Raw genomic sequence first — 60,948 nt, 5'->3', positions numbered from 1 at the left:
TTTCCACTCCTCCTTTCTGGCAACAGTCCCAGGCTCATGCGCTTCCATATAATCTGGGTCCCTCATAGCAGAATAGCTGCCCAAGGCATCAGCAAGACTCAGAAATTTCAGTAGTCCTATTGATGATGCCCGTTCTCTTTGCAAGAATCAAGGCTATGTTCTTCCTCTTTTTTCTACCATTCTTTTGTTCTGGTCAGCCTGCACCTCCGCTGCTGCGTTTTTCCATCTTTCTGGAGCCTTCAAACATGGTCTACCTCCGCTGGGACCATGATGATCAGGAGATGATGACATTTGAGCTGCAGGTCCATACAACTGGCTGGGTAGCATTTGGATTCAGCCCTCATGGAGAGTTGCCTGGATCTGACATTGTGATAGGTGGTGTCTTCCCAAATGGCAGCATCTACTTCTCTGTAAGTTGAAAAGACTATCTACTTCTCTTTAAGTTGAAAAGACTTCCTCTGCACCCCCCTTTGCTCCAAGTATATTGGCTTGAAGGCATATCAGCTCAACCAGCTAAAGATGTCCAAGGCCACTTGAAATCTCAGTTGGCACAGCCTCTGGCTAACAGTGCAGGTCCTCTGTCATGCCTGCTAGCCCCATGCAGCTATCTGAGATACCAAGTGGCGCTAGATGATGTTTAGGCAAAAAAACTGGTCCCATCTACAAATAAAAACAAGAGCCAGAACCAATTGGGTATGACTGAAGCAATGACCTACCATGAAGCTAGAAGAGGCTGCTGGGAGTGCAGCTTTTGATTCACCCAAACCAGAGGTCAGTTCAGTCAGGAGTCAGATGTGAAACTCCTATGTTTTCCCTCACTGAAGCTCTTCAAAGGTTAATGTACTTGGTTTCCTTTGCACCAAGTGGAGACACGTTCACCTCCAAATGTTGCTTCTTCCTGACATTCTTAAATGTTTGCCTTAGAAATAGGCTAGAACATCCTTTGGACTTGCTGTTGTCTGTAAAGGCAACCACTGAGAATAGATGCCTTATGTTAAAACAGCTGGAGTTCAGGGGAACAAATATGACTGAAGATGCTAACTAAAAAACACCCCAGGGTGGTGGGTTTTTTAGAGGTTTGTAATTTCTTTTGTTTTAAATGTGAAACAGGAACTTATAATGCTGACCAGAAACAGAAAGAAAAGATCACACTGATAAAATGTTTTGTTTGTTCACAGTGGTTTTATTTTGTTCAGCTGTTTTCAGTTCCCTGTTCACACAACAGTAAAATCTGTCTTGCATGAAATACATCTTGGTACTTGTCTAAAAATGGGTGAACTTCGGAGGGAGTGAGGTAGCTGGCCTCACTTATGGTCATTAGCTGATTTCAAAACTGTCCTTGTAATACCTAGTTGTGAAATCTTTTTGTAGTTGTGACAGAGACAGGGAACTTTGTCTGTGAATGACTACAGAGGAAAAAAATAGTCATCAGTTTAGAAGAAACGGTTCCTCAGAAAATATCTCCCAATATTTGGGTTTGGAGATACTCCAGTAAGCAAACACGACCGTGAACACAAACATCTGTATCTCTTCAGAAGACTGTATGCCACATCCACTGAACCCATGGGACAGACAGTTTGAAGGAAAAAATATTCTGGTTACTGCACATGGGAGTTTAAGTGGGGTTTTTCACTTGCATTTCTTCTAACCCTCTCTCTCACACATCCTTGGTCTTTGCTTTTATTTTCCTCTTTATTACAGTCATAGCAAAGTCATTATCTGAGTAATATCCAATGGGTAGAAAAACTAGCTAAAAAGGCGTGTTTTCATAAATGTGAGGGATTTATTCAGCTGCTTACTGCCTTCCTCTCTCATAAGGTATATTTAAATTTAAATACTTTATTTATTTCAAAGCAGTTCATTTACAGACTACTTATCTTTGAAATTTGATAATTTAATGAAAGAGTGTAACAGGTATTTCAAAATAGAAGGAAAATAAAAGCTGTGTTTTCAAACTTTGGTATGTTCCTCTCTAAATCAAACATTTGTGTTAGAGAAAAATTGCGTAGAATATTCTGAAAATCTGAGAAAATTAGCAAAAGCTGAAAGGAGGCCCTGAAGTAATCACTTAAAGGAACAGAGATGGGAGGAAAAAAATACCATGAAGAATTTCACATAAAAACATTCTTTTTTGGCCAGAGTGGTGTCTGGTAAAAATTTTCTCTTCTCTTTTATCACTTCGAAGTTGAGTGCTGCAGCAAAACTTTTCAATGTAGCACTTGACATTTGTACATTAAGAAGACATTTGCTTTACTGTGTTTCAGGTTTCTCTTGGAGAGGTATTCATCATGTCTGCAGCCACTGCCTTCTCATTTCGGGTTGTTTGAACTCTTCTGCTGGAAATCTATGATGTATCATATGTCCATGTCAGTCAACCTGGAGCTTTACTCCTCTTGCTCCTTCTTCCCCTTCCACTTTTCTTCCCCTTCCACAGCTGTGTGTACAATCCCACCTTTTCACCTTCTGTTTTTGCAGCAGCAGTTATGGTGGCCCATTTTGTTCCCAGTGAGATTTCTATAAGAACTAGGCATTTAAATGCTTTTCAAACTCTGCATCAAATTCCTGTGCATTTGATGACGTTGCTCACGCAATATTTGTCTTTTTTGCTATTTCTCTTTTTCATTATTTCTCTTTTTTGGAGAATGGAATGCTTATAATTAGTCTGTTCCCACCAGCAGTACTTGTAAACATCACTTTTTGGAATCTGGGAAGTTAATGTTCTTCTCTTTATTGCTGTGACCACTGTTCCTTTTCCAGGATTGTCACATTGTAGATGAGGTAACCCTTGAGGCAGATGAGAGCCAGGACTACCAACTGCTCTCAGTAACAGAAAATGAGACCTCCACCACCGTGCTGTTCAAACGTCACCTCCGGACGTGTGACGCCAGTGATCTGGATATCACAGTAAGAAAGAGGGTTGCTCAAGCAATATTCTGAACAAACCTCCTCTCATATCCCACTCTATTCCCAAATCCCTTAGATCAGAGCTAAGAACTGCAGGGTTTTCTCACAACAGTAACAGGAATATAACAAAAAATATGGAACCAAACAGCCACATTTATAATGCCCATTTCAAGGGCACTATTTTGATGTCATTGACATTTTCTTAAAGTTTGGAAGACATAAATCTCAAAAGTTTCTTAATCATGAACACAGATCAAAATCCTCCTAATTTCCCTGCCTTTTTCTTGTTTGCCACATACAAACCCACAATATAATATGGGAGATAAAGTTTTTATTTGCCTAATATGAGGCAATATTTTGATAGGAATTATGCTTGGTAATCTCAGTTCTTCTCTTGGAAGACTTTCATACTGGTACTGACTGACATTAAAGTTTTGTACAACCTAAATCAGCACTTTAAGTCAGAGATTAAAAAAAACCCAACCTTTTTTCCAATGTTCACAAGCACACTAATGTACACAGTTTCAGAACTCTGAAGATATAGACATGGGTTACACTGTTTTGCCTTTACTTGAGTGACCTCTGGGTAAATCAGTGTTACCCAAGGCTTAGCCCACACAAAAAAGTTTATCCAGAATTAGGTGGATAATTCTTTGGATTTTTCCAAAGTTCATATACATGTGCAAATGACTGCTTACATGCCTTTTTAGCCACTAAGCTTCTTAATTAACTTAAGTAATTGGAAAAAAAAATATTCCTTTCTGAATAGGAAGAACCTACAGAGTTCCACGACTACTGCTGTCCTTACATGATGGGGCAGATCCAAGTAAATCCTTGAGAGTTTACTCAGCAGTAGCTGCTAACAGGGAATCTGGGGACTACAGAGTTATTAGCTTTTTGTGTAAGTCCTCTAGTAATTTTTTGCAGAAATTACCCAAAACACAGATATAGATAAAACACTATACAGAGATAAATGAACCACATCTGCTTGCTCTAGGATGTGAAAAGATCTGAAAATCTGATCTTTTGCGTCATTGTAGAGATCCCTCTGCTAGTATCTAAACACCCAGAATCCAAACGTTTAAACACAAAGTGATGCAAGTTCTGGAATCTTTATCAAATCCCTTGCAGCCTTTTTTTCAGCTTACTTTCATTGCATATACTAGTACTTTAAATCCACACATGCTTTAATAATGTGTGTGAAGTGACATTGGTTACAGGTTTCCTTGAATCTTTTCTAACCAGCACCCTCTCATCGGAAAAATAAAACCAAACATGATGTCTCTGTCAGACAAGACAAATGTTTTGCGTTACTCTGCTTGATTTCTATTGTGTGTTCTGACATGTCTGAGTGTCTGGGTATGTATTAATGCACACAGTTATATTATTTTAGCTGCCTTGTAATTGTGGTTAGTATGTGGTTAGCATTTTAATACATGTGCAGTGGCATAAGGCATGGGATGTGGGGTGAATACATGTGTGTGTGGCTGATGGGAAGGAATGAAGGACATTTTCCAATTAAACACTCCTATTACAGGTGGACACCGCACGTCTCATTACTGCTTTTGGCACTGATGACACAGTGTCATTCTTTGAAGGCCAAAGATTTTCCAAATCTCTTTTCTTGATGAGGTACAGAGGCCCATCTGACTCGACTGACCCCAAAATATTCTTCACCTATGACCTGAGATTGGACAATGTAAGTCTTGGATAAAAGTGTTACTTGATACATTAAAAAGATTCCCTTTCTTCTGCCTTTCTTTGCAAAGTTGATCATGACCATGCTGAACAGGTTGAAAAATGGCCATGACTGATCTTTGAAACATGCAAACAGAGATGGCAAGAGAGGGAATGAAATGAGAAGGGAAGGCTTGCTGTGTGGAGGCCAAAGCACGCACTTGTTAGGAAAATGCTGTAAGGTGTAGCCTGTTCCTTTGAGTAGAGTCTAAGGAGCCAAACACAGGCTGTGGTGCTATTGAATTGCAATATAATTACTAACTCAAGCATTTATGTATCCAGGGCTAAGGTTTCATCCATATAGACCCATATCAAAATGTCTGTAACATACTGAAGCTATTTACTGATTGTACTGCTGATCTTAGTTTCATGGGAACAGAGAAGTAATGGATATATACTTAAATGGTCTATGATAAGTCTGGCTAAGAGTTCAGAAAATACAGGGCACTCTAATGTGTGTACCACCTCTGGTACTAACTTATGCAGCATCTGAGTCTCAGACAGAAGGATTTGCCAGGAAAGCTGGAGCCCCTTGTTAGCATCACCTTGTGGTACATGCACCACCCCTGTCAAACGGAGTCCAAAAGTACCAGCTCAGTGTGGTATTGCGTTAACACCTTCCCTCTTTAAACAGCATCAGCCCACACAGGCAACACTCACTCAAGATGAAGCAGAATCTGCTGATCAGTGTGGGCAATATTCCGTACTAAAGAGGGGCACTATTTTTATGTAAAGATCTGTGGGATTAGTGCTATCATGTGTTGTGCTTATGACTCCAGAAAACCAGAGGTAAAAAATGTTGGTTGAACTGGATGGATGCCTCCTATGCTCAGTTCATGTTATAATAGACAAATTAGTAAGGCGATTCCCTTTTAAAATGAAACAAAATGAAATGAAACAAAACAAAGTGAAATAAAATAAAAAACAAACCATAAAAAATCGTGAAGAAAAAGAATTTAAGACCTGGTGGAGCTAACATTTGTTTCCCTTTCACCAGAATGCAGCCTTGTCCTCTCATCTCCCTCATTGTTACCAAAAAAACAAGTAGTTGCTTGCTAAATGCATCATCTTTCCCGCTCTCTCCAGTTCTGGGCCTTTTTCTCCTATCACTGCCTCCCTTTGGCTTCTCCAATGCCCTGTCCATGTTGTTGAGTTGCCAGGGGAACCTTCGGGTGACTTGTGCAACTGTTTCTTTTCCAGTTTGCTGTTCCAGTACAAGAAACAAAATATGCCTGTACCTTCATCCCACTGCCCATGGTCAAGCAGAAGCACCATATCTACAAGGTAAACTTGCTGGCTGTATCACTGAGGAAAAAACAGGACAGGTCAGACTTGGTCCTTCAATCCCACATACAAATCTGTCGTTTACAGTATAAAAGATATATATTTTAGCATAAATTTAGTAGCATTCCATTGGGATTGGGGTAAACCAGCTAATTTTTCTGCTGTGCTGAGATAAGCTATGGCTTGTTTCTAGCTTTAGAAGTACCTCTGACTCTATGTACATCGCACCTGAAAAGAACCTTGCTACAAAACTGATGTCTCAGTGTAGTGATCTCAGGCCACGTAACCTATTTGTATCTTTGAGAGCAAAGGGAGCCTCCAGAATTTTCTATATTTGAAAGGGCCTTTGCTTTTGTCCTTGGAAATTGCTAAGACTTTTCATATAAAAAGCAAAACTAACATTTTTGCAGTCCTGTTTTCAAGACTGAGCGTGCAAAAAAAGATGAGGAAAGCAAAGAAACAGGAACTTTCCAAAACAAGTCTAGCTTACTTCTCAAATTAAGGTAACTTTGCTTCAAGATCAAGTAACACTTCTTAGTATTCTGGGTTTAAAAGGTTTAAAAACAGACATTCCACTGCAATGGCATCAAGCCAAATTTCATAAGGAAGAATTTGCATGGACTGGAAAAAAATAATTTAACAGGTAATCCTACAGAACAAACTCAGGAGTCTTAAGTTGGATCTCGTGGTAACATCGGGATTTTGAGGCCTGATCTCAAAATGGTAAAAAGTTATTGGCAGGGTTTATTTGAAACTATCTCAATGATAGTGCTTTTGGCACAAATGAGTTGAGCAGTGAATTACAGTGAAACTGAGATCAAGGTCCCTTATCTTGCTTTGCAGTCAAGACAAATTACATTTCTAGTCTGGAACCACACTGCACGGCATAACAGGTCAAATAGAGACTCCTGTGATTCTGATTAAGGAGAGGTGCTCTAGAGGAAGATACAAATCTCTGCTGAGCGCATACCAAAATGAGTAGATAAAGCATCATCCAATATCACCCATTTTGTGAATCAGATTAGATGTTTGCTTAAGCTATGTTTAGCTGCTCTTTCCAGTTGCCTGGGAAAGAAATACTTCAGGGTTGACAATAACCTTTTTTGTCTGTTCCTTTTGGTTACAGTTTGACCCTATAATAACACCCCACAACATAACATTGGTTCATCATATTCTTGTTTATGCCTGTGGCAATGCCAGCGTGTTACCCACTGGCATAGATGATTGCTATGGAGCCAATCCAGACTTTTCCCTGTGCTCCCAGGTGCTTGTGGGCTGGGCTGTTGGAGGAGAGGTGAGCCTGCACGTCCCATTTCTTCTTATGAACAGTGCTACCTTTGTTGTCAGCTTGTTCATTAAGACCCCATAGTCCTGTGGGGCTAAATGAACTGGGGAAGTCTCCTCATACCATCCCCACTCAATTCTACTTCTGCTGCATCAGGTGATGCTGGCAATTTCTACCTAGCTGTCAACACTCAGTATATGTGTGTATGTCATTATCATGCCTGCATTAAACAATTTGTATAGGCCACACACTAAGGTTTTTAGTTCTAACTTTTCACAATGTTGCCATTAATTTCAGAAAATTCTCCTTGTGCTCGTCTTGCATAACAAAAAGAAGTGTACCTATTCTCTGCTCTTTTATTCTTTTTTCTTTTTTCCTTTTTTCTTTTTCCTTTCTTTTCATTATTATTTTTTTTTTTACTAGCTCTGCCTCTTTGTCAGGAGACTAAAATTAAAATTCCAGTGAAAAATTCATTCTTCTAGCTGAGTGCCCTAGTTAGCGCTGCACAAATTTTAGCACTGTATCTTCTGCTTTCCAAAGCAAAATGTATTTTGCATTTCTGTAGTATGCAAGTACATGGAGACGGAGAGAGGAAGCAGATGTCTCAGACACAACCGTTATACTAATTTTATTCAGATTTTGTATTCTGCAATGCCAATACTGATATGAAATTTGCTGCAAGTGTGTACACATGCTATAGCAATTTCCTGTTAATTATAGTATAAAAATTAAAGCAATAAAAAGGATAAATAAAAAATAAATTTTGAAAATCCTTCCTTGTTCCAAGTCAGAAGGAAGAAGAATTTGAACTGGCAGAATTTCCCACATTTTTATTTCTAACCATGTCAAAATAAATATTCAGAAATGTAAGAAAATTAAAAACCTTTCTTTTTGTAAGTTTTCAATCAAGAAAAAAGAGAAAAATGTTATAAAATAACAACTCCATATAACTTTATTCCTTCTCTTCCTCTTTAGTCTTACCAGTTTCCAGATGAAGCTGCATTTTCCATCGGGACACCTTGGGACCCTCAATACATCCGATTAGAAATCCATTACAGCAATTTTGACTTGTTACCAGGTGGGTAATGCTGGGCAGTTGTGCGACAAAGAACATCTTCAGGTTGGAAATCTCATGTCTCATCTACATGCCTATTAAAAATAGAAATTTCTGCATGAAATCCTTTAACACACTGCTCAGTACAACCTTCAGGGCAGTAAGAGTCAACCAGACTGGGCTCTCATTCAGGAAGAACTTTAACTTTAGAAGAACAGATACTTATACCTGCTTAGATTAGATGTATCCATCAAAAAAGCCAAGCACATCTTTCTGCTATGACACTACTGGGAGTGTTAGGGAAAATATCAGGGAAATGTGAATATGATAGGAAAAATGAGCAGAGTGGGAAGGGACTAGCTGCAGGAGAGGAACTGCTGTATCAACAGTCAGGATGAAGTCCTGAGACCCTGATAATACCACCTCAGACTTCTACCATGACCTCCAGTACTCAGTTTTTATGACAGGCAATGAAGAATGCCACCATGGTATTGGCTATCATTTTACAATGAGAAATAAAACTGTGTACTGATTTTATGGGAATCACCTGAGACTATAAGCAGGCCTTCGTATAATTTGTGCCTGTCCTCAACCTGTGATCAGGAAGGAGACACTGTATGTGTTGATGCTTCAGGCCTCCACTTCTGGTGTTTCTGGAGTCTTTGCTGAAGGAGTGGTCATTTTTCTTTTACAGGCTTAATCGACAGCTCAGGGGTACGAATCTACTATACACCAGAGCTACGGAAATATGACATGGGGGTTCTGCAAACAGGCATCTGCCCCTTCCCTGTGCATGTCATTCCTCCTGGAGCAGAGGCCTACAGATCATATGGCCTTTGCAATTCCAGCCAGTTCGATGAAGTGAGTGTTGGGAAAGCCATATGAAATCCCATTTCAGCTTTTCATCTTGCTCTAGACATGTACAAAAGCCATTTGGTGCACAGTGCCATCTTAGCCTCCCTTTCTGGATGTTGAAATATGGATATCTGTTCCACCAGAACTGCTAAGAAGAGACTCCATATTTGGCCCAAGTACATTAGCAGAGCTGTGTTGGCATGTCAGAACCATGTTTTAAATACCTATTCACCCCATCTAAGGGAAAGGGAAACAAAGATCAAAGGATACAATGACTTCCCAAGACCTCTAAGGGAATCTTCTCCACCACATGCTAGAGGCCTTCATCCTACCATAGATGTGTGGTGCAGGAGGGCAGGTACTAGCCTAGGAGGATGTGGTGCTGTCTCTCAGGTCAAGAAGGCACCTCTAGAGCAGAGATCTAACATCCCTCAACACACAACAAAGAGGCTGGTAAGAATAATCAGACTCAGTGGAGTGTAGGATCCAGGCATTTTATCCTCTACAGGACTGCTAGATGTGAGGTTGCTGCTTTCCTCTTCCCCTGGCCCAGCCAGTGCTAAGGTTGGGGCAAACTCCAAAGATATAGGCACCCCCCACCCCACCTAAACACACACTGAGAGAGCAGACTCAGCTGTTCACAAACAGATCAACATAGATGGGAGTAAAGTACTTTCACAAGCTTAAGGATATGGGCTTCAATATTCTTTAAAATAAATTTAAAATGTTAAGCTGACAATTACAGGAGTTCCATCAAGCTTTTGACTTTGATGGGCAGGTCTAAAATGTAGTGCTGAGCTCTGACTGCTAGGCTTTGACCTACTTCATTTTGAACTGCAGATGAATGGGATGCTGGTTCCAGACCTGCATGTCTTTGCCTATTTGCTTCACACCCACCTGTCTGGCAGAGGAGTGAAAGCTGCTCAATACCGGTAAGAGAAGGAAACTCATAGTATTGCTGCCCATGCCATTGGATCAGTCCCTGATCTTGGGCCAGAGTGCATGAGAATGATGTCACCAGTTTAGCATCCATCTGTCTGTCCGTGCACACAAGACAGTGTCTTAATTACTGTACATAGAACGAGCTCCTAGGGAAAGAAGGGTCAGCTCAGCAGAGAGTTAGAGACTAGGACTGTGCCTCCTGTTAAATAAAACAGATCCAGGCAGTGAGGTCGAGCACTGGACTGCTGCTCATCCACTCTCCTCAGCTGCTAGACAGTGCCCTTGTGTAGCTTGGTTCTGCTAACCAGACTCACCCTGAGCTACACAGGCACAGTACTGGGGACTGTGTGTACCAGTTCCCATGGGCTGCATGGGCAAAACCACACAGGCTTTAACTTCCTCCACCATCTTCCCACACTAAAAACTTTAGCACCCTTATGCACTCCCTAATCATACCCCAGCCCATGGAGCATGAATTCTCAGTTTCAGGCTATGAAAATAGCAAATAATGGTCTGAAACATGACATTTGAACACTACTTCAGCCTCTCAGAATTTGAAAAAAACCAAACAAACCACAACCCCCCAAAAACCCCCAAATTCCAGAAGGAATAAACAATTGTGCTGGACAGACTGTAAAGTTCAGCAGCGAGGAACCTAATAAAATTCACCAAGGACAAGTTTAGAGTCTTTCACCTGGGCAGGAATAACAGTATGCAGTGGTACAGGCTAGGGATTGATCTGTTAGAAAGCGAGTCCACGGAGAAGGACCTTGGAGTCCTAGTGGACAATAAATTGATCATGAGGGAGCAATGTTCCCTGTGGCCCAGAAGCCTGGAGTGCATAAAGAAGAGCCATCTCAAGCACAAGCTCCAGAGCAGAAGGTCAAGGGTTTGAAACACCTGGGGATTTCCCCTGTAACACATAGGATAACAGTGTTGTTCTTAGTCACTTGTACAGTTAGTGGAGACCCCAGTCTTTTCGGAGCTTGATTTTGTCAGAATATAGCAGTTTGTGATCTTTGATAGTAATTTAGGGGCAGGTCTGTCTTCTTTTTAACTGTTAGTTCCAGAATTACCCCAGCATTGGCCAAAGTCACATGTAGCCAGCATGAGCAAGGTAGCCAGAGCTATTTTGTTCCAGGCAACAGCAATTATTTTTGCCTTCTGCTCCTTATGCAAGTAACATGGCATACACAAACCACGTGTTGCTGATAGACAGGCTTTGGTGGGTGTCTGGCCTGCAGCCAGGGTCAAACCACTAGAGTCACATGACAGAACATCTTCTTTCTTGACTTAACTTTTCTGAATCCTGGTCTCCAAGCCATGTTGCTCCCTCCTGAACACATTTTGCTCTAAGGCATAGCTGGATGGTGGCATGAGCCTTACCAGCTCACCTCTCAGAGCTGCCAACAGTTAGAAAGCAAGCCTATGACGAGCAAACAGGGTGTGTGACAGCTGCTCGGACAACCTGGCCATGAGCACCACAAGGATTTGTGGACTTGGTGCCTTCATGTACTTGCAGTGTGCACTATGGATGTACATAGCAAGATCTAAGGATCTGTAATGTGGGTGGAGAAGCAGAGCTCAAGCAGAGCAGAGACCACCTAACAAGCAATATCACAAAGCACTGTAGAAATAGCAAGGAAATTTCACATGATACATCTGCATCTGCAAGGGAGTCCCTAAACAGCCTGACAACTCTTGCCTGCCAGGGTCAGAGAGTCTTTTTTATTCAGAACAGTGTTTTGCAATGCAAGAGTTCTTACTTCTAGGATCCCAGACTGTCCTCTGAAAGGTGAGTTTCAATGCATAGTAACTGCTGACATGTAAAAAGTCCATATTTGGGCTCCAGACCAAAGAATATAGGGTGAGAAATTTCCACTCTATGTTTGGCCTGACTGATGCTGGAAGTATGTACTGTGAGTCCACAAAGAGATCAAGCACGATTTATAGAGGGGACTTTTCTTGACTTTGTTTATTTCATCCGGAAATTGGTTATTCCACACCCCTCTCTGGAAACATTATAACTTTTTCCCCTTGTTTGCCTTCCTCAGGAATGGTGAGCAGCTGCAGATCATCTGTGAGGACAACAAGTATGACTTCAGACTGCAAGAGATTCGGGACAGGAAAGAAATCCTCATAATCAAACCGGTACGATCCTTCCTTGGGGTGTAGCCATAGGTGGGCAGGCTGGGGATGTGGTGAGCACCAGAGGTGTCAGAGCACGTTTACACATTCTGACCTTTGTTCCACCTCAGACTGTGGGCTATTGTTTTCACATAGTCTCCTGGTTCCCCATGTTGTGAGCAGTTGTTTTGTGTGCTCTGCTGGTACCGCTCTTGATGGTGTGACATACTGTGTTCCCTAGGGGGACGAGATCCTGGTTGAATGCAACTTTCAGACATTGGATCGATCAGAGGTTACTTTTGTAAGTTTTTTCCTACCTAGAAATCCTCTGTTGCTTTTAAAATTAGTTTATCACCATTAAAGTCTTTTGGGCAGGCATATCTCTCTTCCCCAAGCAAATATGCCCCTTGTGAAAGCTTCTTGTATCAGACACAGTATCAAATACTTACTGAGACATGCCTTGCACAGTTGCTCCATGGTTGGAGAGCTGCTCTCCAGCAAAGTCCTTCTACCATAGGCTTATGAAGAGATTCCTAAAACTATACAATATAATTCTAGTCCAAATCATCATGTGCAAGCAGTAAAATTTTTAGCTAAGTTGATTTGAACACTTGGATTTAGTGGACAGGCAGAAATCAAATATAGAAACTGATGTAATATGTCTGCAGATCTGATTTGGACTCTTCTTAGTTCTTCTTATTCAGACCAGGCATCAGTTTTGCAGAACTTCCTGTGTAAACAGCTATTATTATACTCTAGCTTGATAACTTCATAACAGCATAGGTCATGTAGAGCAGTTAATGATATTATTGTGTTTAGAAATGTGCACAGGAAATTGAGATTTGACTTAAAGAGTCTATATTCACGGAGAACAACACTGTTTGACTTGCTCAGGCTCATTCTAAAAGTAGGGAGTGACTTAAAAATTCTGATCTGAATGTCACAGTCCATTAATACCCTAAATATTTAATTTAACTTTCCAAAGTTTCAGATTTGGGATCTTGTAGATTGAAATAAAAATATGGTAGTTTTGCCAAAGGAGAGAAGAAGTAGGTTTAGGTTATAAAAGTGTAGATCAACCTATTTATCAGACTCTTGAGAAGATACTTTGATTCTCCGTTTCTAATGTCAGACAGGGTCTGCATGAGCTATGAACAAGAGCTCTTTCCTAAGGAAAAATAGTCTCCTCATTGTGTCTCAGCAAAGCTGTGAGTCACCCTTGTGTCTTTGCAGGGTGGGCCAAGCACCATGAATGAGATGTGTCTCATATTCCTCTTCTACTACCCTCGTAACAACATCTCCAGTTGCATGGGTTACCCTGACATTTTGTACGTTGCGCACACGCTCAAGCAGGAGGCCTCAGAGTGAGTCCTGTGTCAACATGTTTCTGAAATTAGCAGAGCAAAATGTAGCTGTGAAGAATGGCAAACGGAAAAGAGAATGAAAACTAAATGTTGCTGATAGGGAAGAAAGAACCAAGTACCTAGATCTGCCAAGTTGAACTTCCTTGTTGTGGGAATCTATCAACAATCTGTTAACAATCTCACCCTTTATAACTTTTCCCCCTTCCCCTTTTTTCCCCCTCCTTATTTATCTTCTCACTGTTGTTAATGATTGGACTTGTTCTTAAAAGTCTCTTCAACCAAAATGATTCTATGATTTTATGATTCTGTGTTTGGCTTTACCTCCCCACTGCCCCTTACTCTTTCCCTAGTGCACTGGAAGGAATGATGGCCATGGACTTTGTTGACTGGAACAACGATACTATCAAAATTGCAGAGAAAGCAGCCAAGGAAGCAGATCAAGTAGTCATGATTAAAGCCATTAATGTAAGTACCCCTCCTGAGCCATTTGTGGGTGGGGAAATGGACTTGGCTCCGACATGCTGAGAGCAAAGCACAGCTGAGACATAGAGCCAACACACAACACCTCGGGTAATACCAGGTATTAATGTCTTCTCTGTGGCTACAGAAACTGAAAAGGATTTCCTGAATTATGAATTCCTGTCTCTAAAGTTGTAAGTAACTGTCCAAGACATACTTAGTTGTCACTTAACTTTGACCTACAAAAATTAAAAATTGTTCTCCAAAGAAAAAAAAAAGTGTCTTGGCAATGTAACAGGGTATAGGAGGTAATGCCATTCAGAACATTTTTGGCAGAATGAGTAATAAAATACTGCTGAAAGTCTCTCAGACAACACACATGCAAAGGGAGTTAGGATGATCCAGAAAATTTACATATAGGGAACATAGTTTCCCGGCTCTTACTTATCTGACTGCATTTCAGTGCATTATTCAGGTAGCTACTCATCTTAGAGGTAAATTATAGAAAACAGCTCTTAAATTGAGAAAGAATTAGAATTCCATCTTCTCTCTCAGAGAGTTTCCCTGCTGTCAGAGGGGAGACTCGTGTGCTGACTTTGCCTGTAATGGCTAGTCATGCATCCAGACAGCAAGAAAGCTGACACATCCAAACGTGCAGCTATGCCAGAGTCTTGTGGCTCCCAATTATAAAACAGATCATGTAATTTTATTTCTCCCCTCTTTCCTTCCATCCACAGGAACTCCAGAGAAATGAGAGTGGTCTAATCCGAGACATTAGCATTCCAGAGCGGGCTGCCTGTCACAATATTTCTCGACACCTCTCTGTCTCAGGCCTGAGGGCCACTGCAAACGGATGTTTGACCACAGGATGCACTTCTGAGTCATCAGCCACCAAAGAAACGGCTTCGTTTCCTCTTCTTTCTCTCACACAGATAGTGTTTGCATGGCATATCTTCGCCTCTGAGTGTAGGAAGTGAGGGGCAGAATACCCAAACAGACCACTGCCATGCTGAAGAAGTCTCTGCCATGACTACTTGGTAGCAGGGTATTCCAGATTTCATGTCTCTGAGCATGACAAGATACTTACATAATATATAAGTGCTCCCCTTTGGAAGAAATCAATTCAATGGTCATTGGCACTTATTTTATTGTCTTTAAAAATTACTTCATAATATAGTTTGTTAAAAAATCAGAAAAGCAATGTTCTATGTAGCAGGGAATTTGCCTGCTGATTGCTAGCTAACAATGAAGCAGTGACGTGGTGCTGAATGAAAAATAGACCTTATACACTGTCATAAAGCAAACCTATGAGTCTGGCTTTTAGCTAAACTATTCACTGTTCTGTTATATTTTTTCCCTAATGTATAGAGGAGAATTAGAAGAACAAATCTGATGATAATTAACATCATTTTCACCATACTGACTCTTCCAAATTTCAAATTTCATACACATTCTCTCCCCACATTCCCTAAGGCAGAGTTTTTGCTTCTTATGACCATTATTAGTACACCAGGTACTTCTTAATACACCCTTGGACTTTAAAAGCAAGCATCACAAAACAGAGTGTTTAGGAGAGTAACTAGGCATCAGAGAAGATTCCTTACTAATTGGGCTGTTGAACATTTACTAGCTAGTAATTATCTTCACTAAAACAGAATCAAGGACAGAAAAAATATTTCTTTTGAAGGCAAGCTTACAAAGAGAATCCCTGAGATTCCAAGAGAATCATCCAGATGCTCAGGGCTGTCCCCCAAGCAAAAGACATATCACTGAGATCACTGTGCTGTGTTTAGAGACATGCTTTTTTCTCTTACTAAACATCTTCCCCTTCAAATTCCTATGAGAAGGTATCACATTCTTTCTCACTTTCATGTTAGCCTCAGGAAGCTGGAGAGCAGTGAGAGACCTGTCAGCCTCCTTCTCTCCAAACAATACAAATGCAGAGTCCTCAGCTACTCCTCAGAGGACATGCTTTCCATCCCTTTCACCAGGCCTGCTGCCCTGCTCTAAACACATTCAGGGACCTTCACATTCATCTGAAATGCCAGGGCCATGCATTGGTCTTGGCTGGGATAGAGTCAATTTTCTTCATAATATCTAGTGTTGATGTTTTTGTTACTGCTGAGCAGGGCTGACACAGAGCCAAGGTGTGAGGGACTGTGGTGGTTTAATCCCAGGTGGAGGCCAGATGCCCACCAAAGCCACTCTATTACTCCCCTTTTCATCTGGACAGGAGGGAAAATACATATTGAGAGGCTCAGGAGTCAAGATAAGGACAGGGAGAGCTCATTCCGCAATTAGTGTCACAGCCAAAACAGACTCAATATTGAATGAAAAACCTATCTAATTTATTACACTACACACAGAGTGAAACCAGAGTCAGAATGAGAAGTGTGATTGGATCTTAAAACTGTTCCCCCCTCCCTTCCCTTCTTAGCAGACTTCACTTTAGTTATAATTTCTCTCCCTTGTCCCCGCCTGGGGTGGCACAGGGGCTGGGGAGCTGGGGAAGTTACAGAATGGGGGTTTTGGTCAGTTCCTCACAAGTTGTTTTCGTTCTTAGCAGAGGGCAGGGCATGTCTCACACCCTTCCCCTCCTCCAACATGGGGTTCCACCCACAGGAGATGGTCCTTCACAAACTTCTCCAACGTGAGCCCTTTCCTATGGGGCTTCAGCTCTTCACCACCTGCCCCAGTGTGGGTCACTGCTATGGGGTGCAGTCACAGAATCATAGGCTGTCTCAGTCTCTCAGGCCCAGACTGCTCTAGCCTAGAATAACAAGTTCCCCCTGAAAACCTCCTCTGGCATGGCTCGCACTCTCTCTCTCTCTCTGTGTCTCACTCTCCACAGGCAACATGAGTGAGAGCATCTTCCATGTCTCCACCCACTCCAGCGTGGGGCCTCTCCACAGCCTGTAGCTGGAGGTCTCTGCTCCCCATCATCATCCATGGGCTGCATGGGGACAACCCACTCCACCATGGTCTTCTCCATGGCTACAGAGGAATCTTTCGCTCCAGCACCTGCAGCGCCTCCTCCCTCCTTCTTCACTGCACTTGGTGACTGCACTGTTTCTTAGCTCTGGTAGAGAAAAGCTGCTGCTTGTGGCTTTTCGTCTCTTTAAGTGTGATTCCTAGAGGTGCTGTGACATTGCTGATGGGCTTGGCCTTGGTCAGCATCACATCCAGCCTTGATCTGCCTGGTATTCATTCTGTTGGACCTAGGGAAAGCTTCTAGCTGCTTCATTCAGAAGCCACTCCGGCAGACACCCCTACTCCACCAGAACCCCACCACGCAAAACCAACACAAGACCTTTTCTACTGCTCACACCACTCCACCAGTGAGTGGGTTTTGGGTGCACAAGGAGTTGGGAGTTGACTCCAAATGAATATCCAAAGGGATGTCCATAACATATGACATCCTGTTCAGCATACCATAGCACATGACATCATGCTCAGCTGTGCGAAGAAGGGAGGTGGGGTGTTCAGAGAGATGGCATTTGTCTTCCCAAGCAACTGTTAGGCATGATGGAGTCCTGATTTCCTGGAGATGGCTGAACATCTGCCTGCCCATGGAAAGAGGGGAATGAATTCCTTGTCTTGCTTTGCTTGTGTGCTTACCTATTAATCTGTCTTCACTTCAAGCCCTAAGAGTTCTCACTTTGGCCTTTCAATTCTCTCTCCCATCCATTGTGCTGGGGGGGGAAGTGAGGGAAGTGAGTGAGTGGCTGCATGGAGCTCAGCTGCTGGCTGGGGCTAAAACCACAATGTGCCCAGCAGTGCACACAGTGCTCATGGAGAGGCCGCACCAAGGGGATAATCCCTGGTTCTGGTCAGCCAGTTCCGCTGTGTTTGATGCACCCCAGGGTGCAGTTTGCCCTCAGGGCTGCCAGGGCACGCTGCTGGCTCCTATTGATCAGTCTGAAGGGTCAGGCATCTCCTGGCCCATTACAGCTGACATCAGTGCAAAATTTAAAGCTAGCATTTTAAATTGGCAAATGCTGTTACCAGATAGAACATTGCCTTTTAAAAAGATTCACAGCACAGTGTCCATGTAGCTGCCAACAGCCTGGAAAGCCTAGTGCTTGTCTTGGTCAGACAAACCATCTGTCATTGCTGTCCTTGCATTAAGCAGCCTTTGCCCCGCCCAAACCAAGCTAGACCAATCCCACTTTATGAATGCCCAAAACTTGTCTTTTCAAAACACAAGGGGATGCAGGGGAGACAGGGTGTCAAGACTTGGGAACTCAAAATACTTCTAATGTCAGAACAACTTCCCAACAGAGGGGCCGTGACCTTACCTTTTGATGCTACTATAGAAAGATCAATTAGACGTAGGTTTCCCTTCTCATTACAGGCTTCTGTATGACAGAAGAAATAACTTCCTCCTGAATGTTAGAGAGGGGAGGGAGCTCTGAATCATCCTCAGTCCAGAGAACCTTTTCAAAAACAGCAGCAAGAGTCAAGAAGGAGAAGTTGGAGCGAGAATGTCAGAAAACATCACTTACGCTACTTTGAACTTCACTGACTCAGCCAAGCCCAAACTACAGAACATCACTGATGTTGAAGGTAGGTCTGTCAGCATGCGTTTTAGTTTTCTTTCATTCTCTTTATTTTTGATTTATTAAGGTGCAAGTGTGAGGGACAGATTTTTTGTATGGTATGAAGAACAGTTTCTATCAGTTTAGGAGATTATTCCATAGCTGAACATCAACTGGTCCTGCCCCCAGCATCTCCTCAGGCAGCAGGCTCTGATTCCTGCAGCAAAGCCATCAGGAGTTGGAGTGCCTGCCTCGCGCAGAGCCTGCGGATGCTGGCTGAGCATCACAGGCCTTGCTTTGGAGATACATCCTCCTGTCTTGGTCCCTACAAACTGCCTGTTTAATGAATAAAGCACAAAATGCCTCATGTACAGATTTGGTTTGATTTAATATGAAGAACTTTAGAAAAGTCTAACCTGTGTGATCACTTAACTCACGCATCCCATTTCCCAGTGATTATGCAGATCTCTCAGAAAAGAGCTGGAACACTGGCATCTGGCTGCTTTGGGGTTTTCAGTTTGATATTTTGCTCCCTGGGTCAAATTCAGTGTTCACAAGGGAATGGAATGAATTCCATAAGCCAGGAGGCGGCACTGAAACTCACAGAAGACATTAACTCTGGTGATAGGACCAAGAATTGTCAGTGCTGTGGATCAGGGTGACTTTGAATGTTTTATAAAATTGCAACATCACCTTTCTTACTTTCTGCCCCCTTCTCATGTGCCCCCATTCGCTGCTTCCCCACACGCTTTCTTCCTCGCTTGGCTGTATTTATCCTCTGCAGAGCTGAGAGAAATGTTCACTTTTCTTTTGCTGTCGTCCCTTCCAATTTAGCATGACCTGCAGTTTTCAGGTTTGCTTCGATGTTGTAGCTACTGTCACCTCTCACGTGTGGATGTGAATTGAGTGAGGCCATCAGACATTCTTAGACAATTTTCTCTCCTTCTATTTACATTTAAACTGTATGTCTATGTGCCCATGTCTCCTCTGTTATTGTCTGCACTGTAAATAAACCTTATCTGTTTCTGCCTATAGCGAGTCTTCTAAGGTGTGAAAGCAGTTGAGAAAAATATTACTTGGGAAAACTTAAAACACTTGCTACCGTGCTTTTGGCATTTCTCATCATTTCAGTCACTTTTCTTCCATTTAAGTTGTTTCTCAACTTCCTATGTTTTTTTTTGCCTGGGTTTAGGTCATACGTACGCAGAAGTGAAAGCACAGTCCCGAGATACAAACGCTGCAGCTACATGCACATTGCCTGGTGAGTTTTCACTGATATGAATTTAAACAATGAGAGGAGACTATTCCCTGTTTTCCAGAAATGCAATGATATAAAACCATATGGGACATGGGAAGGTAGCATTCTGCTTTACATATTCAGAGCAGGGGGCAGTTGTTGTGTATTATGCAGCTGAAGACTTGCTGGCTTCACTGGTGTAGGGAGACAAGGGTATTTTGGGCCAGACCCAGAAAACATCTAGCCCAGCCTCCGGTCTCCAACAGTAGGCACATGTGAAATCTAGAAATGAATAAGAAGAGGGTAGGTGCATATGGTGATACCTTCCTGTAATACTTTCACATGCTGGCATCTACCCAGGGACTTCCTGAGACAGATGAGTTTCTCTGTGTGTATATACACTCTCAGTGGATTTCTCTTCTGCAAACTTGTCCAGTCTCCCCTTGGTCCTATTTACAGACCTGATTTCTAGAATATTCTTTGATGAAGGAATCCACAGTTCTTTCTAACATCCCACAGAGAACCAGCATCAGTTTTAAACTCTGAACTGACCTCCGTTTATTTTCACCTGATGTTCCCTGAATGAGACAATACGCAGCCAAACCCTACCCAAGGTCCTATTACAGTCAGAATTTCGTATAACTCTGACACAGCCTTTTCTCAGTCACCTCTTTTCCATACTGCAGAACCCTAGTCTACACCATCATTTACTGCTTCCCTTCACTGAACCTTTTCCTATAGGCTTTTTAAAGAGAGGTAGTAAAACTGCAAGCACCATTGAAGACAGAAGCAAACCATGGGTTTCTAAAGCCATGTCACAGATGAAACATCCCTTATTTTTGTTCGTTTTCAATCTGAATAATTCCAAATGCATAGAGTTGTAGAATCTTCATGCTGGGAGATATTCAAAACCTGAGTGTGCATAATCCTGAACAACCTGTTCTAGCTGATGCTGCTTGAGCAGGGAAAGCAGATTAGGTGATGCTTTATTTAAATGGTATTTCCTACTTGACTGTTTCTACACTCTGATGGTTGAAGGAGTGGTTTCCAAGTCCCACATAACGTTACTGTAACCCTCCAATGCTCTTCACCCTGTGTCAGCTTCCCCATTTTGAGTAACTTACAAACTTCAGCCCCTGACAGCTTGCTCTTATCAATTTTAAAAGCTACTTAAAACCTTCAGGATGTCATGTCCAGTGACATGGTTCAGTTGTTCAATATTGCCCCACTAACGAGAAGGTGGGGGATGTCCAGGAAGCCAGGGCAGGTGACCCAAACTGACCTAAGAGATATTCCACATAACCTGTGAAATCATGTTACATTTTTAAATGGAGGGTGGGCTGAAAGGCTGAGAAGCAGCTGGGGGTGATTGCATTTGACTTCCCAAATCACTGTAACATGTGATGGAGCCCCACTGTCCTGGAGAAGGCTGAACACCTGCCAGCACATGGAAAGCAGTGAATGGATTCCTTGTCTTGCTTTGCTTATGCATTTGCAGTGAGAGGCTGGGCACATGGGGTTGTGCACGACAGCATCTCGGGGACTTGCATGGCAGCAATTTCAGTTGGTGAGAAATTGTGCTGTTCATCAGTAGTTTTGTAATTTTTATTATCTTGGGTTTTCTTGTTTGTCCTATTAAAACTTTTTTACCTCGACCCACTGGGGTTCTCATTTTCGCTCTTCTGACTGTCCTGTGAGGGGAACGTGAGGGAGCAGCTGCGGGGGTTGCACAGCTGCCAGCTGGTGCTACACCACAACACTGACCAAAACTCTTCAGGCAGAAAACCTGTCAGCACAGAGCTGTTGAGTGCCACATTCTTTTAAAGACTGCTTTAAAATCAGTCTGTTTTAACATTGCACTAAGGATGTTACCTTCTTAACATTTTACTAAGTTAGTAATGCACCAATGGGTGTGAAAATGAGGTTACCAGACAGAACAGACCAGGAAGGGACTGCAGTTAGGATGAGAATTAAGGATGTCTTTTGCATTGATATAGAACTGTTTACTTTAGAAAGCAGGGTGAATAACAAAAGAACTCAAATTTGTTTTTCAGATCCTAGTCACACAGACACCGTAAATTTCAAAGACAGCAGAAGGGGTAAGTAAATACTCTACCAGATATAAGAAGCAAGAAGAGATGGAAAACTCTCATTTACCTTTGAGTTCAATGCCTGAACAAGTCCAGTCATATTGTCCCCTCTTGGACCTGCTCTTGATCTATACCATTCAGCCAGCAGCCACTGAGTAGGGACATGGGTGAATAGAGCAAGGATCCTTGTGAAAAAAATCCTGAACAAAGCTCCATAAACAACAGTTAGAACAGAAATAGGCAACAGTTCAACTCCTCTGACAATTGGGCTAGGATGAGTGTAACATGGCAGGACCTTTATCTGGCAGGCTCATGGGGTTTTGCTTTCACAGTATTTTGAGAAGGCAGGTAAGACTCCCAGTGAGTGCTTAACTCTAGTATCAGTGTAGCAGAGTTTATCAGAGTTGTCTAGGCAATGGCAGAAAGGTTCATGCTGATTGTCAGGGATTGGCAGAAAGAACGTGTGCAGAGCATATGTATCCCAAGAAAGGACAGTATTCAAGGGCTTTGCCTACTTTGGAAGGGCTGCCTCAGTGTGAGCCAGAAAAGGGCATCTAGAATGAAGACAAAGGGTTTCTTTTCTGGTTGTTTCCATCATCTTTATTTGTTCTGTCTGTCTGTAGGTAAAAGCTGTTGTTCCAGAGCATGTGTCACAGGATTGGTTGCTGTGTTAATCCTACTGGCCTTAGCAGTGGGTCTGATAATCATGTGTAAGTCTCACTAAAAAATGTAAAGACTGCAACTGGTTCATGACTATCACCTACTGACAGGAATCTAAGTCATGAAATCCAAAACCAACAGCCATAATGTGCTAGTTTGAAGGCATGGGACAGTGTGATATAGGCTTTCTGTGTGTGGTGATGGTGGGGTTCAAGAGGTCACAAGGGGCTCTGGAAAGGGTGTGACAAAACGGTTAACCATTCAAAGCAGAAACTGTATGCTTATTTCCAGATTACCCAACTGCAAGCAGCTCATCTGACTCAAAGACAGGTAGGTAATACTCTGCCATTCAAAAAGCAGTTTCCAGAAGCCTAATGAATTACCTTTCAGGGGAGAGGAGGAGGTGGTGACTGTATATTCTTCAGAAGTAAAACCAATCAATCTGACCTCTCAGGAATCCACACCCTTTCCCTGTACAGTCTCAGGATGAGCTCTCCAGGCCAGAGGCATTTCATGTTTTTATCATCTTTGAAAGTAGACAATCAGAGCATGTGTCATGGGATTGGTTGGTGTGTTAATCCTACAGGCCTTAGAAGTACTTTGGATAATCACATTGGTCTTGCTAAAAAATGTAATGATCCAAATGATTTGAGACTGTCACCCACTGACTGGTATCTAACTCATGACATCCAAAACCAATATCAACAATAGGCTAGATTGAAGGCACACGACAGTGTATTTTAGGCATTCTGTGTCTGGTGATGGTGGGGTCCAAGAGGTCAAGAGCAGCTCTGGCACTGTATGTGAAAATGGTCAGCCATTCAATCAGACTCTGTATGTTTATTTCTAGACAACCCAGATGCAAGAATCTCACCTAACTCAAAGACAGGTAGGTAATCCTCTGTCATTCATAGAACAGTTTCCAGAAGCCTGCCAGATTGCCTTTCAAGGAGGGAGCAGGGTGAGGTGTCTGGATATTCTTCAGAAGAAAGCCAGACAAACAATCTGACCTCTCAGGAATCCACACCCTTTCCCTGTACACTCGCAGGGTGAGCTCTCCAGGCCAGAGGCATTTCATGTTTTCATCTGCTTTGCAAGCCGGGCTTGGTCAGCTCTGCGTGACTGTTTCAGGGGGCAGAACTGATCACTCTCTCATGCGAGTGCAGGGGAGCCCATGGCCGGGTGAATGGGCATGGATATATCAACCCCTTTGGTGTGACAGCACCATCACTGGCAGGCTGGACCAATGTGTGTGCACTGCTCTTTAAATATCCCTCCATTCTTCATGGCAGGGCTCATTGATAGGGCTTTAAACTAGTTAGGAAGAGGGAAGGGGATATTACAAAGGCTGCTGAGTTCAGGCTGGTGCTTTGGGAATCACAGCACGAGTTGATGGTGGAAATAGGTAAATGCCAACAGCACAATGGTAGACTTGGAGATGTTGCTCCACGTGAGAGTAGGGATAACTCTGTGAATTACCCTGTGAACTCCTCAGTGGAGCCACTTTTGCCAGTCCCCTGTCAGAAATCTCACTGTGGGCTGTTGAGGGTACCTACATCTGCTGCCCCACTAAAATGCCTTTACACAAATGCACGTAGCATGGGCAACAAACAAGAAGAATTAGAGATCTTTGTGCAGTCGCAGGGCCACGATCTCATTGCAATCACAGAGACGTGGTGGGACTGCCTGGACGACTGGCACGCTGTCATGGATGGCTAAGTGCTTTTTAGGAATGATAGGTTAGGGAGGCGAGGTGGAGGAGTTGCTCTTTATGTTAGAGAGTACCTAGAATGTATTGACCTCCACCTGGGTAGGGATGAACCACTTGTTGAGAGCTTGTGGGTAAGAATTAAAAGGCAGGCCAGTATGTGTGACGTAGTCATGGGCGTGTACTACAGGCCCCCTGATCAAGAGGAGCGGGTCGATAGTGCATTTTATAAGCAATTGGAAGTAGCCTCAAGATCCCAGGCACTGGTCCTTATGGGGGACTTCAATTACCGAGATATTTGCTGGGCAAGCAGCACGGCCAGTCGTATGCAGTCCAGACAATTTCTGCGGTATGTGGAAGACAACTTCCTGCTACAGATGGTGCAGGAGCCTACAAGGGGAGGGCGGGTGCTGGACCTTGTTTTTACTAACAAGGACGGACTCGTTAGGGAAGTGAAGGTCAGGGGCAGCTTAGGACAAAGCGACCATGAAATGGTCGAGCTCAAGATCCTGAGTGGAAGAAGCAAGCCAAAAAGTAGAATAGCAACCCTGAATTTTGGAAGAGCTAACTTTGATCTCCTCCAAAATCTAATAGGGGCTATCCCATGGGCTACTCTGTTTGAAGGAATGGGAGCCTGTGAGAGCTGGCTAGCATTCAAACAGCACTTCTTCCAAGCACAGAATAGGTGCATCCCTATGAGTAAGAAATCGGGAAAGAGAGGCAGAAGACCTGCGTGGATAAGCAGGGAGCTTATGAGTAAACTCAAAGGGAAGCAGACCTATAAACTGTGGAAACAGGGGTTTAGTTCCTGGGATGAATATAAGGATGTTGCCAGGGCCTGTAGGGATGCAACTAGGAGGGCTAAAGCCTGCTTAGAAATGAAGCTGGCAAGGGACATAAAGGATAATAAGAAGAGTTTTTTCAGATATGTGAATAGTAAAAGGATGACCAGGGATAATGTAGGTCCCTTGCTGAATGAGGCGGGTGTCCTGGTAACAGGAGATTATGAGAAGGTGGAGATGCTGAATGCCTTCTTTGCCTCAGTCTTTACTCCGAAGGCTACTCAGGACCCACAGGTCCTGGACGAAAGTAGGAGTGGTTGGGGAACGAAGGGCTTCCCTCTAGTTGAGGTAGGGGTGGTCCAGGAGCGACTCAAAGGGATTGATGCACACAAATCCATGGGCCTGGATGGGATACACCCATGTGTGCTGAGAGAGCTGGCGGAGGTGATTGCGCAGCCGCTCTCTATCATCTTCGATAGGTCCTGGACTACAGGAGAAGTGCCTGAAGATTGGAGAATAGCCAATATCTCTCCAGTCTTTAAAAAAGGCAAGAAGGACGATCCCAGTAACTATAGGTCAGTCAGCCTCACTTCTGTCCCTGGAAAGGTGATGGAACAGCTTGTTTTGGATGCCATCTCCAAACAACTGGAAGAGAAGAAGGTCATGAGGAGTAGTCAGCATGGATTCACCAAAGGGAGATCGTGGTCCACCAATGTCATAGCCTTCTATGATCTCATCACCAGCTGGGTGGATAGAGGGAGAGCAGTGGATGTCATCTACCTTGACTTTAGCAAAGCTTTTGACACTGTCTCCCACAACATTCTGATAGAAAAACTCAGAGAACAAGGGATAGATGAGTGGACAGTGAGGTGGGTTGAGAACTGGCTGTCGAACCAAGCTCAGAGAGTGGTGATCAGTGGAGCAGAATCTGACTGGACACCTGTGACTAGCGGTGTTCCCCAGGGCTCGGTGTTGGGTCCAGTCCTGTTTAATATCTTCATTGACGACCTTGATGAGGGTATTGTATCCACCCTCAGCCAGTACACCGATGATACAAAGCTGGGAGGGGTGGCCGACACGCAGGAACACTGCGCTGCCATCCAGCGAGACCTGGACAGGCTGGAGAGCTGGGCAAGGAGAAACCTAATGAAATTCAACAAGAGCAAGTGTGAAGTCTTGCACCTGGGGAGGAATAACCCACTGTATCAGTACAGGCTGGGAGATAATCTGCTGGAGAAGACCTCTGTGGAGAAGGACCTGGGGGTCCTGGTTGATGAGAGGTTGGCTATGAGCCAACAGTGTGCACTGGTGGCTAAAAGAGCCAATGGGATCCTGGGGTGCATCAGGAGGAGTGTGGCCAGCAGGTCGAAGGAGGTGATCCTCCCCCTCTACTCTGCCTTGGTCAGGCCCCACCTGGAGTACTGTGTCCAGTTCTGGGCTCCCTGGTATAAAAAAGACAGGGACCTCCTGGAGAGAGTCCAGAGAAGGGCTACAAAGATGATTAGGGGCCTGGAACATCTCCCGTATGAGGAAAGGCTGAGTGAACTGGGACTGTTTAGTCTCGAGAAAAGAAGACTTAGGGGGGACCTAATTAGTGTTTATAAATATCTTAGACATGGGATGCAGGGGGAATTGGCCAGCCCCTTTTCAGTGGTCTGTGGGGACAGGACAAGGGGCAATGGCTGCAAGTTGGAGCATAGGAAATTCCGCACCAACATGCGAAAGAACTTTTTCCCAGTGAGGGTGACAGAGCCCTGGGACAGGCTGCCCAGGGAGGTGGTGGAGTCTCCATCTCTGGAGATATTCAAGACCCGTCTGGACGCCGATCTGTGCAATATGAGCTGGGGAGCTGCTTTGGCAGGGGGGTTGGACACGATGATCTCTTGAGGTCCCTTCCAACCCTTACAATTCTGTGATTCTATGATTCTGTTTCAAGTAACCACAAGGCCCTTTTGGTGTTCAGGAGCTGCTGGGTAACCAGCAAAGCTGCATCACGCAGTCCCCATCTCCCTGAATCACATCACCTTTCCCAGGTCCCAGTTTAATCCCTTTTTCTTGTGTGATATTTAGAGCAGTTTCTATGAATTTAGGAGATCATGCCATAGCTGAACATCAACTGGTCCTGCCCCCAGCATCTCCTCAGGCAGCAGGCTCTGATCCCTGCAGCAAAGCCATCAGGAGTTGGAGTGCCTGCCTCGCGCAGAGCCTGCGGATGCTGGCTGAGCATCACAGGCCTTGCTTTGGAGATGCATCCTCCTGACTTGGTCCCTACAAACTGCCTGTTTAATGAATAAAGCCCAAAATGCCTCATATACAGATTTGCTTTGATTTAATATGAAGAACTTTAGAAAATTCTTACCTGTGCAATCACTTAACTCACACACGCCATTTCCCAGTGATTATGTGGATCTCTCAGAAAAGAGCTGGAACACTGGTGTCTGGCTGCTTTGGGGTTTTTTATTTCAGTTTGCTCTTTTGCTCTTTGATTGAGGATTGACTGGATCTGCCCCCTTTCTATGTGTCCTGTTCACTCCTTCCCCGCACACTTTCTTCCTCACTCGGCTGTATTTATCCTCTGCAGAGCTCAGAATTGCTTTCACTTTTCTTGCCCCCTCATTAACCAGTCGCCCCTTCCCATTTTGCATGACCTGCAGTTTTCAGGTTGCTTCGATGCTGTAGCTACTCTCACCTCTCACGAGTGGATGTGAATTGAGTGAGGCAATCTGGTCATGTGTGGTGGGACTGGTTGCTGGGATAATCCTCTTACTGGCCTTAGCAGTGTGTCTGATAATCACATATAAGTCCTGCTAAAACATGTAATGACTGGAAATGATTCCTGACTATCACTCACCGGCATCTAAGTCATGACATCCAAACCCAACAGCAATAAAATGCTAATTTGAAGGTACAGGGCAGTGCTTTTTTAGCCATTCTGTGTGCGGTGATGGTGGGGTTCAAGAGGGGCTCTGAAATGTACACGTCAAAACAGCCACTCAAAGCAGAAACTCTGTGCTTATTTCCAGACCACCCAGCTACAAGCAGCTCACCTGTCCCAACGTCAGGTAGGTAACCCTCTGTCATTCAAAAACCAGTTTCCAAAAGCCTACGAGATTGCCTTTCAAGAAGGGGTGTTGTGTTCTATGTCATCTTCAGAAGAAAACCAAACAATCTGACCTTTCAGGAATCCACACCCTTTCCCTGTACACTCACATTGTGAGCTCTCGAGGCCAGAGATATTTCATGTTTTCATCTTCTTTAAAATTAGACAGTCAGAGCACATGTTGTGGGATTGGTTGGTGAGTTAATCCTACTGGCAACAGCAGTGTGCCTGATAATGATGTGTAAGTCCTTCTAAAACATGTGATGACTGCAAATGATTCCTGACTATCATCCACTGACAGACATCTAAGTCATGGTGTTCAAAACCAATAGCCGTAAAAAGGTAGTTTGAAGGTAAAGGACAGTGTTTTTTAGGGATTCTGTGAGTGGTGATGGTTGGGTTCAAGAGGGACTCTGAGACATGTATGACAAAACAGTCAGCCATTCAAAGCAGAAACTGTATGCTTATTTCCAGACAATCCAGATGCAGGCAGCGAACGTGTCACAATGGCAGGTAAGTAATATTCTGTCATTCAAAAACTGGTTTCCAGAAGTCTGCCAGATTGCCACTCAGGGGAGAGTGGGGGGCTGTCCAGGTCATCTTCAGAAGAAAACCAAGGAAACAATCTGACCTCTCAGGAATTCACACCCTTTCCCTGTACACTCACAGGGTGAGCTCTCCAGGCCAGAGGCATTTCATGTTTTCATCTGCTTTGCAAGCCGGGCTTGGCCAGCTCTGCCTGACTGTTTCAGAGGGCAGAACTGATCACTCTCTCATGCGAGTGCAGGGGAGCCCATGGCCGGGTGAATGGGCATGGATATATCAACCCCTTTGGTGTCACAGCACCATCATTGGCAGGATGGACCAATGTCTGTGCACTGCTCTTTAAATATCCATCTGTTCTTTGCATTTCAAGTAACCACAAGTCCCTTTTGGTGTTCAGGAGCTGCTGTGTGACCAGCAAAGCTGCATCACACAGTCCCTGTCTCCCTGAATCACATCACCTTTCCCAGCTCCTGGTTTCCTCGCAGTGCCATGCCTGGCAATGGGAAAAAATGTCATTTCTTTCGGTAGCATCACTGTTGCCATATATTTCAGCAGGCAAATAAAACATCTGAAAACTGAAAGCAGCTTTTTGCCCTCACCATTTCTCTAAAAGTCCTGAGCCAAGACTTAAAACGCAGGATTGTGACAGCTGTCATTCTATTTCTCTAACACATGCCTAGAGACCTCTGCACCGGCATCAGCTACGGTGATGAGCAGGGAGGCCTGCACACAGGGTGAAAATAATGACCAAGACCACACAGGTACTTTTCTGCTCATAACTTGCTCTCCTATCTTTCTTTTTTAATGGGATCATTTTGTTGGTGTGAACATGGGTTTTTCCAAACCTCTTTTTCCCTCCTGCAGGCTGCCCCCAACCCTGGCAAAAGCATGGGAATCATTGCTACTGCTTTTTTCCAGAGGGGAAGGCAATGGACTGGAATACCTCCCGTAAGCAATGTACTGACATGGGTTCAGACCTCGTGGTCATTGAAAGCCAGGAAGAGCTGGTGAGATGGGAATTCATGGGGCTGCTTCTGGGGTTGCTTGGCCAGAATGCGAAAGGTTGATGGGGTACACTTGACTTTGCAGGTTATATGTCTTTGGGGGCTACTGCCAGCCATGTGCACCAAGCACTTGTGATTGGTGGCAAACACCTGCATTGCAAGATGCACCCTGCTGCTTGAAATCTTGCCTCTGGAAGCTTCTCTCCCCAGGCATGCACCCAGGGGAAGGAGAAAACTCTCTGCCTAGATGACTAAAGTTGTAGAGAGATTGAGCACACAAACCAAGACTGAGCAAGTTGAACAGACACTGAACTGTGAGAGCCATTGCTCTAATGAAACAGAAAAGCTTTCCCAACACAGTCAGAATAGGGAAGTGTGTCCAGTATCAATTCATGCTTGGCTAACTGCAGTGTGTAGCCTTTCTAGTATTTCATCTGATCCTGGCAAGGCACAGGGAGAGAGATGAGATCCAATAAAAGAGGAAAACTTCAGCCTCTGAAGCCCAGGCCAGACATGGGGTGGCTGGATGCATGCTGGGCTTTCTCTGTGGGCTATTCAGCACTGGGCTTCCTGCGTGCCTCTGGGCAAGGAAATGTAGTTTTAATCTGCTAGCATTGCTTGTTTCCTTTCTAGGAATATCTTCATAAACAATCCAGAGATCATTACTACTTACTTGGTCTCACATACTCTGAGAGCAACAAGACATGGAAGTGGATTAACAACATGGACCATAACACGAGCATGTAAGCTGATTCCAGCAGGTCACTGTGATGCAATGACTGAAAGCAGTTTTAGAAGAAAAGCAAAACTGAGGCAAGAACAGGGAGTCCAAGCCAGATCAGGGGCTGCAGTTTGTAGCAACCTGACCCCTTGCGATTCAGGTGCTTCAGCAGATTCCTGGGAACATGCACAGGCATGTCACTGCAGGGTGGCCGGAGAGGACCCAGCTGTAGTTCTGGCAGGGAAGGAGGAACCTGCCTAGATGGGGTTCAGTGGAGAAAGGCAGGGTATAGCAAGCAGGGACAAGGGAGACTGATGTCAGCACCACTGGATGGAGGCTACCAAGGAAGGGGAAGGTCTCTGCATGGGAAAGCATGGCCCATATACTTTTGTTGAGATCTGGGCAAGAAAATTGATGAATTGGGGTGGGTGGGTGGGAAAGGGGAGACTCCAACAAGGCACCTCCTAATCCCCCTGACAATCATATCAATTAGCAGCATGTCCAAGTGTCACTCTGCCTTTCACAGCAATGATAGTGATTGTATTGCAACCAGCCCAGGCCAGGAACGCAACTAAATCTGACTTTCTCTGCCTGTTCAGGTTTCCTGTAGAAAGATCCACTAACAGGTATAACTGCTCTGTCATTGGATTTGGCGAAATAGCAGATGCACCTTGCAATGGATCCCCAACAACACAAAATATGTGTAAAAAACCTGCAACTCCTTTAGAAAGGTCAAGCAGAGATAAAAACAAGATGTCCAAGCAGGAATATTGTCCCTGCCTTCCTGTATATCAGTTGAGACTTCACCCTGAACAGGATGCAGAGCAGCAGAGAGCAGCAACACCTGAAAAACAGTCACAAAAAGAGCTTCAACTGGACAGAAAATATCAAATCTGAACCACAGCTGTCTGTGCAGAATTTGGGGAGAAGCAGCAGAAAGTCCTGTGGAGAAAGATGCCATGGAGGACTCTCCTGTTTTCCTGGGATAATGATCACAGGAGAAAATCCTGCATCAAGACTCAGAGGATTGTCATTCATCCCATGTCCTTTGAGGCAGAACCATTCCTACGTGAAATGTGCCATTCGTGGCTCTCTCCCTCATCTGCAGGATGGAGAAAGCTCTATGAACTCATGATGAAGTGACAGTGATGTCACTCTTTTTCATTTAGAATTAAACAAAAGTTTGTATTTCATGAAAGAATTTCTCACCAGAAAGTTGTGGCCTGGTGTAGGGAAAACGGAATCCTAGAGGAAAAACTCCCTTGTTCTGACTTCAATGCATATTTTGATGTCCCTCAGACAAGCAGGACTTCTCACTGCCCCCATTCTGCACAAAACATTTTTGCTGCTGCCCTTTGCTCAGGTGGCCTCTACTGAGGGTCAGCCTGGAAGCCCTTCCCTGTGAGCCACTGGTCCCAGGGGGAGTTTGGAGGCATCAGCAAGCAGCAGATCCAAGCAGCTATTCATCAGAGGGGACAGAAAAGGGGAAGCTGCCCTAGGGCCACTCTGGAACTACCTGAAGTCCATCAAACCCAGAAAGCCACAGAAAGTCACAGGACTGAGGAACAAACGCTGCCTACAAGGAAATCCTCTACCAGGGAAGAAGTTTGATTTCAAGTGATTTATTCACATTGCCTCTGAGCTTTCTTTTTTCCACAAAGTTATCTTTTGCTGATGTTGATATCTTAGTTGTTAAATAAACCTGAAGTTTGCAGCTTGTGATTCTTTTATGATCTCTTGGCACGCCCACTGCAAGGAAAAGGTGAGGAAGAGGTGAAAGGTTTCACAGTCTCTGGCTTGGCCACCATCTCATCCCAATGCTAACGACAGGGAACCCCAAGTCAGTCCAAACCTGACCTCTCAGAGCTTCTGTGGTTCATGCCTGCAGAGAAGTACTAGTGTGGCTTTAATCCTTCATGCAGCTGGGCAACAGGCTGACGCTCATCTGAGTAGCTCAGCCTGCCAATAACATGTGCCCTCAGAGGGCACATCCTAGACACAGGGCAGGCTCCATTAGTGATCATTATCAAGAAGAACCTGCAACTGAGGGACACCTCCCAGAGATGTTCCTCGGGGCTCAGCCTATTTTCACAGACCTGTATCCCAGCGTTTGAAGCAAAATGTGGTCTGGAGTGGGTTAACGGGGTTCCTCTGCTCAGGTAATGGGGTGATGCTCCTCCAGAAGTTCTTCTCGAGTTTGAAGGAGTTGTCTCCTCTGCCTCTAGCTGTGATGCCAATGGCATAACAGCACGATTTCCAAGAAATTCTCCCCCTGCAGAATTTGATTTTAGTCAACTGGAGTGATTCCTCCATGAAAGAATCAACAAACAGAGCTAAGGGGCTGAAAACTTGCTAAATAGAAAACCTGTGGGTGCTTATGCATTCACATGGACACAAATACACACATCAAGCCGCTTGGCAGCTTCCTGAGTTACAACTGTTTGCTGATTAAGTAAGGCTGATGTTCCATGTGAAGGAGGGGCCATTCTGAACAGAAGACAAAGCCGATGTTTCCTTTTCTGCTGGACCCAATTCTAGATGGATGTTGACTCTGGAGAAGGGCTCTGGAGGAGAGAAGAATCATTTCCAAGCACAGAAAATTCAAGTTTCATGCATACCAGGTTTTGTTGTGTGATTAGGTTTTGTTTGGTGATTTCTGTTTTTTCCTGGCCCTGGTAACTTCTGCTGGAGCACACTGAGTGCGTACGAATCTTTGGAGAGGAAGGCACCAGCCTCTACTGAGTCTCTGACCATGAACCATCTGAGATGTAAGGGTGGGCTGCATGTAGGGAAGAGGGAAATTTCCCTATCAAGTTTTTACACTCTCAGCAAACTGATGGAGTTCAAGGTGCTCCTGCTTGCTACAGGGGGGTTGGACTAGATGACCTCTACAAGTCCCTTCCAAGCTTGCTCATTCTCTGATGTCATGATTGGTGGAGGTGCCACAAAGTTTCCCTGAAAGGGCTGTATATCTACTTGTAGCAGGACTAAGAATGTGCTTTTTTCCTTATTTCAGCATTAGAAGTAACAGAATTATTGGACTGAGACAAAAACTGTGAGCGATGCTGTTTGCTCCATCTGTAGAAACGGAAGAAACCCAAATGTTTCCAAAAGTGCCTGTTGACACTCACTTGCTTTTAAAAGGCCAGTTTTGATGTCTCAGCTACAGCTTGCTTTGGGAAGAAAGGAACCCTTCTGGATGAGCAGAAATGCTTGGCATAGCGCCAGCTGGGAAGTGTTTGCTCCAGAGCCCTTGCTCCTCCTGGTCCCACACTGGAGTCTGAGTGCAAGTGAGCAGTGCAGAGGCTCCCTGCGATTGAGCCAGTGCTTGAACTCTACATGGCAATTAGCACAACTACTTTGTCTGGGTGCGGTAGTTTATTTTGGCAGATTGCTCCATTATTACGCTCTGATGTAGCTCTGACACACGGCAGCTTGTGCTGGTACAGAGCATTCTCTGTCCTGGGTGAGCTGCCCAGCAGTGACTGTGTATTAGTTACATCTGTGTGAGCAGAGTTTTCAACCTTTCTGCATTGCAAAGGCCCAACTATGTGTGACTCTTCTTTCTTCAGGGTTAATCTCTAGGAAAACAAACCAAAACCAAACCATGAAATGAGGATTGTATGTGACTTCCAGGCTTTGTGAGGGTTTATACACTGACACTTCTCTTTTCAGAGTATGAAGCAAAAACCCCACCATGCTTGAAGGACTGTATTTTTTGAAACATATCTTTGCTTTCATTTTTGAGTTTGGGAAATCAGCATGTTTTGCTAGGAAAAGTAGCCTGATGACAAAGACACCTCAGCGCAGTCACTCAAGGGAAATCCACCTGGAGATTAAGGCAGTTGGCTGCTAATTGTAAACTCACTGGAAGGAAAGTCTCACGTGCAGTGTCATCGTGTCGCTGGGTTTAAATGCTGGAGATGGAGGCTGTGGGCATGTTTAAAACTTTCTGAGATGTTTGGCTCTGAGGGAAGCTGCAGTGCAGTCTTTGGGAAGGAGGCTATTGAGAAATGAGTTCAAAAGGTCACCAAGTTCAGACAGAAGCTTTAGTTTGTGGCACAAGTTACCAAGTAACACACATTGTTTCACTTTTCAAAGAGAAAAAATTAGCAAACCCAAATTTGACAAATGCTCAGCTTTCAGATAACAGTTTCCTGAGGAACTATTTTCTCTACACTGGGCTTCAACACATGGCAATTCTAGTTCCCAACCACCATCCCAGTAAAGACCCTCTCCCTAATATCCACCCTAAAACTCCCATGTCACAGCTTCATACCATTGCCTCAGGTTCTATCACTGGTCACCAAAGAGAGGAGATCAGCGCCTGCCACTGTGCTCTCCCTCTTCAGGAAGGAATAGACATCAATGACATCTCCCCTCAGCCTCCTCTTCCCTAGGCTGAACAAACCATGGACTTCAGCCTCATCATAAGACCCCTCCCCTCCAGACCCTTCACCATTCTCCTTGCCCTCCTCCAATAGTTTTGTGTCCCTCTTGCACTATGGTGCCCAAAACTGCACACAGTACCCAAGGGGAGGCCACACTAGTGCAGTTACAAAGTGACAGCACCTTCCACGTGCTGTCAGATGAAGTTTATTCTGCTGCAGGGCTTCTGGAGGATCACTGACTGCGAGGGACAAGGGACCAGCTAATGCTCCCATAATGCCACCTCTGAGATACATTGCCTGTTCCTTAGATCTGGACAAAATACAGGCTCCCAGACTCACCCAACACAGGCAGCTTTCAAGAAAATTTTGAAGGACAAGTAATACCAATCTCAGGTTTTTTCCCCTTTCATATTTAAACTTTGCCCAATATTTCTCCTACTAACAAAAGAACCCCACAAATGAAAATTGATTTGTTTCTTTTGGAAAACAGCTGCACATGGATGGGGGAAGGATTATTAATGTAATTTCTATTCTACAAAGTGAAATGGGTCGGGATCCTTTTCTGACTCCTGTGACGTCTGATCTGACACAAGTCTCTGCTCTGCAGCTAAGCTCTCCTTCCAAAGCAGTTTGGCTGCATGCAGACTGCCTTACCAGAATAACCTTTGGCACATGTTAGTCACCAGATCATACTCAGCCTTTTGTGGGATAATGCAAGGGTTTCAGTCCTAATCTGAGCAAAAGGAAGTGTAACAACTCTAAATCACTGAGTTTTCAGGTAGCTTGCAAGGAAGGATTTGCAGCTAGTCTTATCTTTGTCCTTCTATTCTGCTTTGCCCAGTCCCTTTTGCAGTGCTTTCCTCAAACACAGGTCAAAGTCTACTGAGGTCACAACCACAGGTCAGGGTCTACTTTAGCAAGTGCAAATATAAGATTGAAAGATGCTCTCTCTGCAACCCAGATACAAGCCCAAGGAATGTCCCACCATTACCATTACCACAACTGTGTAGACATTTGCATTACAAATACGTATTTTGTACTAAGGAAAGGTGACTGTAGGATGGGGCAAACTCCATGGGAAAAAGAAGACAGAGGCCACCTTAGAACACAGCTGGGTCAACCCTTCTGCTGTCATCTGCACACTTACTGAGGGTGCACTCGATCCTCATGTCTAGATCATTGATAACAATGATATGAGAAACGCCAGGCATGGCTGTTCTCTAACATTTCCTTACTCCTTCCATCCCCAGGAACTTTGGAGAAATGAGAGTGGTCTAGAGACATTAGCATTCCAGAGCAGGCTGCCTATCACAATATTTCTTGTCACCTCTCCCTCACAGCTCTGAGGGCCACTGCAAACCGATGTTTCACCACAGGATGCACTTCTGAGTCATCAGCCACTGAAGAAAATTGGCTTCATTTCACTCACAGAGCTAGTGTTTGCATCTTCAACTCTGAGTATAGGAAGTGAGGGGAAGAATACCCAAACAGACCACTGCCATGCTGGAGAAGTCTCTGCCATGACTACTTGGTAGATGGCTGTGCTGTGCTTAGTGACATGCTCTTAACCCTTTAGTAGACATCATCCCCTTCAAAATCCCATGGGAAGTCATCAGATTCTTTCTCACTCTCAGTGTAGCCTCAGGAAGCTGGAGATAGCAGTGAGGAGGCTGGTCAGCCTCCTTCACTCCAAACAAGAGAAACACAGAGACCTTTTCTGCTGCTTACCCCACCCCACCAGTGAACGGGCTGAGGGTGCACAAAGAGTTGGGAGGGGACACAGTCGGGACAGTTGACATCCAAAGGGATGCCCATACCATATGACATCATGCTCAGCATACCATATCATATGACATCATGCTCAACCTACAAAGCTGTGTGAAGAATGGAGGTGGGATGTTTGGAGAGATGGTATTTGTCTCCTCAAGTTCTTCAACCGTTAGGTGTGATGGAACCCTGCTTTTCTGGAGATGGCTGAACACCTGCTGCCCATGGGAAGAGGGGAATGAATTCCTTGTCTTGCTTTGCTTGTGTGCTTACCTATCCACCTGTCTTTACCTCAATCCCTAAGAGTTCTCACTTTGGCTCTTTCAATTCTCTCCCCCAACAAACGGGCTGGAAGGCAAGTGGGACAAGCGAGCAAGTGGCTGCATGGAGCTCAGCTGCTGCCTGGGGCTAAAACCACGACAGGCCCAGCACTGCACAGTGCTCACGGAGAGGCCGCACCAACGCTGAAGGCAGCGGGATCATCCCCAGTTCTGATTAGCCAGTTCTGCTGTGTTTGATGCACCCCAGGGTGCAGTTTGCCCTCTGGGCTGCCAGGGTACTCTGATGGATCCTATTGATCAGGCTGCAGGGTCAGGCTTCTCCTGTCCTATTACAGCTGACATCAGTGCAAAAGTTAAAGCTGGCATTTTCAACTGGTAAATGCTGTTACTAGATAGGACGTTGCCTCCAACAAAGATTCACAGCACAGTGTCCATGTAGCTGCCAAAACCTGGAAAGCCATTGGCTTGTCTTGGCCAGACAAACCATCTGTCACTGCTGCCCTAGCATATTGAGCAGCTTTTGCCCTGCCCAAACCAAGCTGGACCAAACTGACTTTATGAATCTCCAAACCCTGACTTTTCAAAACACAAGAGGACGCAGGGGAGGCAGGGTGTCAAGACTTAGGAACTCAAGTACTTCTCATGTCAGAACCACTTCCGATCAGAAGGGCCATGACCTTACATTTCGATGCTACTATAAAAAGATCAATCAGACGTATGTTTCCCTTCCCATTACAAGCTTCTGTATGGCAGAAAGAAGAAAAAACTTCCTCCTGGATGTTAGAGAGGGGAGGGAGCTCTGAATCATCTTCAGTCCAGAGATCAATTTCAAAAACAGCAGCAGGAGTCAAGGAGAAGTTGGAGCGAGAATGTCAGAAAACATCACTTACGCTGCTTTGAACTTCACTGACTCAGCCAAGCCCAGACCACAGAACATCACTGATGTTGAAGGTAGGTCCATCAGTCTGCACTGAGTTTCTTTCTATATTTCAGCCTCTCTCCTACATACTTTGAAGGAGTGCTGGGGAGCACTAAAGCCCTAAAGATGAAAACAGGAATATGAGGGCCAGTACTGTGAAAAATGCACAGGTGGGGGGTCTATATGTGGGATATTTTTTACAAAATAAAAATGAGAGGGCTGTAGAAGTGTAGTTTTCTTTGATTCTCTTTCATTTATTAAAGTACAAGTGTGAGAGAGAGTTTCTTGTGTGGCATGAAGAGCAGTTTCTATCGATTTAGGAGATTATTCCATAGCTGAAGATCAACTGGTCTATTATTACTCTCATGCTTTTGGCATTTCTCATCATTTCAGTCACTTTTCTTCCATTTAAGTTGTTTCTCAACTTCCTATGTTTTTTTTTGCCTGGGTTTAGGTCATACGTACGCAGAAGTGAAAGCACAGTCCCCAGATACAAACGCTGCAGCTACATGCACATTGCCTGGTGAGTTTTCACTGATATGAATTTAAACAATGAGAGGAGACTATTCCCTGTTTTCCAGAAATGCAATGATATAAAACCATATGGGACATGGGAAGGTAGCATTCTGCTTTACATATTCAGAGCAGGGGGCAGTTGTTGTGTATTATGCAGCTGAAGACTTGCTGGCTTCACTGGTGTAGGAAGACAAGGGTATTTTGGGCCAGACCCAGAAAACACCTAGCCCAGCCTCCTGTCTCCAACAGTAGGCATAAGTGAAATCTAGAAATGAATAAGAAGAGGGTAGGTGCATATGGTGATACCTTCCTGTAATACTTTCACATGCTGGCATCTACCCAGGGACTTCCTGAGACAGATGAGTTTCTCTGTGTGTATATACACTCTCAGTGGATTTCTCTTCTGCAAACTTGTCCAATCTCCCCTTGGTCCTATTTACAGACCTGATTTCTAGAATATTCTTTGATGAGGGAATCCACAGTTCTTTTTAACATCCCACAGACAACCAGTGTCAGTTTTAAACTCTGAACTGACCTCCGATGATTTTCAGCTGATGTTCCCTGAACGAGACAATATGCAGCCAAACCCTATCCAAGGTCCCCATGACAGTCAGAATTTCGTATAACTCTGACACAGCCTTTTGTTAGTCACCTCTTTTCCATACTGCAGAACCCTGGTCTACACCATCATTTACTGCTTCCCTTCACTGAACCTTTTCCTATAAGCTTTTTAAAGAGAGGTGGTAAAACTGCAAGCGCCATTGAAGTCAGAAGAGAACCATGGGTTTCTAAAGCCATGTCACAGATGAAACATCCCCAATTTTGTTCGCTGTTTCTACAGTCCCATGTTCGAAGGAGCGGTCCCACATAAGGGTATTACCACCCTCCACTGCTCTTCAGCCTGTGTCAGCTTCCATTTCCTCATTTTAAGCTACTAACAACCTTCAGCCCCTGCCAGCTTGCTTTTATTAATCTTAAAAAGTTACTTAAAACCTTCAGGATGTCATGTCCAGTGGCTCGACTCCTTCATAGTTAAGATGAAATCCATTCCTCCAGAGTGCTTGGACACTCTGCGTGAGATGCATCCCAAATTCCTAAAGAACTGGAAATCTGGATTCCACCTTCTCAGTCAAGTGCTAAACCCCTGACTTTTCATTTCTCCCTCCAGTCCTGCAAAGGGTACTGGGACGATTTCTGAAATTGCCAGCTTAGGGTTCCTGGACAACAATCTCCTTCCCACAAGCTACCGTTTTACACTAAGACTTCTCCCTACCCTTCCCCTCCTTGCTGTTAACTGCATAGACTATTATAGCAGAAGAGAGTTTGCACATATCAAAGATGTTTGTTGATTTGTGCAATTAACCTGTTTTCAGGGTGTAGCCATTTCCTGGCTGTCCTGTTTTCACCAGGGATTGAGTAGATTTCCTTTCTGGTAGCTGGTGTTGTGCTGTGTTTGGGAGTTAACATGGGAGCGGTGCTGATCACACCCTGATGTTTTTAGCTGTTGACAAGCAGTCAGGGACTTTTCAGTTGTTCATATTGCCCTGCTAAGGAGAAGATGGTGGGATAGCCATGAAGCCAGGAGAGGACACAGCCAGGACAGGTGACCCAAAGTGACCAAAGAGATATTCCATCCCCTGTGAAATCATGTTCCTTTTACAAAGGGAGGGTGGGCTAAAAGTCTGAGCAGCAGCTGGGGTCCGGGGGTCTTGTGCAGTGGCAGCTGCGCGTGATGGAGGCCTGCTACCCTGGAGAAGGCTGAACACCTGCCTGCCCATGAGAAGGAGTGAACAGATTCCTTGTCTTGCTTTTCTTGTGCATTTGGAGTGAGAGGCTGGGCATCTGGGGGTCTTGCAGGGCAGCACCTGGGGGTTCCTTGCATGGCAGCAATTTCAGTTGGTGAGAAATTGTGCTGTTCATCAGTAGTTTTGTAATTATTATTATCTTGGGTTTTCTTGTTTGTCCTATTAAAACTTTTTTACCTTGACCCACTGGGGTTCTCATTTTCACTCTTCCGACTGTCTCACTGGTCCTGTGAGGGGAACATGAGCGAGCAGCTGCAGGGGGTGCACAGCTGCCAGCTGGTGCTACACCACAACACTGACCAAAACTCTTCAGGCAGAAAACCTGTCAGCACAGAGCTGTTGAGTGCCACCTTCTTTTAAAGACAGCTTTAAAACCAGTCTTTTTTAACACTGTACTAAGGATGTTATCTTCTTAACATTTTAGTAATTCAGTTAGTAATGCACCAGTAGGTGTGAAAATGAGGTTACCAGACAGAACAGACCAGGAAGGGACTGCAGTTAGGATGAGTAATAAGGATGTCATTCTCATTGATATGAAAAATGTTCACTTCAGAAAGCAGGGTGAATAACAAAAACCCTCAAATTTGTTTTTCAGATCCTAGTTGTCCCACAGACACTGTAAACTTCAAAGATAGCAGAAGGGGTAAGTAAACACTCTACCAGATATATGAAGCAAGAAGAGATGGAAAACTCTCATTTACCTTTGAGTTCAATGCCCGAACAAGTCTAGTCATATTTGTCCCCTCCTGGACCTGCTCTTGCTCTATACCATTCAGACAGCAGCCACTGAGTAGGGAGATGGGTGAATAGAGCAAGGATCCTTGTGAAAAAAATCCTGAACAAAGCTCCATAAACAACAGTTAGAATGGAAACAGGCGACAGTTCAACTCCCCTGACAACTTGGCTAGGATGAGGAGTGTAACATGGCAGGCTGATGGGCTTTTGCTTTCACAGTATTTTGAGAAGGCGGGTAAGACTCCCAGTGAGTGCTTAACTCTAGTATCAGTGTAGCAGAGTTTATCAGAGTTGTCTAGGCAATGGCAGAAAGGTTCATGTTGATTGTCAGGGATTGGCAGAAAGAACGTGTGCAGAGCATATGTATCCCAAGAAAGGACAGCACTCAAGGGCTTTGCCTACATTGGAAGGGCTGCCTCAGTGTGAGCCAGAAAAAGGCATCTAGAATGAAGACAAAGGGTTTCTTTTCTGGTTGTTTCCATCATCTTTATTTGTTCTGTCTATCTGTAGGTAAAAGCTGTTGTTCCAGAGCATGTGTCGCAGGATTGGTTGCTGTGTTAATCCTACTGGCCTTAGCAGTGGGTCTGAGAATCACGTGTAAGTCTCACTAAAAAATGTAAAGACTGCAACTGGGTCATGACTGTCATCCACTGACAGGAATCTAAGTCATGACATCCAAAACCAACAGCCATAATGTGCTAGTTTGAAGGCATGGGACAGTGTGATATAGGCTTTCTGTGTGTGGTGATGGTGGGGTTCAAGAGGTCACAAGGGGCTCTGAAAAGGGTATGACAAAACTGTTAACCATTCAAAGCAGAAACTGTATGCTTATTTCCAGATTACCCAGCTGCAAGCAGCTCATCTGACTCAAAGACAGGTAGGTAATCCTCTGCCATTCAAAAAACAGTTTCCAGAAGCCTAACGAATTACCTTTCAGGGGAGAGGAGGAGGTGGTGACTGTATATTCTTCAGAAGGAAAACCAATCAGTCTGACCTCTCAGGAATCCACACCCTTTCCCTGTACGCTCGCAGGGTGAGCTCTCCAGGCCAGAGGCATTTCATATTTTCATCTTCTTTGAAAGTAGACAATCAGAGCATGTGTCATGGGATTGGTCGGTGTGTTAATCCTACAGGCCTTAGAAGTACTTTGGATAATCACATTGGTCTTGCCAAAAAATGTAATAATCCAAATGATTTGAGACTGTCACCCACTGACTGGTATCTAACTCATGACATCCAAAACCAACAGCCATAATGTGCTAGTTTGAAGACATGGGACAATATTTTCTAGGCATTCTTTGTGCCATGACGGTGGGGTTCAAGAGGTCAAGAGGAGCTGTGGCACTGTGTGGGAAAATGGTAACCCATTCAAAGCAGAAACTGTATGCTTATTTTCAGACTGCACAGCTGCAAGCAGCTCAGCTGAGTCAAAGACAGGTAGGTAATCATCTGTCATTCATAGAACAGTTTCCAGAAGCCAGACAGATTGCCTTTCAAGGGGAAGGAGCGGGTGGTGTCTAAATTGACTTCAGAGAGAAACCAAACAAACAATCTGACCTGAGATATTGCATGTTTTCGTCTTCTTTAAAACTAGTCAACCAGAGCACGTGTTGTGGGATTGGTTGTAGGGACCTTCCTGGTCCCTACAAACTGCCTGTTTAATGAATAAAGCCCAAAATGCCTCATATACAGATTTGCTTTGATTTAATATGAAGAATTTAACAAAATTCTTACCTGTACGATCACTTAACTCATGCATCCCATTTCCCAGTGATTATCTGGATCTCACAGAAAAGAGCTGGAGCACTGGTGTCTGGCTGCTTTGGGGTTTTTTATTTCAGTTTGCTCTTTGCTCTTTGATCGTGGATTGACTGGATCTGCCCCCTTTCTATGTGTCCTGTTCACTCCTTCCCTGCACACTTTCTTCCTCACTCGGCTGTATTTATCCTCTGCAGAGCTCAGAATTGCTTTCACTTTACTTGCCCTCTCATTAACCAGTCACCCCTTCCCATTTTGCATGACCTGCAGTTTTCAGGTTGCTTCAATGCTGTAGCTACTCTCATTGCTCACGTGTGGATGTGGGTTAAGTGAGGCAATCTGGTCATGTGTGGTGGGACTGGTTGCTGGGATAATCCTCTTACTGGCCTTAGCAGTGTGTCTGATAATCACATGTAAGTCCTGCTAAAACATGTAATGACTGGAAATGATTCCTGACTATCACTCACCGGCATCTAAGTCAGGACATCCAAAACCAACAGCAATAAAATGCTAATTTGAAGGCACAGGGCAGTGTTTTTTTAGCCATTCTGTGTGCAGTGATGGTGGGGTTCAAGAGGGGCTCTGAAAAGTACATGTCAAAACAGTCAGCCATTCAAAGCAGAAACTCTGTGCTTATTTCCAGACCACCCAGCTACAAGCAGCTCACCTGTCTCAACATCAGGTAGGTAACCCTCTGTCATTCAAAAACCAGTTTCCAAAAGCCTACGAGATTGCCTTTCAAGAAGGGGTGTTGTGTTCTATGTCATCTTCAGAAGAAAACCAGGTAAGCAATCTGACCTCTCAGGAATCCACACCCTTTTCCTGTACTCTCACATTGTGAGCTCTCGAGGCCAGAGATATTTCATGTTTTAATCTTCTTTAAAACTAGTCAGTCAGAGCACGTGTTGTGGGATTGGTTGGTGTGTTAATCCTACTGGCAACAGCAGTGTGCCTGATAATGATGTGTAAATCCTTCTAAAACATGTGATGACTGCAAATGATTCCTGACTATCATCCACTGACAGACATCTAAGTCATGCTGTTCAAAACCAATAGCCGTAAAAAGGTTGTTTGAAGGCAAAGGACAGTGTTTTTTAGGGATTCTGTGTGCAGTGATGGTTGGGTGCAAGAGGGGCTCTGAGACATGTATGACAAAACAGTTCGCCATTCAAAGCAGAAACTGTATGCTTATTTCCAGACAATCCAGATGCAAGCAACAAACATGTCACAATGGCAGGTAAGTAATATTCTGTCATTCAAAAACTGGTTTCCAGAAGTCTGCCAGTTTGCCATTCATGGGAGAGTGGGGGGCTGTCTAGGTCATCTTCAGAAGAAAACCAAGTAAGCAATCTGACCTCTCAGGAATCCACACCCTTTCCCTGTACACTCCCAGGGTGAGCTCTCCAGGCCAGAGGCATTTCATGTTTTCATCTGCTTTGCAAGCCGGGCTTGGCCAGCTCTGCCTGACTGTTTCAGAGGGCAGAACTGATCACTCTCTCATGCGAGTGCAGGGGAGCCCATGGCCGGGTGAATGGGCATGGATATATCAACCCCTTTGGTGTCACAGCACCATCATTGGCAGGCTGGACCAATGTCTGTGCACTGCTCTTTAAATATCCATCTGTTCTTTGCATTTCAAGTAACCACAAGGCCCTTTTGGTGTTCAGGAGCTGCTGTGTGACCAGCAAAGCTGCATCATGCAGTCCCCATCTCCCTGAATCAAATCACCCTTCCCAGGTCCCAGTTTCCTCCCTTTTTCTGGTGTGATATTTAGAGCAGTTTCTATGAATTTAGGAGATCATGCCATAGCTGAACATCAACTGGTCCTGCCCCCAGCATCTCCTCAGGCAGCAGGCTCTGATTCCTGCAGCAAAGCCATCAGGAGTCGGAGTCCCTGCCTCATGCAGAGCCTGCGGATGCTTGCTGAGCATCACAGGCCTTGCTCCAGTGACTTTTCCTCCTGTCTTGCTTCCTAGAAACTGCCTGTTTAATGAATAAAGCAAAAATGCCTCATGTACAGATTTGATTTGAAGAACTTTACAAAAGTCTAACCTATGCGATCCCTTAACTCACGCATCCCATTTCCCAGCGATTATCTGGATCTCACAGAAAAGAGCTGGAGCACTGGTGTCTGGCTGCTTTGGGGTTTTTTATTTCAGTTTGCTCTTTTGCTCTTTGATTGAGGATTGGCTGGATCTGCCCCCTTTCTATGTGTCCTGTTCACTCCTTCCCCGCACACTTTCTTCCTCACTCGGCTATATTTATCCTCTGCAGAGCTCAGAATTGCTTTCACTTTACTTGCCCTCTCATTAACCAGTCGCCCCTTCCCATTTTGCATGACCTGCAGTTTTCAGGTTGCTTCGATGCTGTAACTACTCTCATCGCTCATGTGTGGAAGTGAATTGAGTGAGGCAATCTGGTCATGTGTGGTGGGACTGGTTGCTGGGATAATCCTCTTACTGGCCTTAGCAGTGTGTCTGATAATCACATGTAAGTCCTGCTAAAACATGTAATGACTGGAAATGATTCCTGACTATCACTCACCGGCATCTAAGTCAGGGCATCCAAAACCAACAGCAATAAAATGCTAATTTGAAGGCACTGGGCAGTGCTTTTTTAGCCATTCTGTGTGTGGTGATGGTAGGGTTCAAGAGGGGCTCTGAAAAGTACATGTCAAAACAGTCAGCCATTCAAAGCAGAAACTCTGTGCTTATTTCCAGACCACCCAGCTACAAGCAGCTCACCTGTCCCAACGTCAGGTAGGTAACCCTCTGTCATTCAAAAACCAGTTTCCAAAAGCCTATGAGATTGCCTTTCAAGAAGGGGTGTTGTGTTCTATGTCATCTCAGTAGAAAACCAAACAAAGAATCTGACCTCTCAGGAATCCACACCCTTTCCCTGTACACTCACATTGTGAGCTCTCGAGGCCAGAGATATTTCATGTTTTCATCTTCTTTAAAACTAGTCAATCAGAGCACGTGTTGTGGGATTGGTTGGTGTGTTAATCCTACTGGCAACAGCAGTGTGCCTGATAATGATGTGTAAGTCCTTCTAAAACATGTGATGACTGCAAACGATTCCTGACTGTCATCCAGTGACAGACATCTAAATCATGCTGTTCAAAACCAACAGCCATAAAAAGGTTGTTTGAAGGCAAAGGACAGAGTTTTTTAGGGATTCTGTGTGTGGTGACGATTGGGTGCAAGAGGGACTCTGAGACATGTATGACAAAACAGTCAGCCATTCAAAGCAGAAACTGTATGCTTATTTCCAGACAATCCAGATGCAAGCAGCGAACGTGTCACAATGGCAGGTAAGTAATATTCTGTCATTCAAAAACTGGTTTCCGGAAGTCTGCCAGATTGCCACTCAGGGGAGAGTGGGGGGCTGTCCAGGTCATCCTCAGAAGAAAACCAAGTAAGCAATCTGACCTCTCAGGAATCCACACCCTTTCCCTGTACACTCCCAGGGTGAGCTCTCCAGGCCAGAGGCATTTCACATTTTCATCTGCTTTGCAAGCCGGGCTTGGTCAGCTCTGCCTGACTGTTTCAGGGGGCAGAACTGATCACTCTCTCCTGCGAGTGCAGGGGAGCCCATGGCCGGGTGAATGGACGTGGATATATCAACCCCTTTGGTGTCACAGCACCATCATTGGCAGGATGGACCAATGTCTGTGCACTGCTCTTTAAATACCCCTCTGTTCTTTGCATTTCAAGTAACCACAACGTTACCTTTTGGTGTTCAGGAGCTGCTGTGTGACCAGCAAAGCTGCATCACGCAGTCCCCATCTCCCTGAATCACATCACCTTTCCCAGCTCCTGGTTTACTCCCAGTGCCGTGCCTGGCAATGGGAAGAAATGTCCTTTTTTCGGTAGCATCACTGTTGCCATATATTTCAGCAGGCAAATAAAACATCTGAAAACTGAAAGCAGCTTTTTGCCCTCACCATTTCTCTAAAAGTCCTGAGCCAAGACTTAAAAGGCAGGATTGTGACAGCTGTCATTCTATTTCTCTGACACATGCCTAGGGACCTCTGCACCGGCAGCAGCTACGGTGATGAGCGGGAAGCCACGGACACAGGGTGAAAATAATGGGCAAGACCACACAGGTACTTTTCTGCTCGTAACTTGCTCTCCTATCTTTCTTTTTAAATGGGATCATTTTGTTGGTGTGGACAGGGGTTTTTCCAAACCTCTTTTTCCCTTCTGCAGGCTGCCCCCAACACTGGCAAAAGCATGGGAAACATTGCTACTCCTTTTTTCCAGAGGGGAAGGCAATGGACTGGAATACCTCCCGTCAGCAATGTGCTGACATGGGTTCAGACCTCGTGGTCATTGAAAGCCAGGAAGAGCTGGTGAGATGGGAATTCATGGGGCTGCTTCTGGGGTTGCTTGACCAGAATGCGAAAGGTTGATGGGGTACACTTGACTTTGCAGGTTATATGTCTTTGGGGGCTACTGCCAGCCATGTGCACCAAGCACTTGTGATTGGTGGCAAACACCTGCATTGCAAGATGCACCCTGCTGCTTGAAATCTTGCCTCTGGAAGCTTCTGTCCACAGGCATGCAACCATGGGAAGGAGAAAACTCTCTGCCTAGATGACTAATGTTTTAGAAAGATTGAGCACACAAACCAAGACTGAGCAAGTTGAACAGACACTGAACTGTGAGAGCCATTGCTCTAATGAAACCGAAAAGCTTTCCCCTCACAGTCAGAATAGGGAAGTGTGTCCAGTATCAAGTCATGCTTGGCTAACTGCAGTGTGTAGCCTTTCTAGTATTTCATCTGATCCTGACAAGGCCCAGGGAGAGAGAGGAGATCCAATAAAAGAGGAAAACTTCAGCCTCTGAAGCCCTGGCCAGACATGGGGTGGCTGGATGCATGCTGGGCTTTCTCTGTGGGCTATTCAGCACTGGGCTTCCTGCGTGCCTCTGGGCAAGGAAATGTCATTTTAATCTGCTAGCATTGCTTGTTTCCTTTCTAGGAATATCTTTGTAAACAATCCAGAGGTCATTACTACTTACTTGGTCTCACATACTCTGAGAGCAGCAAGACATGGAAGTGGATTAACAACATGGACCATAACACAAGCATGTAAGCTGATTCCAGCAGGTCACTGTGATGCAATGTCTGAAACCAGTTTTAGAAGAAAACCAAAACTGAGGCAAGAACAGGGAGTCCAAGCCAGATCAGGGGCTGCAGTTTGTAGCAACCTGACCCCTTGAGATTCAGGTGCTTCAGCAGATTCCTGGGAACATGCACAGGCATGTCACTGCGGGATGGCCAGAGAGGACCCAGCTGTAGTTCTGGCAGGGAAGGAGGAACCTGCCTAGATGGAGTTCATTGGAGAAAGGCAGGGTATGGCAGGCAGGGACAAGGGAGACTGATGTCAGCACCACTGGATGGAGGCTACCAAGAAAGGGGGAGGTCTCTGCATGGAAAAGCATGGCCCCTATACTTTTGTTGAGATCTGGGCAAGAAAATTGATGAATTGGGGTGGGTGGGTGGGAAAGGGGAGACTCCAACAAGGCACCTCCTAATCCCCCTGACAATCATTTCGCTTAGCAGCATGTCCAAGTGTCACTCTGCCTTTCACAGCAATGATAGTGATTGTATTGCAACCAGCCCAGGTCAGGAACGCAACTAAATCTGACTTTCTCTGCCTGTTCAGGTTTCCTGTAGAAAGATCCACTAACAGGTATAACTGCTCTGTCATTGGATTTGGCAAAATAGCAGATGCACCTTGCAATGGATCCTCAACAACACAAAATATGTGTAAAAAACCTGCAACTCCTTCAGAAAGGTACAAGCAGAGATAAAAACAAGATGTCCAAGCAGGAATATTATCCCTGCCTTCCTGAATATCAGTTGAGACTTTGCCCTGAACAGGATGCAGAGCAGCAGAGAGCAGCAACGTCTGAAAAACAGTCACAAAAATTGCTTCAAATGGAGAGAATATATCAAATCTGAACCACAGCTCTCTGTGCAGAATTTGGGGAGAAGCAGGAGAAAGTCCTGTGGAGAACGACACCACGGAGGACTCTCCTGTTTTCCTGGGATAATGATCAAAGGAGAAAATCATGCATCAAGACTCAGAGGATTCTCATTCTTCCCATATCCTTTGAGGCAGAACCATTCCTAAGTGAAATGTGCCATTCGTGGCTCTCTCCCTCATCTGCAGGATGGAGAAAGCTCTATGAATTCATGATGAAGTGACAGTGAAGTCACTCTTTTCATTTAGAAATAAACAAAAGTTTGTATTTCATGAAAGAATTTCTCACCAGAAAGTTGTGGCCTGGTGTAGGGAAAATGGAATCCTAGAGGAAAAACTCCCTTGTTCTGACTTCAATGCATATTTTGATGTCCCTCAGACAAGCAGGACTTCTCACTGCCCCCATTCTGCACAAAACTTTTGTGCTGCTGCCCTTTGCTCAGGTGGCCTCTACTGAGGGTCAGCCTGGAAGCCCTTCCCTGTGAGCCACTGGTCCCAGGGGGAGTTTGGAGGCATCAGCAAGCAGCAGATCCAAGCAGCTATTCATCAGAGGGGACAGAAAAGGGGAAGCTGCCCTAGGGCCACTCTGGAACTACCTGAAGTCCATCAAACCCAGAAAGCCACAGAAAGTCACAGGACTGAGGAGCGAATGCTGCCTACAAGGAAATCCTCTACCAGGGAAGAAGTTTGATTTCAAGTGGTTTATTTACTTTGCCTCCAAGCTTTCTTTTTTCCACAAAGTTATCTTTTGCTGATGTTGATATCTTAGTTGTTAAATAAACCTGAAGTTTGCAGCTTGTGATTCTTTTATGATCTCTTGGCACGCCCACTGCAAGGAAAAGGTGAGGAAGAGGTGAAAGGTTTCACAGTCTCTGGCTTGGCCACCATCTCATCCCAATGCTAACGACAGGGAACCCCAAGTCAGTCCAAACCTGACCTCTCAGAGCTTCTGTGGTTCATGCCTGCAGAGAAGTACTAGTGTGGCTTTAATCCTTCATGCAGCTGGGCAACAGGCTGACGCTCATCTGAGTAGCTCAGCCTGCCAATAACATGTGCCCTCAGAGGGCACATCCTAGACACAGGGCAGGCTCCATTAGTGATCATTATCAAGAAGAACCTGCAACTGAGGGACACCTCCCAGAGATGTTCCTCGGGGCTCAGCCTATTTTCACAGACCTGTATCCCAGCGTTTGAAGCAAAATGTGGTCTGGAGTGGGTTAACGGGGTTCCTCTGCTCAGTTAATGGGGTGATGCTCCTCCAGAAGTACTTCTCGAGTTTGAAGGAGTTGTCTCCTCTGCCTCTAGCTGTGATGCCAATGACATAACAGCACGATTTCCAAGAAATTCTCCCCCTGCAGAATTTGATTTTAGTCAACTGGAGTGATTCCTCCATGAAAGAATCAACAAACAGAGCTAAGTGGCTGAAAACTTGCTAAATAGAAAACCTGTGGTTGCTTTTGCATTCACGTGGACACAAATACACACATCAAGCCGCTTAGCAGCTTCCTGAGTTACAACTGTTTGCTGATTAAGTAAGGCTGATGTTCCATGTGAAGGAGGGGCCATTCTGAACAGAAGACAAAGCCGACGTTTCCTTTTCTGCTGGATCCAATTCTAGATGGATGTTGACTCTGGAGAATGGCTCTGGAGGAGAGAAGAATCATTTCCAAGCACAGAAAATTCAAGTTTCATGCATACCAGGTTTTGTTGTTTGATTAGGTTTTGTTTGGTGATTTCTGTTTTTTCCTGGCCCTGGTAACTTCTGCTGGAGCACATTGAGTGCATACGAATCTTTGGAGAGGAAGGCACCAGCCTCTACTGAGTCTCTGACCATGAACCATCTGAGATGTAAGGGTGGGCTGCATGTAGGGAAGAGGGAAATTTCCCTATCAAGTTTTTACGCTCTCAGCAAATGGATGGAGTTCAAGGTGCCCCTGCTTACTACAGGGGGTTGGACTAGATGACCTCTACAAGTCCCTTCCAAGCTTGCTCATTCTCTGATGTCATGATTGGTGGAGCTGCCACAAAGTTTCCCTGAAAGGGCTGTATATCTACTTATAGCAGGACTAAGAATGTGCTTTTTTCCTTATTTCAGCATTAGAAGTAACGGAATTATTGGACTGAGACAAAAACTGTGAGCGGTGCTGTTTGCTCCACCTATAGAAATGGAAGAAAACCAGATGTTTCCAAAAGTGCCTGTTGACACTCACTTGCTTTTAAAAGGCCAGTTTTGATGTCTCAGCTACAGCTTGGTTTGGGAAGAAAGGAACCCTTCTTGATGAGCAGAAATGTTTGGCATAGCGCCAGCTGGGAAGTGTTTGCTCCAGAGCCCTTGCTCCTCCTGGTCCCACACTGGAGTCTGAGTGCAAGTGAGCAGTGCAGAGCCTTCCTGCGATTGAGCCAGTGCTTGAACTCCACATGGCAATTAGCACAACTACTTTGTCTGGGTGGGGTAGTTTATTTTGGCAGATTGCTCCATTATTACGCTCTGATGTAGCTCTGACACACGGCAGCTTGTGCTGGTACAGAGCATTCTCTTTCCTGGGTGAGCTGCCCAGCAGTGACTGTGTATTAGTTACATCTGTGTGAGCAGAGTTTTCAATCTTTCTGCATTGCAAAGGCCCAACTATGTGTGACTCTTCTTTCTTCAGGGTTAATCTCAAGGAAAACAAACCAAAACCAAACCAGGAAATGAGGATTGTATGTGACTTCCAGGCTTTGTGAGGGTTTATACACTGATACTTCTCTTTTCAGAGTATGAAATAAAAACCCCACCATACTTGAAGGACTGTATTTTTTGAAACATATCTTTGCTTTCATTTTTGAGTTTGGGAAATCAGCATGTTTTGCTAGGAAAAGTAGCCTGATGACGAAGACACCTCAGCGCAGTCACTCAAGGGAAATCAGCCTGGAGATTAAGGCAGTTGGCTGCTAATCGTAAACTCAGGCATTGGAAGGAAAGTCTCACGTGTAGTGTCACCATGTCACTAGGTTTAAATGCTGGAGATGGAGGCTGTGGGCATGTTTAAAACTTTCTGAGGTGTTTTGCTCTGAGGGAAGCTGCAGTGCAGTCTTTGGGAAGGAGGCTTTAGAGAAATGAGTTCAAAAGGTCACCAATTTGGGACCAAAGCTTTGGCTTGTGGCAGAAGTTACTTAGAACACACAACCTTTCATATTTTCAAAGAAAAAGTTGGACATTTAGTATTGGAATAAGCAATAGCAGAGGGCCCAAAACACTTGTCATGTTCTTGAGGTGCTAAAGAATTCATTTTCTTAGAGGTGTTAGTATAGGTGGCTGTAAAAACTTAGGGCAAAAAAAGAAATCATGCAAATTTTGTTTAGAAAAATGCCAGTGACACCATTACCCTTACAGAAAAAGAATCTGCAAAAGCCACTTGTGATACTTTGTTCATCAAAGAACCATAGAATCACAGAATTGTAGGGGTTGGAAGGGACCTCGAGAGATCATCGGGTCCAACCCCCCTGCCAAAGCAGCTCCCTAGGACATATCACTCAGGTGTCCAGGTGGGTCTTGAATACCTCCAGTGAAGGAGACTCCACCACCCCCCTGGGCAGGCTGTCCCAGGGCTCTGTCACCCTCACTGTGAAAAAGATTTTCCACATGTTGTTCCAAACTTCCTATGTTCCAACTTGCAGCCATTGCCCCTTGTCCCACCCCCAGGATCTTGAGATGCTGAGAACATGGCTTTAATACAGCTTCACTGCATGAGAATAGCAGTCATTTTATACATTTGAAATTATTAGTTCCAGGAAACTAGGTAAAATTGATGCCCTTTAGCAGTATTTGTTGAGGCACAAGGAGGGTGCATGCATCTGTGATCCCGGAGTACCCTTGTGGGTCACAGACTGCCACCTGGTGTTAAAGCTGATAGTAAGTACTGTAAACCTGTGGCATCTGACCATACCCCTTTCTTTTTTTGGCTCTAATGAACCCAGTCTTCTTGAAAGGGCCAGTAAACCATAGCTGTGGCCTTGATAGGATCACTCAATATCCTGAGCTGGAAGGGATCATCGAGTCCAACTCCTGACTCCACACAGGGCCAGACAAGTCAGAGCGGCACTGAGCGCATCGTCCGGACACTTCTTGAACTCAGCCAAGATCAGTGCTGTGACCACTTCCCTGGGGACCCTGTGCCAGTGCCTGGCCACTCTCTCAGGAGAGTCTCTTCCTAACAGCCAGCCAAAACCTCCCTCTTGCAGCTTCATATCGTTCCCTCAGGTTCTGTCACTGGTCACCAAAGAGAAGAGATCGGTTCCTGCCCTGGTGCTCTCCCTCTTCAGGAAGGAATAGACATCAATGACATCTCCCCTCAGCCTCCTCTTCCCTAGGCTGATCAAACCAAGGGACTTCAGCCAATCCTCATAAGACCCCTCCCCTCCAGACCCTTCACCATCCTCCTTGCCCTCCTCTGGACACTCACCAATAGTTTTGTGTCCCTCTTGCACTATGGTGCCCAAAACTGCACACAGTACCCAAGGGGAGGCCACACTAGCACAGTTACAAATGACAGCACCTTCCACTTGCTGTCAGATGAAGTTTATTCTGCTGCAGGGCTTCCGGAGGATCACTGACTGCGAGGGACATGGGACCAGCTAATGCTCCCATAATGCCACCTCTGAGATACATTGCCTGTTCCTTCTATCTGGACAAAATACAGGCTCCCAGACTCATCTAATACAGGCAGCTTTCAAGAAAATTTTGAAGGACAAGTAATACAAATCTCAGTGGTTTAGTTCGTAAGGAGAGCTCATCCTGGTCAGCATTCTCTGAGGAGATGCCTGACTCACCTGAAAGTAGGATTTTTAAAAAACATTTAACTGAGATTCCACATAGGATATGATTAACAAAAAGGAAGAAAAAAACCAACACTCTTTACATCCGTGTGCTACTTTCTCACAACTTTCTTAGATGAACAGAATACCACTGAGGCGTAAGGAGGAGGGGTAAGGAAGAAAACTCATTAGAATAGCTGGTGAGTTGGAATTAATCCTGTCTTTTCCAAATGGCCAGAAGAAACTAAAAACATCTCACAGAAATCTGTTACTCAGAAGTAACTGGCTGTGCTTCTACACATTTCAGAGAAGGCTGTGGACCTTGAGAAGCACGGGGTTGAGTGACAGGGATAGCAAAGCTATAAGTCTTTATTATACAACATAGAGCATGACCAGTGGAAGAAATCCCATTCATTTTCCGTGAGGTTCTCAGTATACTCCAGCTTCCATGTTGGACATGAGTCTGGGACAAGGGACAATGCCAGGCCTGAAAACCAGCCACAGGCACAAGTACCTATAGACAAGCATGTTCCACAGGTTAATAAGAACATGGATTGCGTTGCTCTGTAAGGGCTTAGCAAGATCCCTGGTAATGGCCCTGGCTTTGGCAGATGAAACTGCACCAATTTTGCAGAGAAATGTAGAGATGCCAAATTTCTATTGCTCTCTATCACAGACAGAGAATGATTAAGCTCAGTGATGTAGGCTCATAGCATCAGAAAATCAGAGAACCACAGAATCGTTTTCACAAAGTCAGAGAATCACAGGACATCAGCAGGCAGAAAGGACCTCAAAAGATCATCTAGTCGAAACCCCCTTCTGGCTGGAAAAGACCTCTAAACCCATCAAGTCCAAACGTTAGCCTAGCACTTCCACATCCAACCATTAACCCAGCACCACATCTACACACCTTTTCAACCACATCCCTGGGAAGCCTGTGCCAGTGCTTGACAACCCTTTCAGTGAAGACATTTTTCCTCAGATCCAATCTAAACCTCCACTGGTGCAACTTGAAGCCATTTCCTCTTGTCCTACCACTTATTTCATGGGAGAGGAGACCAACACCCACCTGGCTACAGCCTCCTTTCAGGGAGTTGTAGAGAGCAAAATGGTCTCCCCTCAGCCTTCTGTTCTTCAGGCTAAACAACCCCAGCCTCCCTCAGCCTCTTTAGTGCTAGAAAACTTCTGCTCCAGAGCATCTTTGTTGTCCCTCTCTGGACACACTCCAGCACTTTGATGTCTTTCTTGTACTGAGGGGCCCAAAAGTGAACACAGTGCTCGAGGTGTGACCTCACCAATGCTGAGTACCAGGGGACAATCACTTCCCTAGTTCTGCTGACCAGACTATTTCTGGTAAAAGCCAGGATGGATATTGTTGGTCTTTTTGGCCATGTGGGCACACAGCTGGGTCAACACTTCTGCACAACTTGGTGTCATCTGCAAACTTACTGAGGCTGCACTCAATACTCTGGCCCAGATCATCGATAACAGCCAGGTATTGGCTGTACTGTAACAGTTCCTTATTCCCTCTTCAACACCCACCCCATCCTCTAACATCTACACAGATGACATTCCCTTAAGCCTACAAGCCATCCCCATCAAATACCAGTTCCAATTTTATGGAACTATCCATTAATTTCTATTCAGTCAGTTTAGGTCATGACTTGGACTCCAGCTATTATGGACAACACTTAGGTCAGGGAAGATCCCATGTTGTCATGGATTACTGGGGGCTAAAACCAGTCTGGGCAGCGCAACCACTGCACTTCTCTGGTTTCTTGTGAGGCTTTTATCCTCTGCTGTTTCAGGTGCTTCCGGTTGTAGCCCTTCCCATCACATTCAACACAAATCATGACATATTCGGGAAAAAAAATGAGAAAGGATCAAAATTCCATATTCTTCTCCTTTCTCAGAGATCTTCCCTGCTGTCAGAGGGGAGACTTGTGTCCTGACTTTGCCTGTAATGGCTAGTCATGCATCCAGGCAGCAAGAAAGCTGACACATCCAAACGTGCAGCTATGCCAGAGTCTTGTGGCTCCCAATTATAAAACAGATTGTGTAATTTTATTTCTCCCCTCTTTCCTTCCATCCACAGGAACTCCAGAGAAATGAGAGAGGTCTAATCAGAGACATTAGCATTCCTGAGCGGGCTGCCTGTCACAATATTTCTCGACACCTCTCTGTCTCAGGCCTGAGGGCCACTGCAAACGGATGTTTGACCACAGGATGCACTTCTGAGTCATCAGCCACCAAAGAAACGGCTTCGTTTCCTCTTCTTTCTCTCACACACCCTGTGTTTGCATGGCATATCTTTGCCTCTGAGTATAGGAAGTGAGGGGCAGAATACCCAAACAGACCACTGCCATGCTGAAGAAGTCTCTGCCATGACTACTTGGTAGGTGGCTGTGCTGTGCTTAGTGACATGCTCTTAACCCTTTAGTAAACATCATCCCCTTCAAAATCCCATGGGAAGTTATCAGATTCTTTCTCAGCCTCAGTGTAGCCTCAGGAAGCTGGAGAGAGCACCGAGGATGCTGGTCAGCCTCCTTCTCACCCAATGAGACAAACACAGTGACCTTTGCTGCTGCTTACACCACCCCACTAGTGAGTGGGCTGAGGTACACAAGTAGTTGGGAAGGGACACAGTCGGGACAGTTGACTCCAAATGGATTTCCAAAAGGGTGCCCATACCATGTGACTTCATGCTCAGCATATGAAGCTGAGGAAAGAAGGAAGGTGGGATGTTTGGAGAGGTGGCATTTGTCTTCCCAAGTAACCATTAGGCATGATGGAGCCCTGCTTTACCCCCACCCAATGGGGGTGAAAGTGGGGGAAAAGTGGGGTCAAAGTGAGGAAAGTGGGGGTGAAAGTGGGGGGAAAGTATGGGAAGTGAGCGGTGGCTGCATGGAGCTCAGCTGATGCCTGGGGCTAAAACCACGACAGGCCCAGCACTGCACAGTGCTCAAGGAGAGGCTGCACCAACGCTGAAGGCAGCAGGATCATCCCCAGTTCTGGTCGGATAGTTCAGCTGTGTTTGATGCACCCCAGGGTGCAGTTTGCCCTCAGGGCTGCCAGGCCAGGCTGCTGGCTCCTATTGATCAGGCTGAGGGGTCAGGCTTCTCCTGGCTCATTACAGCTGACATCAGTGCAAAAGTTAAAGCTGGCATTTCCAATTGGTAAATGCTGTTATGAGCTAGGACATTGCCTCTAACAAGGGGAAATGGGTGCAAGCTGGAGCATAGAAAGTTCCACATGGACATAAGGAAAAGTTTTTTTGCTATGAGGGTGACAGAGCACTGGGACAGGCTGCCCAGAGAGGTTGTGAAATCTCCTTCTCCTCAGACATTCAAAACCCACCAGGACATGTTCTTGTGTGACCTAATCTAGGTGATCTTGCTCTGTTGGAATAGGTTGGATTAGATGATCTTTCAAGGTCCCTTCCAATCCTTGACATTCTGTCATTCCGTCATTGTGGGAACTCAAAATCCTTCAATGTCAGAACCACTTCCCAAAAGAGAGGCCATGACCTTTCACTTCGTTGCTGCTATCAAAATATCAATTAGATGTAGGTTTCCCTTCTCATTACGACCTTGTGTATGACAGAAAGACAGAAGAACTTCCTCCTGAATGTTACAGAGGGGAGGGAGCTCTGAATCATCCTCAGGACTGAGAACCATTTCAAAAACTGAGTCCAGAAGAAGAGGGAGCAAAACTTACAGAAAATATCACTTATGCTGCTTTGAACTTCACTGACTAATCCAGGCCCAGACTACAGAACATCACTGGTGTTGAAGGTAGGTCCGTCAGCGTGTACTGAGCTTTCTCTGTGTATTTCAGCCTCTCTCCTGTGTACTTTGAAGGAGTGCTGCGGAGCACTAAGGCTCTGATCCCTGCAGCAAAGCCCTCAGGAGTCGGAGTGCCTGCCTCATGCAGAGCCTGCGGATGCTGGCTGAGCATCACAGGCATTCTTTTCACTCTCTTTTTAACATTAATATCTCTTTGACAAAAATAGTAGTTTCTATTTTGTGCCATCCTGTGCCTGTCTTTTGCTGAGGGTAGGTCCGTCAGCCTGCACTGAGCTTGCTTTGTGTATTTCAGCCTCTCTTCTGTGTATAAACTGTATAACTGTATAAACTTTGGCTTTACATTCTTTTCACTCTCTTTTTAACATTAATATCTCTTTGACAGACATAATAGTTTCTATTTCGTGCCATCCTGTGCCTGTCTTTTGCATGAAATGTGATCACTTGTCATATGTTTTCAGACACTTGGAGTGTCTAATACTCCAAGACATCAGGATTTTATCACCTATTTCATCAGATGACTTCATGGCTAATTAGAAAGGAACAAGAGATGCCACCTAATAAAAAGTTCCATTTTTTCTTATCATTTAATCCATGTAATCTTACTTCTTATGCTTCTCTACTAACTCTTTCTTCTATGCTATCACTTCACTCACACACGCCATTTCCCAGTGATTATGTGGATCTCACAGAAAAGAGCTGGAACACTGGCTTCAGGCTGCTGTGGGGTTTTTTCACTTTGCTCTTTTGTTCTTTGATCATGGATTCCCTGGATCAAATGCAGTGTTCATAAAGGAATGGAATTAATTCCATAAACCAGAAGGTGGCACAGAAGACTTTAACTCTGTCTGGTGATAGAAACAAAGGGGGTCAGCACTGTGGATCACGATGACTTTGAATGTTTTATAAAACTGCAACATCACCTTTCTTACTTTCTGCCCCCTTCTCATGTGCCCCCATTCGCTCCTTCCCCACACACTTTCTTCCTCACTCAGCTGTATTTATCCTCTGCAGAGCTCAGAATTGCTTTCACTTTTCTCACCCTCTCATTGACCAGTCGCCACTTCCCATTTAGCAGGACCTGCAGTTTTCAGGTTGGCTTTGGTGTTGTAGCAACTCTCACCACTCACATGGGGATATGTATTGAATGAGACCATCAGACATTCTTAGACATTTTTCTCCTTTTACATTTGAAATATGCCTGCATGTTCCTTTGCTGTTTTTCTCTGGGTTTAGGTGATACAGACACAGACATGAAAGGACAATCCCTAGATACAAATGCAGCACCTGCATACACGTTGTCAGGTGAGTATTTTATTCCACAGTGGGACATTCCAGGTCTTCCCAACTTTTCTTTTACACTTCTACTATTTGTGTAGAAGCAGGTGTGCTGTTGTTTGCCTGCTAACACTTTATTTAAACGACAGGTTGGCATTTTCTACCTGATTGTTTCTACACTCTGATGTTTGAGGGAATGGTTTCCATGTGTCACATAATGGTGTGACCACCTTCCACTGCTCTTCAGCCTGTGTCAGCTTCCCTTTCCTCATTTTAAGTTACTTACAACCTTCTGACCCTGCCAGCTGGCTCTTAATAATTTTAAAAAGTTTAAAAATCTTCAGGATGTCATGTCCAGTGGCTCGACTCCTTCATAGTTAAGACGAAACCCATTCCTCCGGAGTGCTTGGACACTCTGCCTGAGATGTATCCCAAATTCCCAAAGAACTGGAAATCTGCATTCCACCTTCTGAGTCACATGCTAAAACGCTGCCTTTTCATTTCTCCCTCCAGTCCTGCAAAGGGTACTGGGACAATTTCTGAAATTGACACCTTAGGGTTCCTGGACACCAATCTCCTTCCCACAAGCTACTGTTTTACTCTAAAACTTCTCCCTACCCTTCCCATTCTTGATGCTAACTGCATAGACTAGTATAGCAGAAGACAGTTTGCACATATCCAAGAGGTTTGTTGATTAGTGCAATTAACCTGTTTTCAGGGTGCAGGCATTTCCTGACTGTCCTGGATTCTCCAGGGATTGAGTGGATTTCCTTTCTGGTAGCTGGTGTAGTGCTATCTTTGGGAGTTAGCATGGGAGCGGTGCTGATCAGACCCTGATGCCAAGCAGTCAGGGACTTTCAGTTGCTCATATTTCCCTGGTAATGAGATGTCAAGGGGACAGTCAGGGAGTTGGGGTTCTTGCATGGCAGCATCTGGGTGTCTTGCATGGCAGTATCGGAAGATGAGAGGCTGGTCATCTTTTGGTCATATATGGCAGCAATTACAGGTGGTGAAAATTGTGCTGTTCATCAATTATTTTGTAATTATTATTATGTTGTTTGTTTTTCCTGTTAAACTGTTTAAATCAAACACACTATTTGTCTGATCTTGGACCTCCTTTCGCTCTATACCATCTGGCCAGTAGCCACTGAGTTGGCAGACTGGTGAATAGAGCAAGGATCCCAGTGAAATAAATCCTGAACAAAGCTCCATAAACAACAGTCAGAACAGAAATCGGCGACAGTTCAACTCCTCTGATAACTTGGCTAGGATGAGGAGTGTAACACCTTTATCTGGTAGGCTGAAGGAGATTTGCTTTCACAGTATTTTGAGAAGGCAGGTAAGGATCCCAGTGAGTGCTTAACTTTAGTATCAGTGTAGCAGAGTTTATCAGAGTTGTCTAGGCAGTGGCAGAAGGGTTCATGTTGGTTGTCAATGATTTGCCAAAAGAGTATGTGCAGAGCCTATCTATCCCAAGAAGGGGCAGCTCCCAAGGGCTTTGCCTGCTTGGAAGAGCTGCCTCAGTGTGAACCTGAAAAGGACATTTAGAATGAAGACAAAGGGTTCCTTTACGGGTTGTTCCCCTTATCTTTATTTTCTCTCTCTGTCTGTAGGTAAAATCTACAGAGCAAGTGTCGCAGGATTGGTTGCTGCAGTGATCCTCTTACTGCTCTTAGTCGTGCGCATGATAATCACGTGTAAGTCTCGCTAAAAAATCTCATGACTGCAATTGATATCTGACTGTCACCCACTGACTGGCTTCTACGTCATGACAACCAAAATCTTTGACAATAAAAGGCTAGTTTGAAGGACAGGACAGTGTATTTTAGCCAAATTGTTTGTGAGAAGAAAACCTTACAACAGTCAAGTGGTTTGAAAGTTTAAAATTCTGAAAGAAAAAAAAGCCAAAAACAAATTAAAGAATTCACAACACACAAATAGTAAATAATTGATTAGAAAATGTTTGGAAGAAACAAGTTATGATGAGATAATGCCCTTTACTATTATGATTGCTCTCTGTGAGAAAAATTCAAGGTGATGTTCTCGTATCATCCCACAAAGATGTCCATAAAACCAAAAACATTTAAAAATAATGAACAACAGCTCATTTGAAAGAGGCAGCCAGCTCACAACTGAAAAGAATTTGATAGACTCTGTGAGGAGTAACGGTGGGGATCAGGAGGAGCTCTGGCACTGTATGAGTAAATGTTCAGCTATTCAAAGCAGAACCTGTACGCTTGTTTCCAGACAACGCAGCAGCAATCCGCTCACCTGATCCAACGACAGGTAGGTAACCATCAGTCATTCATATAACAGTTTCCAGAAGCCTGCCAGGTTGACTTTCAAGGCAGAGGAGCTGGTGGTGTCTAAATTGACTTCAGAGGGAAACCAAACAAACAATCTGACCTCTCAGGAATCCACACCCTTTCCCTGTACACTTGCAGGGCAAGCTCTTGAGGACAGAGACATTTCATCTGTGCACTGCTCTTTAAATACCCCTCCGTTCTTTGCA

The 60,948-nt window shown here is 44.7% G+C and overlaps 2 protein-coding genes across 2 annotated transcripts; both read left to right on the top strand.

The window, feature by feature from the left end:
- Positions 1–245: 245 nt before the first annotated feature.
- On the top strand, positions 246–14,988 carry LOC311193826 (putative DBH-like monooxygenase protein 2; the record flags this gene model as incomplete). The annotated part of the gene is made up of 13 exons (XM_084266767.1): positions 246–410; positions 2,758–2,904; positions 4,442–4,603; positions 5,842–5,925; positions 7,052–7,219; positions 8,186–8,288; positions 8,959–9,125; positions 9,960–10,051; positions 12,116–12,212; positions 12,430–12,489; positions 13,422–13,552; positions 13,903–14,017; positions 14,749–14,988. 13 exons carry the CDS (start codon positions 246–248, stop codon positions 14,986–14,988), a joined length of 1,731 nt encoding a protein of 576 aa, XP_084122893.1.
- A 3,507-nt stretch (positions 14,989–18,495) lies between these two features.
- Positions 18,496–32,117, top strand: LOC311193722 (uncharacterized protein; the record flags this gene model as incomplete). The annotated part of the gene is made up of 12 exons (XM_084266654.1): positions 18,496–18,577; positions 19,742–19,810; positions 21,841–21,885; positions 22,500–22,586; positions 22,828–22,866; positions 23,387–23,425; positions 28,050–28,088; positions 28,601–28,639; positions 29,353–29,433; positions 29,537–29,679; positions 30,310–30,419; positions 30,997–32,117. The coding sequence occupies 12 exons, from the start codon at positions 18,496–18,498 to the stop codon at positions 31,292–31,294; spliced, it is 1,071 nt and encodes a 356-aa protein (XP_084122780.1). The 3' UTR covers positions 31,295–32,117.
- Between the last annotated feature and the right edge of the window lie 28,831 nt (positions 32,118–60,948).

The sequence above is a fragment of the Gallinula chloropus genome (assembly GCF_964237585.1).
Source record: "Gallinula chloropus genome assembly, chromosome: 1".
NCBI lineage: Eukaryota > Metazoa > Chordata > Aves > Gruiformes > Rallidae > Gallinula > Gallinula chloropus.
The sequence above is the reverse complement of the archived record's forward strand: the minus strand, read 5'-3'. Positions and strand labels throughout refer to the sequence as shown.